The following is a 72,089-nucleotide window of genomic DNA, read 5'->3' as shown; positions in this document are numbered from 1 at the left end:
GGCTGAGCTGGGAGAATTGTTTGAGTACAGGAGTTTGCAGTTACAGTGAGCTATGACGATGCCACAGCACTCTAGCAAGATCAAGAATGCCAGAACTTGTCTCAAAAAATTTTTTTTTCAGTTCAGCAATAAAAATCATAAGTTAAAAAGATAATTAGCAACTAGAAATACTCTTACGATGTAGATAATATACAAAGGGCCAACATCATTAATAGATAAATATCTAGATGGGCACTCCAAAAAGAAGAAACGCAAATAAATACGTTATGTGGAAAATAATATCTATATGCCATTTTAAATGCTTGAATTGGCAGATATTAACCAAATGATAATTCCTAAAGGTGACATGGCATGGTACCCATATACCTATATAGGTGAGAGTATAGATATAACCTATAAGGAGTGTAATTTGATATGATGTATCAAAATCTTTGAAAATATGTCCAGCATATTTCATTTAGGTGTTCTATTTCTAGGAATATATTCTAAGAAAATAATCAGATAAATGGACAAAGGTATGTATAAAGGCAGGTTTGCCATAGCATTGTTTGTGATACAGACAATGTGTAATAACTTATATATCCATCGGTAGGGAAATGGTAAAGCAGTGGATCTCAGATACATCTGTTTGTGATCTTTCCTACCAGGAGGCAATTGAAAGTGTCTAGAGACATTTTTGGTTGACACAACTGGGGGAAAGGGAGTGCTACAGGAGTCTTGTAGGGTGAGGCTTAACACCCTACAGTGTGCAGGACAGCCTCCCAACAAAGATTCCAGGACAGCCTCCCCCCAACAAAGAATCAAGACAACCCCCCCAACAAAGAATCAGGATAGCCTCCCCCAAGCAAAGAATCAAGACAGCCCCCTCCCCCAACGAAGAATCATTCTGTGCAGAATTTCACCAGATTTGAAGCTGAGAAATCTTGAAATAAGTGGTGGTACATTCATAGAATGTGAAGCTTTTTATCTATTGAATATGAGGCTCTATACATCCATTTATTGAACTATCAATACCACCATGAAATATGAAGAAAAAGTTGCTGGTTATAAATCGGAGGTAGCAAAACAAAGTCAGACTAAGCAATGGTTGAATCAGTTAAAGTATCTAGTTGTAGCCAAATATTTACTGTTTCCAAAATTGCTCTAAATGGCATATCATCATTTTCTGAGTAATTAGTAATTGCCAAACATTTATACGTAATTGTTTTAGTAAGGGGAACTTTTTAAATAGCTTTTATTTCTGGAGTGCTTAGTGTATGCCAGGTATTGTACTAGCTAGTTTATTTTACTTCTCTTGTTAAAAAATAAACCCAACTTTTAATTAGTGCCGAAGCAGTATGTGTAAATTGTACTAAATTATAAAATATGGATAAATCAAGCACTTAAAAATTACGACAGTCCCATCATGCAAGGCACCCCATTTCACAGCATGTTGGTACGTATCCTTCCAGATCTTTCTCTGTGTATGTGGTAGTAGTATGTAAATGAGATCTTGGGTGTTTTGTAATGCACTTTTTTCAGTTCATAATCTGCATCTTTCTTTTCAGTACATTTTTGTACCACTCAATACTTAGACCATAAGCAAATTTTTCCAAATGACCCAATAATGTCATTTAAAGATATTTTGTCTTCCTGAAAGAGAGAAAGACAGAGAAATGGGGGGGGGGGAGAAACCAACCCTAATTCACCACCACTTGAAACAACTATTTTGAAAATAGTAATTAAAGGGGAAAAATCAAGTAGTTACATTGTCTTTCCAATAGGAGCTGAATTTTAGGTTAACTGGAAAGCTTCAGCTAATGAAAGAAAAATCCATTTTACCTATGTGTCCATTGAGCCTTATTCTGACCAGAAGTTCTTGCATAGATTAAGAGCTCAACAAACATCTGACCAGGAATGATTGCTGATCACTTGGTAGCAAGTAGCCAGGAATAACTCACTTCCTGAAGGATGGCCTTGGAAAAACAGTCCTAAGAGTCATGACAAAGTCATCCTGTCCATTTCCTATTGGCCTACAACTCAGAAATAAATCATGTTTTAAGTATTAGCTTTGTTCCTTCTTCAGACCACGGTGTTTGAGAGAGTCTGTGAGTCAGAACTGTTGGTTGGAAGCAACAGAAACTACTTCTGATTAACTTACACCTGAATGGGATTTATCAGAAGGGTTTTGGGTAGTTCACAGAACACATGGGAATCCAGAAAGGCAACAGAGAGGCTGCCACAGGAAGTCTCCCCACAGGCCCCAGCTGTCCCCACCATAGCCTGCTGGTTCCCATGTCTGGTTCCTTTATTCCACCTCAGTCAGGTGGTGAAACTTCCAATGTACCCCAGTCCTTTGCATCATTCTCTTTAGATTGAAAATCCTTGGCTGGACTATCTGATTGGCCATGGCCCAAATATAGTTGCCAGGAGGTACTAAAAAAGAAATATCTCCTCGATTCCTCTAGTGGAAAGTTGAGGTAACTCTCACCTTTCCTTGAATGGCCCCAGAATGGGAAGGTGTTTGGATGGACTTGAGGCAGCCAAAGTGACAGCCACTCACTGCAGAGACCAGTACTCAGAAGTAGCATATATGTGATTAATTAATATTACAATGAACCAACATCTTCCTCCTATATTCCTGGCCCTGGTTCATTGTCCGGATTGTATAGCTAGAAAAGGAGATTCAAAGAAGGTGAGCAGAGTCCCAGTCTCTCTCAACAATCAGCAGCAGAAGCAACGATTATACATGTAACAGACCCAGATTTTCAGAGCTTTTCCCATTGCACTGCAAAATGGTAATACGTGTAGCTGGAAAAATCAAAGAGGGAGGATGGTTTGCTAGAGGTTCACTCTAGAGTTCTGTGCAAAGCTTGGAAGACAGAAAACTTGCAGTGAGTTGCAACACCACTATAGATTTGTTTTTCCAAATTTCCAGGGAAATTATTAACTTTCTGCTTTCTGCATGGAGGGGAGGCTGGAAGTGAGCTCACAGGGAAGGAAACACTAGAGTAAGGGAGTTTTCATAGCCTCTAATCTCTGGTCACCACCTGTGTTAGTCACCTTGAAGTGGCAGGGGTGTTTCTCTCTCTCTCCTATTTTTTTTTTTTTTTGGTATCTAACTTTTTTTGAAGTATGCTCCTCCCTGTTCTTAGAAAATGTGGGACTTGGGAAGTAAATGTTGTAGGGAAAGCAGATAGTATTTTCTTATCAGATATAATTGATTAGGTCACCTTCGGAGTGTGGAGATAGCACTGGACTAAGAGTTTTCTCTCTATGTATACAAAACAAGTTTTTAAAAGCAAAGACGTCTCATTGCTCTCTCAAAGAGGTAGACAAATTACATTATTTTGTGGAAAGATGGTTTCCAGTCCCAGATGTCCATGGAGTGAAATAAAATTCCGCACTGTGAATGAGACTTTGTTGACAGTAGGGGGCCTCTGGGCTGCCTGTCTGTCGGTGATTGTCTGTGGAGCTCCTGGGCTGCTGACAGCTGCCACGTGCATCCCTGCAGCTGAGGGCCCTGGGAGGCAGCTTTGGATTCAGGAGTGTTTTAAACTGAATAGCAAATGACTTGGGGGACTCCTCTCACCCTTACAAGCAAGGATCTGGGAGATCTAAGGCTAGGCTTTCACCCACCCAGGACCCAGTCCCCCCATCTGTAAAATGGGGATAATTATATGTACTCTTCCATTTGGGAAGGCTGTTGCATTTGGATAAGGTAAGGGTAAGACCAGTTCTTAGGGTGTCAAGTGCAGTGGAAAGGGGCCGCCAATGCATGATCAGCCCAGGGAATTGCCCTCAGCATGTCTGGACTAAGACACATTGAGTTTGCAGCAGGTTGGGACAGAAGCTTCTGGGGGAATGAGGGCAAAATGTGAGGTAATATTTGTTAACTGCTCCACATAAACAGACAAGTCTGGTGAGCTCTCCTTGGAGAATTCTTGACTAGCTCTCCCCCTAGAATTCCTGACTACCCTGCCTAGCCTTGTCTGAGCTTTCTCCCCTAATACTTGGCAGTGGGCCATTTCTCTTGACTCACCCATAAGCTCAGTGAGCTCAGATGCAAGCCCTTCTCCATCTCCCTTTCTCTGCCCCTTGGTGCAGATCTCAGAGCTGGACACACAGAGAGATCCATCCCTTCCAGTTGACTTGAAACTGGATTTTAAGATCAAGGTAAAAGACAAAGGAAGGGAATAAACACACCTTCAAGGAGTTGTTCACAGCTTCTCTTGAACTACTTTGAATAGGAGGCCTTACCTGTGAGGTGCATGTGGTTAGAGAGATGCAGTTTGACAGAGAGAAGGATGAGTTTTCGGACAGACCTGAGTTTGAGCCCCTGTGTGCCTGTGTGAAAGGTGTGGAAAGGCCTTGGGAAAACTGCTTTCCTCCCTAAGCCTCAGTTTCCTCATCAGTAAAATGGGGATACACATAGTACCATCCCCATGGGTTTATGGTGGGGCATGGTGCTTGATATTCATATAGGAGTGGTTTATAAAACAAGTGTGTCTGTATGTAACAGAGAGGAAGAAAGAGTTATTTAAAACTACAGCTGTCTTTAGTAACTTCTGCCTTTTAAGGGAAGGGGCAGGGGAAGGCATAAATACCTGCTCTAGTGGACACATAAATCTCTATATTGGTGGGGGAGGAACCACTCGAATTTCAGAGTCTCTGCCAAGTCATCTGAACTGTTCAAGAGCCACAGTGGATGGTTTTTTGTTTAGCCAACACTTTGAGCATCTGTATGTGAAAATGTATGCTGGGAGCCAAGTAGGAAGAGCTGCTGTTTTTCATGATGAAGAATGGATCAAAGCTGGCAAGAGGGGCTACATAGTGGTGAGTGGTTTTCACCTTGCAGAGAAAAGTGCAGAGAGGACTTCCGGTGGCAGGGTGACCCAAAGACTTTAGAGAAGAAGAATGTCTGGTATTCATTTTTAAAATTGTTTACATTGCTGTAATGTAAATTTCCCCATCCAAACCTTCAGCAAATTCTGTTCTGGATGTAAAAGCTTTGTGGGAGTAAATTAGGAGAAATCAGGAAAAAGAGGCTGGGTTTCATGTTGGAATGAAGCAGGGAGGAGAAAAAAGCCATTGCAGGTGACATACAAGTGAGGACAAGACTTGTTGGGGGTGACCCTGGAAGTGACCCCAAGGACTTGCAGAGTGCTCACCAGCAGGGCCCTGGAGTATCCTTAGGAGGAAGGATAGAGATTCAAAGCTGGTTTTACAGGGTCAGTACCTGGGTTCCACGCACATGATTGAGAAACCACATCATGTGTGCAGAAGAAGTTGATGAAGGGACAGTAGGAATAATTGCAGATGGAAGAAGGAAATGTTTAATTTTTAAAAATATTAAAAATATCTATCTGTATGGAAGAGCTTAGTACTCACCAGGGCTGTTTGTACATGTTCTGTGTTTTTCTCCTTCTAAGAACAGGACAACATTCTACTTCCCTATGGTGTGGAGTCAGATGTAGTTGTAGACAGCCTTAGCCCATGGAAATGAGTGGAGCTGTGTTCTGTCTAGGCAGGAGCTGAGTCAACGTGTGTCTGAACCTCTCTTTTTTGCCTCTGCCTTGGTAACTGGCAATAGTTTAGAGAGTGACTGCTCTGTCACCCTGAGACCTCAGTGAGGACAGCACCAATAAACCTTGTATATGCATTTTGGGGGTTTGTTTTTGAAGCAAATAATATAAGGAATGGGCGTTGTTACTGTCCTATATAACTTAAGGCCATCCTTAATGATACAGGAATTTGTGCAGAAGTTTGTGCCTTTCTTTTTAATGAGGAAACTGTGACTTAGGAGAGGTAACCATCCGTGGCTCACCCAGAGACTTTGCAGAAATCTGCAACTAGGACCCAGCTGTCCTGCTCCCCAGCTAGCAGCCACTGCAACCCCTTGAATGTTACACTTGCTGGGGGTGTAGTGGGTGATGCTCAGGCTTCCACATGCAGCCCCCCGCACCCACCCCACCCCCTCAAACAAGAACAAGATACAGATAGATAGCACAGAGCCACTCCCCTGCCTTGCTGCCTCCTACCTGGAGGGGGCTCCCAGGTGCCTTCTCACCTGGCTTCTTAGCTCCTGGTCCACTTGGCCGGTGAGTGCACACACTGCTTATCTGATGACAGTATTTGACACTACTGTGCCTTTGCCCTTGTGTTTCTGGTTGATTTGGGTTAATGGCCCATCATATAAGCCAGAGCCATAATAATGCTGCATAATGAAAACTATAAAACCCACTATCTAAGAATCTCTCTCATCGTCCTCCATGGAGCAGTGGCCCAGCCCAGGAAATCTCATACTACCAGTGACGGCAAAGGCACTAGAGGACAATGGAAACAGGCAAGGCCTAGGCTGAAGTGGGTCACTTGTCACTTACTCCTCATTCTATTGGCCAAGGAAAGTCACGTGGCAAAATACAAATTCAAGAAGTTGGAAAACTCATTCCACTAAGTCACATGTGGAAAAATATGGATATAGGGAGGCATAAGAATGGGGCAACTGATAGACTCTGCTGCATCCACCCTCTCCATGTGACCCCTGAGCTCCTACGTCAGATACAGCCATGTGCCCCTCACCTGCCAGGCTGGAGAACCTGCCAGGTACTCCACAGTAAGCCTTATCTCCTCAACCCCAGCCTGGTTGTCCCCTGTTGTGCAGGCCTGCTGGTGGCTAGTGTCCCAGTTGATATGACCCGATGCATTGAAATACAAGCCAAGTAATTATGCTGAATGATAAAGCCTTTAGAAAAGATTTATTGGCACCTACAGAAACAGCCTTTAAATCACCCAAGACCTGTAATTGTGTTGTTGTGCCAAGTAAATGCATCTATTTCAGCACCTGTGAATCAATGTTCACCCTTTGCTGCTTCTTGCTGGCAGAGTATTGATTTCTTCATTTTCTGACTAACTGACAGGGGTCATACACTATGCCAGACCCTTGAAACACAAGGAAAGTGCAGACATCATTCTCCCCTTGAAAATCTATGAGGCATACATGGATATAAATGTACAGTATGCTTAGGAGTGAGAACACAGGAGTAAGGAAAGCCTAGTCAGTGGACAAGGTGTGAAGGGAGAGCTGGATTACAACTGGATGTCCAAGGTGTATAGTAATGGGTGTGGTAGTAATGAGCATCCAGACAAAGGGAATTTCTTGGTGGCAGTTCATACTGTTATAACAAAAAATAACCTATACTGAGTGACTTAAATAGCAATTTATTTCTCAAAGCTCTGGAAGCTGGGAAGTCCAAGATCAAGGCACTGGCGAATCTGGTGTCTGGTGAGGACCCACTTCTACTTCGTAGAAGGCTGTCTTCTCATTGTATCCTTGCATTGTGTACCCACATACACACACTACACACGTGTGCACATGCACACAGAGAGAGAGAGAGATCTTCCATGTATTACCTTATAACAGTATTGATCCCATCTTTAGGGCTCTACACTTATGACCCAATTACCTCCCCAAAGCCCCACCTCCAAAAACCATTGGACTGGGGTTTTGACACATGAATTTTGGAGGAACACAAACATTTAGTCCATAGCATCTGGGAAAAGGCAGGAAGGAGAGAGCATGGATATGATGGTGTGTTTGGGTGTAAGGTGTATGAGGAGGGATTGGGAGGCATGTGGTTATAGGAGGATATTCTAGGACCAGAAATGCCAACGTAATGACTTCAGGCTTTCTCCAGTGAAGATTTGGAGCTACTGAAGAATTTTAATAGGAAAAAGGACCCAATATTTGTTTCTGAAGACATACCTAGGGTAATGTGGAGGATGCATTGGAAGGAAAGATGATCAGGTGGAGACAACTGTTAGTGTCTGACCCAGAGACTGAGATTCTGAGGAGCAGGAGGCAGCAGACATGGACAAAGATTACAGAAAAGGAGCCTGAGGTTTCTGAGTTGGGTGCTAGATGTATGACAATGCCATTAACCAGGAGAGAGAGTGTGGGAGGAAGAGCGGCAAAGACATGAGTTTGGTTTTGGTGAAGATGGGTTTGAGATGCAGGATGTGTGGGTGAAAAGGTTTAAGAGCTTTGGAGCTGTGACTCACAAATGCAAAAGGAGGTGACTGGAGATTTGAGTTGGTAGTTTCCTTAAGGAGAGCATATAAGTCAAAAGAACCTCAGGAGGAGGGGCCAAAGGGGAAGCAAGGGAATGAGGAGAGAGTGGGGTTGACAAAGCCAAAGGAGAGCTTTGCAAACAGAACCAGCCAGCCCACCATGTACAGTTTTGAGGGTTGTGTACTGCACAAATTTAGGAGAAACTCTTAACAACATAGATTATGTGAATGAAGTCTTCTGGAATTGTGCAGTGTGCTGCCTACAATTCACTCTGTTCTGTACTTCTGTCTTAGATGATGCCCTGTTGTACGAAATGACTCAGCTGAGGTCACATAATGAGCTCACATGATAGATTTTAATAACTGTGTTATGATAATGGTAGTGATATAAAACTGTCCCAAACTTGAATTAGGAGATTCAACTTCTCATTATCAAGTATTCAAATACTTACTTATGAATATAGTCTAAGCTATGGAAAATAAAAATCATTAAGAATTCCACAAAAATTAAAATCCCCAAATCACCCTTGTCAATATTAACTCTGGCAGCTCAGCTGGGAGTCTCACTGATATAGCTGGGGAGTCCCTTCTGTGACCACACTTTGGGTATAGTTCCTTCAGGATGTCCAAGTTAAATTAATCCAACCCAAACTCTAGTGCCTCACATTTTATAAAGAAGACAGTTAAAAGGATGTATAAGTTCCCCACAGTTCTGATGCATACCTATGAGATTCAGAAACATGAGAAAAATAAAGCCCCCCCAAAATTATCCCAAGAAAAAAATTGTTATTTGCTTTAAATCAAACATACATTACCATTGCTGAGATGTAGCACCCTCTCAGTGGTGGGAGAGAGGGTGGGAGGAGAAAGTTGTTGTGGTTTCAGCTTCATGGTGATGGCAGCCTCAGGCGATGCCAGTTGTCTGGTGTCTTGAGAACTAAATTCAGCTGGGAGAAATTCCCCAGCAAGAGACTAACTAGAGCACTTGTTGTCCAAGTGAAGTAGGGTCAGCTGACACCTTCTCTGCATGCTCTCAGCACTCACTCTGCCTGGGACATTGATGGTTTCCTCCTGCAGGCACCTGAGACTCTCCACTTGATGGTTTTCTCTGGGCATGGGAGGCTGTGTGGGACTGGCTAGAAGCACTCACAAGTTAAGGACCCCTGCACTAAGGGGTGCAGCCCCTTGGTGAGATGATTGACAGTAAACACCTGGCTTCCTCACTGCTTAAGTGGGACAAATGTGAAGCATATTCCACCAATCTCTCTGAGGGTCCCCAGCAGAACTGGGTCTCTGTTGCTCACAGCGACACCCCTTGTTGACTCTCCTTTTCCTGCCCCACTTCCTCACTCTCCTGCTACTACTTCTTGGGACCATCTCCCAAACAATCTCCACTAAAATCCATGTCTCAGGTTCAGCTTCTTGGGACCTCAGTTTCAGACCTGTGGGAAAATCCATTGCTACATTGCTTATTTTCTCTCCCATAGACTGACTTTTCAGATACTTTGACTTTTTGCTGAATTTTAAAACCTATAGTATTGACATAGCCAGTCGCCAGGTATTGACTGAGGTGTTTTCTTTTAATACCTTGTAGGTATTCAGAACAACATTTCCAGCTGGCCATGGTGGCTCACACCTGTAGTCCTAGCACTTTGGGAAGCTGAGGGGTGGATTGCTTGAGCTTAGGAGTTCAAGACCAGCCTGAGCAAGAGTGAGACCCCCCATCTCCACTAAAAATAATTAAAAAAAAAAACTAGCTGGGCATCGTGGTGGGCACCTGTAGTCCCAGCTACTTGACAGGCTGAGGCAAGAGATTGCTTGAGCCCAAGAGTTTGAGGTTGCTGTGAACTATGATGATGCCATGGGACTCTAGCCAGGGCTACAGAGTGAGACTCTGTCTCAAAAAACAAAACCAAAACCAAAAACCCCTTCATTTATAAATCCCTTATTAATTTTATGTTCACAAGTGAGTTTATCTCTGGGTTTAAGAGCTTTGGAGCTGTGACTCACAAATGTGGAGGAGGTGGCTGAAGATTCGAGTTGGTAGTTCCTCAGGAGAGGGTGCAAGTCAAAAGAACCTCAGGAGGAGTGGCCCAAGGGGAAGCAAGGGAATGAGGAGAGAGTGGGGTTAACAAAGCCAAAAAAGATCTTTGCAAACAGAGTATGCCAGTCCACCACATACAATAGCCTTTCTCAAGTTCGTGAAGCTCAATGAATCGTGAGGTGCCAGGGGCCTGGTGAGGTCCAGCACTCAGTCATCTGCTTTTCCCTGAGCTCAGAATGTGTGTGGCAGCTGCACGTCTTTCCACTGTCACTTGACTCTCCGCAATCATGTGAACCTTTGGTGATCACTTTCCTTTGTCTTTTATTGGACATTTTTGGATAAGTTTTTAGCATTTTGACTTGTTTCTTAGGTGGATCCTTGTCTTTTACTCCTTGCACAGGGCCATCAGTGTTTAATGGGCATGAATGTCTTCATCCTCATTTTCCCTCTTACCCTGTTTTTTTTAGACTCAGGTTCACCTAATATGCCTTTGATTCTGTCTGGCAGAGTCTTCTATACAGAGGGGACTAGAGTTGCTAATAAGCATTATGGTTATGGGGCATGGGGTTATATGTGTGTATGTGTGTGTGCAAGAATTAAACCTTAAATAATTATAGGAGGAACTTGGGAACCAAAGATCCAGAAAGAGAGTTGAGGAATCAGAAGAGTCACTAGCTGGTCAATTTGAGAAACTGAGCACATCCAGCTTCTGAAGCTGAACTGTGAAGAGGAAGCTTGCCTCAGGGAAGCTGTGTCTCTGGGAAGCCCCCACCTGTGTGGTCTTCTGCCAAGCATCTGGGGTGAGCCAGGGAGTGCTGTTAGTCAGCAGGCCAGCAACAGGTCAAAGAGCTGGAAGCTGAGTAGGAAGGATGGGAGCAATATGGAATCTTCTGGCATCTCTGTATCCAGTTACCACCACATGTGACCAGGACCTTCAGAGAGCAATGGCCATTGCTAACTCCTACCATTTAATTGTATGCACAATTTTCTCTGGCCAACTCTATAATTAGAACCATATAGAGAAGGGGATTCTGGGAGGGAAAGCTCCCCCATTTAACAAAGTTGACCTGGTATAAACTACCACAGAGATATAAAGTCAATTGTTCAAGCAAGTCTTGTATAACCATGAGAACAGAGCTTTTCAAAAAAGTGTTGATTGAAAGAGAAAGAAGAGAAATAGAATGAGACCTCCTCAGAAAAAATGTACCTATAAAAATGACACAAACAAATGGAAAAACATCCCTGTCTCATGGATCGCTAGTATCAACATCATTAAAATGTTCGTACTGCCCAAAGTGATTTACAGATTCGACACAATCCTCATCAAAATACTGGTGTCTTATTTCACAAATCTTGGAAAAATAATCCTAAACTTCATTTGGAACCAAAAACAATCCTGAATCACCAAAGCAATCTTAAGAAGAACAAATCTGGAGGCATCAGGTTACCTGACTTCAAATTACAGAGAACCCAGAAACAAAACTACCTACCTACAAGTAACCAATTTTTGACAAAGCAGACAATAACATATTCTGGGAAAAGGAAGCCCTTTTCGACAAGTGGTGCTGGATTGGATAGCCAAATGCAGAAGAGTGAAACAGGATCCCCATCTCTTGCCACATACAAAAATTAATTCAAGACGGATTGCAGACTTAAATGTAAGCCATGGAACCATAAAAATTATAGAATAAAATAGGAGAAAAAGTCTTTTAGACATTAGCTTAGGCGAAGAATTTGTGACTAAGACCCCAGAAGCAATTATAACAACAAGAAAAAATAAATAAATGGGACAATTAAATTAGAAAGCTTCTGCACAGCAAAAGAAATAATCAACAGAGCATAAATAACCTACAGAATGGGATAAAATATTCACAAACTGTACATCTGATAAAGGACTGATATCCAGAATCTACAAAGAACTTAAGCAAATCAATAAGAAAAAACAAGCAATCTCATCAAAAAGTAGAAAAAAGATATAAACAGAAGTTTTTTGAAAGAAGATAGACAAATAGCCAACAGACATAGGAAGAAATGCTCAACATCATCAATTATCAAGGAAATGCAAATTAAAACTATAATGAGATATCACCTTATCACTCTCAGAATGGCCTATATTAAAAATGTCAAAAAACAAGAGATGCTAGTGTGAATGCAGAGAGAAAGGAATGCTTATACATTATTGGTGAGACTACAAATTAGTACAACCCCTATAGAAATGAGTATGAGGATACGTCATGTAACTAAATGTAGACCGGTATGGTTCAATCTAGCAATCCCACTACTGGGTATCTACCAAATGAAACCAAGTCATTTTACCCAGCCTCGGGTATTTCTTTATATTGCTAGTAACACAAATGGACTAAGACCCACAGAGTTAATGCAGCAAAATCTGCCACAGTCTGAATTATTCTCCCTTCACTCTTTATTTTATTAACTTTTTTTTTTTTTTTTTGTAGAGACAGAGTCTCACTTTACTGCCTGCGGTAGAGTGCCGTGGCATCACACGGCTCACAGCAACCTCCAGCTCTTGGGCTTATGTGATTCTCTTGCCTCAGCCTTCCGAGCAGCTGGGACTACAGGTGCCTGCCACAACGCCTGGCTATTTTTTGTTTTGTTGCAGTTTGGCCGGGGCTGGGTTTGAACCCACCACCCTCGGTATATGGGGCCAGGGCCTTACTCACTGAGCCACAGGCGCCGCCCTATTTTATTAACTTTTTTCTTTTTTTTTTTTTTTTTTGGCCGGGGCTGGGTTTGAACCCGCCACCTCCGGCATATGGGACCAGCGCCCTACTCCTTGAGCCACAGGCGCCGCCCATATTTTATTAACTTTTATTTATCCTTTGTCTCAAGTGATACTACTTCCTTGGAAGTACTAAGTATAGTTTCTTAGTACTTAGCACTTCCTTGGAGTGCTTCCTTCCTAAGTACTCTGAGGAAGTACTTAGTACTAAAAAACTATTCTTTCTTATTAATACACCCAGTGTAATTTGCAATTGTAGTTTTACTTTTATGCTTATTTGTTAAGCATAAAAGTACCTCTGGCAGAGGTCCTCAAACTTTTTAAGCAGGGGGCCAGTTCACTGTCCTTCAGGATGTTGGAGGGCTGGATTATAGTTTTTTAAAAAAAACTATGAACAAATTCCTATGCACACTGCACGTATCTTATTTTGAAGCAAAAAAACAAAACAGGAACAAATACAATCACACCGCCACATGTGGCCTGCGGGCCGTAGTTTGAGGACCCCTGGGACTGTTAAGTCCATGACAGTTAACTCCTGTTAATTCCTGAATATACCAATACCAACACAAGGCCTGTATATAGTAAGTGTTTAATAAATATGAGTTGTTGTTTATTGAAGAAGTATAACTCCAATTGTAAGAACATTATTTGGCCATTAAAAATTTTGATTTTGAGGAATTTTCAGTGATGTTATATAATTATTTTCCAAAATGTGTTAACAAAGGTGAATACATGCATACAAAAATACTTAAAAATGGCTAAGTGCAGTGGCACACACCTGTAATCCTAGCACTTGGGAAGCTGAGGCAGGTGGATTACCTAAGCTCATGGGTTAGAGACCAGCCTGAGCCAGAGTGAGACCTCATGATCTCTACAAATAACTGGGCATTGTGGTGGGCATCTGTAGACCCAGCTACTTGGGAGACACCAAGAGTTTGAGGTTGCTGTGAGCTATGATGCCATAGCAGTCTACCAAGGGCAACAAAGTAAGACTCTGTCTCAAAAAAAAAAAAAAAAAAAAAACCCTCAAAAAAATGCACCAAAGTATTTGTAATTTTTGTCTCTATGTGGAGGCATTATAGTTTATCTTTTTTATTTTTTATAATTTTATTTATTTTACATATTTCTTTCAACATAATAGCAATATCTTATTTTTCTAATCAGAAAACATGATAAAAGTTATTAGAGACAGAGATTATGAGTTAATTGTGCTTTTCTTAGTGATATAATGAGAAGACTCTAAACAGCATCAGAAATCAGGACAAAGCCTGGGCAGGTGGCCAGAACATTCTGTGTTGGATATAGCTGCTCTTGGGTTTCCCTGTTCTCAGAGCTCCCCAGGGTCTGTTCCCAGCCTACAAGGAGGGTGTCTGACATACATAGGTCACTATGAAAGTTTTGAGACTGACTTTATCATGGTCCATTATTTCACTTCCCAGAACCACAATTGATAACATCCTTTCTGATTCACCCATCCAAGTTTCAACTTGCCTGGCTTATCAGTGTTGTTGGGAGGGCTTCATTTGTTTCTGCCATATGATTTTTATGTTTCTTGATTTTTATCTATGTCAAAACTGAAATTTGTACTGATCCATATACAAGAGAGAATAGACTCAAGAGGAAGGAGTGCTCCCCCAGGGCTGGGATGACTGAGAAGATGAGTAGCTGAGTGAGACCAGTAAAGTGGGAAGTTTAGGCCCAGCCTATCTCGAAGCGTGGCCTGGGTGGACAGTCCCAGGAAAGACGAGAGATGAGACTGTCCATGGCAATTTCATAAGACCACGAGTGTGAACCAAATGAGCACCCTGATTGGCTTTTTGGATTCCATAGGCCAGAGGTTTCTATTCTGTGTTCCCAGGGTCCCACAGGGATGTCTCTTTGGGAACAAGGGAGGGCAGGTGGGAAGCTGGAAGGGACACCCATGCTTTGATTTCAACCCAAGCAGGTCCTCTATTGTCTGTCTCCACTAGAGAATCCCATTGCTATAAGGGGGAGGGGCTTATAATCAGTGACAATGATGGGCAGCCACCAGAGACTTTCGAGTTGGGAATGACTTGTTCAACACGAAGCTATTATGTTCATAAGGTCCAGTGGGCCAGGTTGCAAGGCCAGGAGCCATGAAGAGAGATGGGAAGACAGGAGGCTGTTTTGGCAATGGGTGAATAATTTAATGATAATTACAATAATAACAATAATGGTTATTGAGCCAGGTGCTTTATCTGTATCAACTCATTCTTCCCCCACAATAACCCCATGAAATAAGTACCATTATTGTCTTCACTTTGTGGCTGAGGGAACTGAGGCACAGAGGTAGTAAATAACTCATAGAAAATCACACAGCCAGAAAGAGGAGAAGCCAGGGTGTGAGCCCAGGCAGGCTAAGCCTTGCCCAGTGGGAGATTGAGGAGCAAAGACCCATCTGGCTGAATAGATCAGCATGACCTTCCTTCATTACACCCACTGTTGTTCCATCTCTTAATCGATTCATGTCTAGTGGATTCAGGATATTAGTCAGACAAACAAGCTCCCAGGACCTGAGGAAAAATGGGATGGGTGTGAGGGGAGCAGGGATCAAAATTCATGCTGAAATATTGAGTCTGAAATTCTGAGAGGCACTGACATTGAAGGGTTTGGGGAAGTCAGGAGGAGGAGATGCTGAGTGGAGTGTGGTCACTTTGGGCTGGTGAAGGTACCCAAGGCACAAGTGGAATCAATGACATTATAACACCAACCACTAGCTTGGAGCAGTGCATCTGGATGTTTAGCATGAGTCAGAATCCTCTGGAGGACATATTAAACCAAAGAGCCTAAGCTTCATCCCCAGAGAATCTGACTCAGTAGAATTTTCATTTCCAACAAGCTCCCAGGTGAAGCCAACACTGCTGGCCTATGAACTATGCCTGGAGGAGAAACATTTTGCATCTCACAGCCTGGAAAGCACTTCCATATACCCAATATCATGAATTCTTCTTAAACACTCTCTGTGTTATATTTTTGTGACATTAACGTTCTGAGAAATACACATGAAAACTCATTTCCTCTTGTTTCTATCTGATGCCCTTTGCTTTAGTCATCAAAACCCCTTGATAGCTGTTTTACATCTGTGTCTTCACATAAATTGTTCCCACAGTCTGCTATTCGCTCCTTATTCTGCTTCCAAATTTAGGTGGTTTCTTTTCTTTCTTAAAAATTTACCTTCCTTAGGAAGCCTCCTCTGAGCTCCGATCTTTTTTGGTTGCCCCTACCATATCCTACCCTCATCTGCCATGCACTCAGCATGTGGCACTATACCATTAATTATTTGTCTTTCTCCCTCACTTTCATCATAGACTTTATATCATCCAGTGCCTGGAACAGTGCTTGGAATATGGTAAATGCTCAATAAGTATGTTATGAATTAAAGTAAATGAATGACTAAGACAACTTCTCCATCAGAACTACCATCACGTGTATCTCTTTCATGGTGTTTTCTTTTTTAAAAATTTATTTTTATTTTCTAGAGCTGAGGTCTCACTATGTTGCCTATGCTGATCTCGAGCTCCCAGCTTCAAGTGATCCTCCTGCGTCAGCTTCCTAAGTAGCTGGGACTACAGGCAGAAGCCACCATACCAGATTCACTTCACATTCTTAATAGCACAATGTAATTTTAAAAAGCAGGAAAATGTACTTCATCTTGGATTCTAATGCCTATCAATTGCTGTACAGAGGGGATTTTGAGGCCATAACTGGGCTCAGTAGAAAATAACAAATGATCAATTAAGATTATGGGCAAATGGCTGGTGGGAATGAAAATTAATACATTCCTTTTGGAAAGATGTTTGGAGAACACTTAGATATCTAAAAATAGACCTGCTATTCAATCCTACAATTCCTCTACTAGGTATATACCCAGAAGACAAAAAAATCACATTATAACAAAGATATTTGTACCAGAATGTTTATTGCAGCCCAATTCATAATTGCTAAGTCATGGAAAAAGCCCAAGTGCCCATCCATCCATGAATGGATCAATAAATTGTGGTATATGTACACCATGGAATATTACGCAGCCTTAAAGAAACCTCTTTCATGTTTACATAGATGGAGCTGGAACATATTCTTCTTAGTAAGTATCTCAAGAATGGAGGAAAAAGTATCCAGTGTACTCAGTCCTACTATGAAACTAATTTATAGCTTTCATATGAAAGCTATAACCCAGTTATAACCTAAGAATATGGGGAAGAGGGGGAGGGAGGGGAGAGAGGGGGAAGATGGGCAGAGGGAGGGTGATTGGTGGGATTACACCTACAGTGCATCTTACAAGGGTACATGTGATACTTACTAAATGTAGAATATAAATGTCTTAATGCAATAACTAAGCAAAGGAAGGCTATGTAAACCAGCGTGATGAAAATGTCAAATGGTATATAAAACCAGTGTATGGTGCCCCATGATTGCATTAATGTACACAGCTATTATTTAATAAAAAAAAAAGATTATGGGCAAATGGCCAGGCATGGGGGCTCATACCTATACTCCAAGCACTCTGGGAGGCCTAGAAAGGTAGACTGCTTAAGTTCAGGAGTTCAAGACCAGCCTGAACAAGAGCTAGACCCCATCTCTAATTTTTCTACTAAAAATAGAAAAATTAGCCTGTGTTGTGGCAGACTCCTGTAGTCCCAGCTACATGAGAGGCTGAGGCAGTAGTATTGCTTGAATCCAAGAGTCTGAGGTTGCTGTGAACTAGGCTAATGCCACAGCATTCTAAACTGGAAAAACAGAGTGAGACTCTGTCTCAAAAAACAAAACAAAACAAACAAACAAACAAACACCACACACACACACAAAAAAAAAAAGAAAGAAAAGAAAAAGAAAGAAAAAGATTATGGGCAAAAGTGTAGGTTGGGGGGGGGACATAGTGCCATATACACGTCACTCCTACTTTAGAGTGAACTGATTCTCCTCTCCTGTCCATGCTAATCATGTCCATGTTTGGATAAAAGTCAAGGCTTAATGTATAACTGGGCATGGTACATTTTTCAGGAGTTATGAGAAGGCAACAAGGTGGGGTTGGGGTAACCAGGAAGGGCTCTCTGGTGGGGGTAGCCTCAGCAAAGTGTACTCTCAGCCTCTAGGCTAGCTGCTCAGGTGCTCAAAACTGATTCTCCTTGGATGGAAATCAGGTTGGCAGAAGAAACTTAGGGTACATTGACCTAATGCAAAGCAACCAGCATGTAACAGTTTCTTCCCTATTGCTTGAATTTCCCAGGATACAGAGGCTCAGATTGGGTAGCTTGGCCCTAGGGAAAGTTAACAAATCTTGGCACATTTTTGGACCAGGAGACGTTTCCAAATAAAGACCTGCATATCCTGACTGGTTGTCAAATGGAATTAGTAGAATTTTGAGTTCAGCCTGTTTTTCATTTGAGTTACCCCACATAGGAAATGTTCTGGCACCACAGGGAGTGCCAAGGGCCAGGACAGGACCAAAAGAGCAGAGTGGTGGGAAGTACAGATGCTTCTCAACTTACAACAGGGCCTGACAAACCGCTCACAAGGTGAAAGTATCTTAGGTTGAAAATGCATTTAATATGCCTACTGAACATCATAGTTTAGCCTATCCTACCTTAAAGGTGCTCAGAACCTTATGTTAACCTACAGTTGGACAGAATTATCTGGCAACACTGTCCAGCATTGGTTGTTACCCTTGTGATTTTGTGGCCGATTGGGAGCTGCAACTCGCTGCATGGAGAGCGTATCATATCCCATATTACTAGTCTGGGAAAAGATCAAAATTTGAAGTATGGTTTCTGTTAGTACCACTGTAAAGTTGAAAAATCCTAAGTCAAACCATCATAAGTAGGGGGCTGTCTGAACAATCAAGGCTACATGGGGTGAACAGATGCAGACTCCTGGGAGCTCAACTTCTTCTGAGGAGGTTTCTAACTGAGTTTGCTTTTTATTTCTGGTAGGCTGCAATTAAAATTCTAAGTGGATCAGTTACTCTTGCTAGATAAAAGATTTTCCACCTCTTGCCTGACTAGGGTCCCAATTGTATTCTCTTAAAAATCTAGTGGTGGGGACATTAAAGACTTCAGAACAAATTTGAGAAAGGGATTCTTTTTTCAAACTCTAGACCAGTGTTTTCAACATTTTTAAATCTCATGGCACACTTGAACTTATAGATAAATTTATGTGGCACACTTAAAGTATGTTTATCAAAAAAAAAGTAAAGAAAAACAAGAATATACTTACTGTGCTTTGAACTTCCTTTGAAAATGATTTAATTAGTGATATTTAAAAATTTTTGCAGCACACCTAAGATCCTTTTATTGGTGTGCTGCAGCACATGGCTGAAAATCATTGCTCTAGAGCAGTGGTTCTCAACTTTCCTAATGCCATGGACCTTTAATACAGTTCCGGTGGGTCGCAACCCACAGGTTGAGAACTGCTGCTCTAGACCATGTGATATGGGAAATGTCATCGTAGGTTCAACCTTGAAGTCTCTGCAGCCTAGATGTCCCTCAACAGATGCCCAACCCAACCCCCAAATACAGCTATAATGGGTGAGTCAGCAAGAGTCTTTCCCATTTTTCTAGATTAGTTCTAGCTAGTATGTAAGGAAATATGTCTCAGCATCCAGGGCATCTTTGATAGATCTTTGTTGTATGTCTCCCCACAAATATTTGATATTAGAGGACATAGGTCAGCAGAACAATGTCATCCAAATCTGCACATCTAAGTGAAGGTCACTGTGGATCTTTGGGGTAGCACTGGGTGGAGGCAATATTATGAACTAGGAGAGGCATTAACACAGAATGTTTCATGAATATAAATAGGTGTTCCACTTATGGAATTTATCAAAGAGGATGGCCATTTGTCACTCAGGGATGTCGAGGCTCCTGAAAGAAAATGATACAAATAATAGCATTCTACTAGATTAGAATGCTATTCTAGTTTTGGAAATTTCATATGCGCTGGCCCCTTTTGGGACTCACAGTTTTATTTTTTATTTATTTTTATTTTTTTAGAGACAGAGTCTTACTTTGTTGCCCTCGGTAGAGCGCTGTGGCATCACAGCTCACAGAAACCTCCACCTCATGGGCTTAGGCGATTCTCTTGCCTCAGCCTCCCGAATAGCTGGGACTACAGACGTTCGCCATAATGCCCAGCTGTTTTTTGTTGCACTTTGGTCAGGGCCGAGTTCGAACCCGCCACCCTTGGTATATGGGGCCGGCACCCTACTCACTGAGCCACAGGCGCTGCCCAGGACTCACAGTTTTATCAAAAGCTCCAAGATTTCTTATAGTAAGGGACATTTATCTTCATTTGGCAATTTGGCTCACCTTCGTTTTGTCCTGATTACTGAGTAGATTGAAAGTCTCTTGAGGGAAAGAATTATAAGTTTGAACCAATGCACATTGGTACCCAGCACACACTCCAAATTTCTGAGATATTGGAAATATTGGAAATTTTTAAAGATCACTGATTAAATTATTTTCAAAGGACAGCTCCCTTGGAGTGTCCAAGATACAGCCTTCTCTCTCAAACAGGTCCTCTCATAGATGAAGTCCTAAGATACCACCCTTTATATTGTCATGCCCTGGGCATCAGGCCCTGCTTTTCAGGCCTGGGAAATATGAAAGGAAAGCTATTTCAAGAAAGAGGTCAGTCAGGATGCCTGAAGAAGATGAGTTACCATGGTGACAAGATAAGACTTTATCCCTTTGAAAACTAATAGCATTGTGTTGTTGTTGTTGTTCTTATAGGAAAATGATTCAGTGGGTAGAGAAGGCAGCTGTCTGTGGCTTTTGTCAGCCACAGTCCTTACCCCATGGGTGTTTGTGCACGTGTCAGATGATCCTGAATTGGACAAAGTGCTACACCAAACCCAGTAAACAGGGCTAGGAGTTGAACTCCTGGAACCACTGCTACCTGGTCATAACTTGTGGCCTTAGGCAAGTTGCATGATTTCCTCCAGGTTCAGTTTCACTATTTATTAAATGCAAAGCTGAAAATTTGGAGCAGTTTTGGCCAGATTCCAGTGCTACATCATTCATTTATAATCCAAGCAAAGTTTATTTGGTTTGATTCCTCCCCTCCTCCCCGCCACCCCCGAAATCATCAAGTTCATTATGAAATGGAAATGCGAAAGGCCTAGAATATCCAAGGCAATCTCGAAAGGGGAGAGCAAAGTGGAGAATATATATTACATTTTCCTTTATCTTAATATTCGAGACTAACTATTAAAGCTGTAATAATCAAGACTATATGGTAGTGGAGTGTGAATAGACAAATTAATCTATGGAATAGAAGAATGAGCCTGGAAATATATCCTCACTTATATAATCATTTAACTTGCAACAAAGGCATAAAAGCAATCATTCTTTAAACTGCATTGATGTGCAGTGGCTTCAGCCAGAAGTCCATTACTCATAAATGAGGAAGCTGTGTGGGCTCTTGGGTTCTTTCTGAGTCTAGATGATAGAGGAAGAGTAGACTCCCAGGAAAAATGCTCAAGATCCAGAAGTAAATGCTCAAATTCTAGTTGAGATGGTGGGTTTTGAGGATTACAGGTCCAGCCAGGTTACATAGCTGAGCTGGTCACAGTGGACCACAGAAAAAGGGAAATAAAAGGAGAAGGTACAGCTTGGCCCCTGAGCAGCCTTTGAGAATAATGGGGGTGACCTGGTGCACACTCCAGAAAACAGCAAGAAAAATATCCCTCTGAGGAAGCCCACAAGTGTGGGGGAGTGCTAAGTGGCAGTTACAGACCCAAGTTCTTATTGAGGGTTTGCTACTCTGTGACCTTGGGCCACTGCTGGGCCTATACCTCTCTGTTGGAAAAATAAGGGACTTAGGTTCATCATTTGGGGTTTTTGTTTTTGTTTCTGAGACACAGTCTCATTCTGTGCTCTGGGTAGAGTGCTGTGGTGTCATAGCTCACAGCAACCTCAGTCTCTTGAGCTCAAGTGATCCCCTTGTCTCAGCCTCCCAAGCAGCTGGGACTACAGGCACCTGCCACAATGCCTGATTAGTTTTTCTATTTTTAGTAGAGACAGGGTCTGGCTCTTGCTCATGCTGGTCTTGAACTCCTGAGCTCAGGTGATCCACCTGCCTTGGTCTCCTAGAGTGTTAGTGAGCCACCACATTCAGCCTAATTGTGAGTTTTCATTGATTTTTAACCTAACATCACATTTCATTAATTAAATACTTTTAACAACTCACCCTTTTATATCTCTTCCTCCCTCCCTTCTCCTCCCCACCATAGGCATTTTTTTCTACTGCGTTGAGTGTGTATCTTTTGTTTAAATGTCTTCTTGCAGATATGTATTGCTGTGTGGAAGTCACCATAGTCCACACAAATGTTACTGTTAGTATATATCTCAGTCTGTCTTAACGTCTCCCTCAGCACTGTGTTTTTGAGGTTGTCATATACACATGTAGCCTGTTGAGTCTAGCTCCAATCAGTGGTTGACAAACTAATTGGCAGAATCAGAACAGAACCCTGGGAATTCCACTTGGCACCTTGTAAAGCAGCGCAGGGGAGGAGATGTGGAGGGCAGTGTTGCCCATCACACCTGCTTTATTTTATCCACTTCCACTTTTATCTGTTTTATGCACTGAGCCTATGTTTACCTGGGATTTTTCTTCCACTGCTAAAATCCCTGGCCTAAATAAGAGCTGGAGTTCTTCTCAGCTCCACAATCACCAGCTGTGCACATGGAGTGGATTATGCAGATACAGAAACCAAAGACTCAGCTCAGCAGTAGCAGGTCCAGCGCAGGCCAGGAAGTTGTTCACTTCCTATCACTCTTCGCGTTTCCTGCCCAGCTATTTTAGGCCCCCTTCTAACTGGCTATGAACTGGTTGAAATCATGCTCAGAGCTTGCACAGGAGCCTGACTGATGGAGCATGAGTGACTTCATGGGTCACCTACCAATGACATAGATCAGAACTTACAGTGAACTGATAGAAGAACTCAGAGAAATTGCTGTTACTTGTTATAAGCCAGGAGAGGATGATTCCATCAGCCTGGGACCTTTTCTGCTGATATTCGACCCTAGCAAAGCCTCAGATCTCAGACATTGTCATTGTCATGAAATGTCAAACCGTCGAAAAAAGCTAAGAGCTTATTAAGCATCTGGGAACTTCAAGAAGAAACCAATGTCTGACATAGCATGCAGCCAATGCAAGACTCAAGTGTGTCCTGCCATGATGGAGGTTGTCATTGTTCTAATCAAGCCTTCTCTATGGATCCCCATAAGGTTTGTCCACCATCCCTGCCCCACCCCCAGCTCTTGTGTGCTTTGCTCCTAATGGCCTAGACCTATGACTTTCTTCAAAGAACTGAACCAACCTCTGGAACCACTCTGCCTAGACTTCGTAAGAGCTTGAAATGCTGGAAATTACATCCCTTTAGACCCAAAGATGGATGGGCTGGGACTCTGAAGCTTTGGCCTCAAGGGCTGACTTGCAGGCCAGGTCAGACAAAGACTGGGCACTTCCCCATTGAGATCACATCCTTGCTTGGCTTCTTCCCCTTTGCTGTTCTGCACACTCCACTCCCTCCCTGGTCTGATGTGGAGGCACTTCCTTCATAAATCACCTGCTCCAGTACTGTTGTCTCGGAGAAGCTTTCTGGAGAACCTGCCCCAGGACATTTGCCCCTGCTAGGCACAATGCAAAGGAAAGAAAACTCCTGCCTCAGTGCAACTGTCCTTTGAGGGATGTGATCCCCACAAAACGCAGTTTAGAAAAATATGTCTTAAATAGTAACAAGTGATAAAACGTGTTGAGGTCCAGCTATACCCCCATCTCTATGGTGCCGGGCCAGAGTAATGTTCATGCTAAGGAAAGTGAACAGAGGTAGTGGGGAGATGACAGCAATCACTTCCCAAAGAGCTGGCTTTTGAGTCTTCAGCAGAGTGCACGAAGTTTGGTGTTATGTTGGCAGTAACACTGAATACACACTGCATTCCCTTCTTTTAATCTAGAATTCTGCTCAGAAGCAGGTTCAAGGGCTGAAAAGAGACACTTCATCAGGGACCTGCCTGCTCTTTTCACTGAGACATTATTTAGGATGGGAGCTGCCCTGCAGAGTTGCTTCTTATGAATTGTTTGCATCTAGACCAGAGTCCACCCACTTAGATAATCAACTTTTCCCCCACCCCCACAGCCTTGTGGTTTAAATTCTCCCTGGGAGATAAGGACGTGACATGAGATGTGTTACCCAGGGGGGTGTGGAAAATGCCTTCAGAAAATAGTTTTATTTCTGAAGAAACAGTCCCACTTCATTTTCAATTCACTATATGTTGGTTGACTCACTTGTTCATTCACTCAGCAATCATTTCTACATACCTACTGTGCACCAGGCATTGACCTTACCTCCACTCACTCACTATCTACTACTAATAAAGGAGGAGGTACATGATATTTTAGTTTAGCGTGATGAGGGCAATGATAGCCACCCGCGTGGGGCTCACGAGACTACAGAGAAGGGAACCCAATGCTAACTCACCTCTTCCTACCACACTCACTCGAGGCCAATCCTTATTGAGTTAAGTTATGTGTGAATTAGAGATCAAGGTTATTCTTTGTATGATCACAGAGAATTTTTTTTTTTTTTGCTGTGTACTTGACTGATTGACCATATGAAAACTCATTTGCCATAAGAAAAATCTCTTCTCTCATTGCCCAGATTTCCAGGGTAAAAAGAGAATGAAATCTTATGTAAACCATCTCCTTCATATAAATGTCAGGAGCTTTCAAGAAGCAGATTTATGTTCTGTATGCACGCTGTTGATTAGATTCCACGAGAAAAACAAAATGTTATATAGTACACACACAGGGAAGAGAAAGTCATCTTTTGCATTAGATCCCAAAGTGACATGTGGAAAAACCTAATCCTACTTTCTTTCTGAGTGTCATCACTGTAAATATCTCTGCAGCTGGTTTTATGAGCTTCTTGGCAATTGCATGACCTTTTCCATATCAAGCATGCAACTTTAAATGTTACTTCAGTAGGTTTGATCTCTCCTTTACATTTAGAAAGAAACCCCACTAATTCCATCTTGAAAAGCATTATTTTACACTCTTTCTGACTGGGAATGTGGGCCTCATTTAGTTTACTAGGGAGATTACTGCCTTACCTTTGAAAATCCCATTAATGCTTAAATGCCTTCAGCGATGGTTTTGAGGAAGTCAAATTGATTATCTTCAGTGAATAGATATAAACAGAGAAGAAGATTAAGGGCTCGGGGATGACCCTCAAGTTTCCAATTTGTTGACTGGGTGTGTGGTGGAGCCACCAAATTGAGAGGGAAGAGTCCAGAGTGAGAGCAATTTGGAGGTGCGAAAGATAAAGATGCCATTTTAGATCTGTTAATATGAGGTACCCAGGGGACATCTGAGTCAAAATGGCCAGTAACCATGAGTCTGCTGTGAGGGGTTCAAGACTGGAGAGATGGATCTGGCTGCCATCAGTGTCTGGTGGCAGGTAGACCTGAAGAGGCAGAGGGTCACTGTAGGAGATCCAGGGCAGGGGAGATGGCCTGGTCTTCAAGGGGCAGGCAGAGGTGAAGGAGCTTCCCAACAGAGAAGGCGGGGCCAGAGAGACCCAGTAAAGTGTTATCATATGGGAGGGAAGGGAATAGAATGGTTTAAGTGGGAAGTGCTATGGACAGAATATATTCTCCATCCCCCAGATTTATAAGTTGAATCTCTAATGCCCCATGTGATGGTATTTGGAGATGCTGTCTTTAGGATGTAATTAGTTTCAGATTAGGTCATGAGGGCAGGGTCCTTATGATGGGATTAATGCCCTTATAAGAAGCAAGACCAGGGTGGCAGCACCTGTGGCTCAAAGGAGTAGGGTGCTGGCCCCATATACGGAGGTGGTGGGTTCAAACTCAGCCTTGGCCAAAAACAGCAAAAAAAAAAAAAAAGAAGCAAGACCAGATCTCTCTCCTCTCCCTTTTTCTCTCTACCTGCCCCGCCATGTGAGGACAAAGCAAGAAGATGGCCATCTGCAGGCCAGGAAGATAGCCCTTATCCAGAACCCAGTAGGCTGGCACCTAGATCATGGAACTTCCCAGCCTCCAGAACTGTGAGAAATAAATTTCTGTTGGTTAAGCCACCAAGTCTGTGGCATTAAAAACAAACAAACAAACAAACAAAAACAAAACAAAAAAACAGTCCTAGTAGACTGAGACAGAGTTCTAAAGATGCAAAGACATCCACCAAGATTAGGAATGAGCACAGTATAGAGGTAACATGTGACTTTTGTGGAAGGGTAGATGGAATAAGTTGGCAGAGGCAGGGTCTGATTTTGTGCGTAAAGCAGCAGCAAGTCTTTTGGGCGGTGTAGACAAACAGGAAAGGAGAGAGAGAAAGAGGGCAGTCTGTTTAGGATCCAGCGTGTTTTAGAATCTGGGCAGAAGCTGCTGGTGGAGAAAGACAAATAGCATTAGGGAAAGAGAGTGACTGGCTGGTGGGGCTGGCCTTGTACAGGCAAAGGGGAGCGTGGTTGGGGATGAGACGAGTTATGAGAGTGTGAGGGTAGCAAGTTGGCATTCACATCTGATGACCTGTTGGTTGTTCTTCTCCATAAAATGGAATTAGGGTCATCTGCTGAGAGTGGGACACAGGGAAGGGTTGAGTAGGTGGTTTATGAAGGCAAAGGAAGTTAGGATAATTGTTGATAGAGGAGGGAGATGAATGCTCTCCCAGAAGATAAGTAACAGAACTTGAATTTATGGTTTTCTCCAGCAACCCTTGGCTTCAGAAGTGGAGAAAATGGCTTGACTATTGATCCTGGGTGGACATTTTGTGGAACAGGTAAGGCAGAAGGATATATGTACAAGAAACTTAGGGCCTGGTTAGAAAATAGTTCAACAAAAGTGTTCTGTCTTCAAAACAAAACAAAACAAAACAGAAAACAAGTCAGGATGCAGCTGAGATAGATACTAGGTACACAGGAGTAAAATAACATGTCAAGGGACGGAGATCTCTCCACCGTGGATGAAGGGGCATGGTGAGACCTATGGATGGGTGTGTGGATGGTCCATTAGTGCCAGTGCATGGGGAAGGGCAGTTTAAGGCTGGAGTGCAGCAAGGATTCAAAATTTGGCTCTGGAAATGAAAGGCTGAGACAAAGTAGAAATGCTAGAACAAAAGTGAGGAGGCAAACACAAAATGTGGGAACAGGCTGTCAGACGGGCCACCTCTCCAGATACTGGGACCTTCTAGAACAATGTCAAGTGGTCAGTGAGATGGGTAGCTTAAATTAACCAGAGACAGAGAAAGGTAGACACAGATGACGGGAACATCAAAGGAACAGGTGTTTTTACTGGATGGTAGAGGAGTAAAGGGGACCAGGAGAATGCCTAGTGGTGGTTGGGTGTGGAAATAAGAGCAGCTTATGATAAAGAAGCAGGCAGAGGAATCGAGGTCCTCAGGGAGAGTTCCTGTAGGTGGTTTAGGACACAAGGGGTTTGCCTGTAGTGTAAGGAAAGTTCCAGAGAGATAATAGGATGGAATAGGGATCAATGGGGGGGGCATCTATTGAGGGGATCCTGGATGAGAAAAAAAGTGAGGTCTGTAGAGAATGAAAGAGCCCAGTCTGGTCTGGGGGAGAGTTACCTTTTTATGGACTGCAAGCTTTACAGGGATGAGAGATATGATTGGAAGATTCTCACTTGCCTTGGCTCTGGGACAAGCCATTTTAGTTCAGATGTCCCTGAGGGATAGGTTATAAAGCCTCAGGAGAGGCAAGGTCCCCCTCAGAACATCACTTGCTCAGAACAGTGAAGACATTAACTCCTCTCACCCACCATGAGTCTGAAATGCTGTCCCTTGAGTAACTCTCACAACAGTCTGGTAGCTTATGCCACTCAGCGATGATGAACCTCAGGCTGCGATACCTCAGCAGCAATTAATGCCCAAAGTAAGGAAATGGGGAGTGAGTAAGGAAGAGGGGGCCCAGGAGAAAAAGCTGGGCATTCCCACAGTTTTGCTGAGGCTTCACCATGGATACATTCATCTGAGAAGTCTTGGAATAGAACATAGGACATGGGGTGGCGTCTGTGGCTCACAGAGTAGTGCACTGGCCCCATATATTGGAGGTGGCAGGTTCAAACCCGGCCCTGGCCCAAAACTGCAAAATAAATAAATAAATAAATAAATAAAAAGAATATAGGACAAATATAGGGATTGGGTCTGGCCTATCTTTAAAGCCTGTGTCTACCACTTACCAGGAGCAAATTCTTGACTTTTAGAGGCTGTTTTGTCATGTGTGTGAAGTGGGGCTGTTTTCAGGGATAAATTAATGCATTCATAGTTTCTAGCTAATGGTAGTTATAAAATTAAAGAATTCTCTTTGTCATGATCGTTCCTTGCTACCCAGATATAACTTGCCTATGAAGCCTTGCATAGCTACCTGGATTTTACCCAGACTTATTCACAGAGGTCTCAGTTCACTTCTCTGCCAGTCTACAAAATGACTTGAGAGAAGATGTCTGCAGTGAATACCTTCAAAAAAACATTTGCTGCCTTTTGTGTTTCCTGCTCATTGGCCTCCCTCAGGGCCTGGGAGGTGTATGTGGGATTTAATGAACCACTGCACTTCACAGGATTTAGCTTGCACTATAAATAGGACCTACATTTCAGTGGTGGGATTTATAAACTGCAGCTGGTAGTCTGCAAGAGGACTGGCTGGCCCATAGGATTTGTCTAAACCCCCAAGTGAGTGAGTGAGTAAAAATAGACACCCAAGGAACCTGTCTGGCCCAGGAAACATTAATCAGTTCATTGGAGCCTTGTCCAAACTTGTGCCCTGGGGGCTGGGCAGAAGCTGATATGAGTGGAGCATTTTAGGATTAGGAAGTGACCTGGTGCCAGAAATGGGAGTGGCATTCCCCAGCAATCAGCTTTCCTGATCCTGGGCAGGAACAGAGGAAAGGGGTTTCCTACCACGGAGGCTATTGGCTCAAAACAATCTCCGAAACCAAAAGCTCACCAAGATCAAATGTGGCTAGACGTGGAGGTCTAAATCTTAAGAAAACATACTTACGGGAAGAATACAAGGTTCATTCATCAAGTCCAGCAGTTAGGTCCAGGGCTCCTGGAGCTGGGAGACCAGACCTAGGTCTCAGTCTTTCCTCAGTGTGGAGAGACTTGGAGAGCTGTCATCCCTCCAGGGAGGCCCAGTCTGGACATAGACACAGGAAGTGTTCTAGTCCCTTCCTGCTGCTATAATATAAAATACTTCAGACTGCATAATTTATAAATAATAGAAATTTGTTTTTCATAGTTCTGTTGGCTCAGAAGTCCAACATCAGGTTCAGTGTCTTGGGCTGACTCTCTCTGCTTCCAAGGTGACTCCTTGTTACTGCATCTTCCTGAGGGGGCAAATGTTGTCTTTAGTTACTGGAAGCTGGAGGCACTAATCCCATTTGTGAGAGTACAGCCCTCCTGATCTAATCACTTCCCAGTGGTTCCCTACTTCTAAACCCATCACTCTGGTGATTAAGTTTCAACATATGAATTTTGGAGGCATATATGCATTCAAGTAATAGGAAGAATTTTGGAGAAAGGCAACGTGGGGCCCACCCTTGCCCCATAAGTTGCCCACAACAACCAAACCACCCCTTTGGGCAGCTCTTAGAATCAGGAAGGAGAGGAGGAGAGACAACGGTTCAAGCTCTGAGAACCCAACTGCTGCTTTGTCCACAGCAGGCAGGACAAGAGAGGAGAATACCACCAGATCACAGAAGAGAGGATCTTAGACAAGCACCCCCAGAGAGATGGGCTGACATAGACCACCTAGCTCTTCTTAGGTAAGGTGGCTGCTCCTGATAAAGGTAAAAGGATCTTTTCCTCAGCCCATCCAGGGATCTATCACCTTGAGAAATTAATTTCCTTAGTACTAGGCATGGTAGAGCCAAAGTGAGGAGTGATAACTCTACCTAGGAAAATTGCATGCATAAATTGATCAATAATCTCCTTGTAGAGGAAATGAAACCTAAGGTGGCTTGAATAGTATAATGGGATGGGAGCTATTAGTGGGCACAAAAATATCTGGAACACAAGGCCTGATTTATCATTGGCACTACATGAATGTTTTTGACTAGGCATTGCAATTTATGTAATGAAGGGTTTTCTATCTATCTTTTTTTCTTCTTCTCATTTTCTATTCTTGGTCTGTTCACATGAAATATTTAACTTGAATCCTTGGTCTAAAATTAAAAGCTCAGGTTAGAACAAATTTGCAGAAATGAGTCACAAGCACTCCAGTAGTTCTTGCTTAGAATGGTTGACCACAGAAAGAAATTACCACTCACAAGCACAGTTCAAGGTCACAATGAATTGTTTTTCTTTGTTTCCACCCCATTGATGATGGCTTTTGTTTCTAATGAAAGGACTATTGTAGTGATTCCCTGGTTTTTTACTCCACCCTGGTCACTCATACTTATGAACCTGACTTTCCAGGCATCACCAAAGGGTTGACCTTGTCACTTTACACTGCATACTATGGTTTGAATGTCTGTCACCTCCAAAGCTGGTGCTGAAATATGATTGCCATTGTAACAGTATTAAGAGCTGGGACTTTTGAGAGGTGACTACCTTCACGGCCATCTTCATGGGTGGGATTAATGCCATTATAAAAGGATGAGTTTGGGCCCCTTTTGTCTCTCTTCCCTTCTGCCTTCTGTCATGTGAAGATGTAGCAACAAGACTTACAAGTTGCTTGCCTTGATCTTGAACTTTGCAGTTTCTAGACTATGAGAAAATAAATTTGTATTCATTATAAATCAACCAGTCTTAGGTATTCTGTTATATATCGCTTCTCGGCCTTTTGGCTAAGATCAAGTGTAGGTATTCTGTTATAGCTGCACAAAATGGACTGAGATACTGCACATGGTTTAATAACCTATAACTTTTCCCCAAAATATAGTGTTTCCAAGAAGTCTTGGACAAGGAGTAGAGGGTTGAAAGAGGAGAGAATGAAGCAGTGGCTGGGAGAACCATGTCACACTCAATAGATCATCTCTATTTTCTTTGGTTGTAGGAGTGGGGTCACTGTGATGGCCTGTTGCAGACTAGTTGGCACAGCTGAGATGGGTTATTTTTAGTGATGAGAGAGGAAGAACTTCCAAAGATAGAATTCACATCCACACTCTGCTGAGCAAATTCAGACTTGGGGGTGGCTGGCAAAATGGGCTGGGGGTTCTAGGCCAGAACAAACAAATCTGTAGGGCTGATGGCAGGTGGGGGCTGGGAGTGGCAGCAGGCCCCTCCATAATTTATGTGGAATGAGCTCCGTGGGGTTCTGGCTTCAGTCCTCACTTCTGTCCCAAGGGGATTTATAGCAGACAAGACCCATTTCCTTTCTTATTTTGTCTTTTTTCTCTGCAATTCCTGACCTCTCCCTCCCTCGAATGACTTCAATAACTTCTCCAATCATTCCCACTACTAATGACAATTACTGACCCTACAGTTCATTGTGGGATGGATGAGAATTCATGTTTGAAACTAACTACATGTAAATAGAATAGTCAGCCCTTATGAAGTGTAAGGCTGTGCATTCGCCAAACTTGATCTTACATGGGCTGGTATGCTGTCTGAAATTCCGCCATAGAAAGCTCATGTGAACATGCAGATCTGAGACTGAGGAGGCGGTGCCTGAACCAGAAGCAGGGCAAGCTGAGACTTGAGGAGCAGCCTTCTTTAGAAAAAGCTTTACCATGCTGGGCGTTGCGTGTTCTGGTTCTGAAGGTACTCAAGGTTCTTTATCCCTCTAGGGCCTACTTCCTACACTCAGGGAGGCTCTGACACATTCGCACAAGGGGAAATGACTCTGACACCCCCTCCTAGGGGCCTTTGATGTTTGAGGTAGATGTTCAGGGATCTCATGAACATCTGTAGGTTCTGCTGTAGGGATTTTACTACCATTAAAGAAGAGGGGGAAGAATTTTTATGCTATTTTTTGTGGGGCATTCAGTCAGAGGGACCCTGACTTCTTTGCTTAGGTTTAAAAAGCTGTCTCTTTTAGTGTCTCAGACTACAATGGACCCCTAGAAGGCAGACCTTAGCAGAACTCAGGTGTGCGTGTGCGTGTGCATGTGCGTGTGTGTGTATGTTTAAAAGATAGACATTATTTTTTCAGAGTGTTGTTTAGGTTCACAGCAAAACTGAGTGGTAAGTACAGAGATTTCCTATATACTACCTGCCCCAGCATATTCCCAGCCTCCCCCTCTGCAAAATCCCATACCAGAATAGTATATTTGTTACAACTGATGATCCTACATGAACACATCATTATCACTCAAAGTTCACTCCTGGTGTTGTCTTTTCTAAGGGCGTGTTATTTCCCTTTACAAATAGGGGAATGGACCCAGAGTTACCATCAAACTTAATCATCATACTTTAAACCTCAGTCTCTGTTTTTATCCCTCTTCTCCCGGTTTCACCATGTCCTTTGATCTAGGTCTTTCTGGCACCATCATGTCCTACACCTGTTATCTGACAAAAGGAACAGGCTTCACTGTTTGGGACTCAAGTTGTGCCCCTACTTTCATTATGCTGTGTTTGTCTATTTAAAAATACTGCTCTGGGCTGTGGTGGCCGAGGTGGCTAAGGCGGCGACAGCTCTGGGGTTTGCATCTCGGGGTGTGTCGGCCACTGCTGGTGCTCGGGCCTGGTATGTACAGATGGCTGGTTAGGATTCTCGGCACCATTTTCCGTTTCTGCGACCGGTCAGTGCCCCCTACTTGGATGTTCCTGAAGAGGCAGCACTCGAACAGCACTCTTTTTTTTTTTTATTGTTGGGGATTCATTGAGGGTACAATAAGCCAGGTTACACTGATTGCAATTGTTAGGTAAAGTCCCTCTTGCAATCATGTCTTGCCCCCATAAAGTGTGACACACACCAAGGCCCTACCCCACTCCCTCCATCCCTCTTTCTGTTTCCCCCCCATAACCTTAATTGTCATTAATTGTCCTCGTATGAAAATTGAGTACATAGGATTCCTGCTTCTCCATTCTTGTGATGCTTTACTAAGAATAATGTCTTCCAATTCCATCCAGGTTAATATGAAGGATGTAAAGTCTCCATTTTTTTAAATAGCTGAATAGTATTCCATGGTATACATATACCACAGCTTGTTAATCCATTCTTGGGTTGGTGGGCATTTAGGCTGATTCCACATTTTGGCGATTGTAAATTGAGCTGCAATAAACAATCTAGTACAAGTGTCCTTATGATAAAAGGATTATTTTCCTTCTGGGTAGATGCCCAGTAATGGGATTGCAGGATCAAATGGGAGGTCTAGCTTGAGTGCTTTGAGGTTTCTCCATACTTCCTTCCAGAAAGGCTGTACTAGTTTGCAATCCCACCAGCAGTGTAAAAGTGTTCCCTTCTTTCCACGTCCACGCCAGCATCTGCAGTTGTGAGATTTTGTGATGTGGGCCATTCTCACTGGGGTTAGATGGTATCTCAGGGTGGTTTTGATTTGCATTTCTCTAATATATAGAGATGATGAACATTTTCTCATGTGTTTGTTAGCCATTCGTCTGTCATCTTTAGAGAAAGTTCTATTCGTGTCTCTTGCCCATTGATATATGGGATTGTTGGCTTTTTTCATGTGGATTAATTTGAGTTCTCTATAGATCCTAGTTATCAAGCTTTTGTCTGATTGAAAATATGCAAATATCCTTTCCCATTGTGTAGGTTGTCTCTTTGCTTTGGTTATTGTCTCCTTAGCTTTACAGAAGCTTTTCAGTTTAATGCAGTCCCATTTGTTTATTTTTGTTGTTGTTGCAGTTGCCATGGCAGTCTTCTTCATGAAGTCTTTCCCCAGGCCAATATCTTCCAGTGTTTTTCCTATGCTTTCTTGGAGGATTTTTATTGTTTCATGCCTTAAATTTAAGTCCTTTATCCATCTTGAAACAATTTTTGTGAGTGGAGAAAGGTGTGGGTCCAGTTTCAGTCTTTTACATGTAGACATCCAGTTCTCCCAACACCATTTATTGAATAGGGAGTCTTTCCCCCAAGGTATGTTCTTCTTTGGTTTATTGAAGATTAGGTGGTTGTAAGATGTTAGTTTCATTTCTTGGTTTTCAATTTGATTCCAAGTGTCTATGTCTCTGTTTTTGTGCCAGTACCATGCTGTCTTGAGCACTATGGCTTTGTAGTACAGACTAAAATCTGGTATGCTGATGCCCCCAGCTTTATTTTTATTACTAAGAACTGCCTTAGCTATACGGGTTTTTTTTTGGTTCCATACAAAACGCAGAATCATTTTTTCCAAACCTTGAAAGTACGATGTTGGTATTTTGATAGGAATGGCACTGAATAGGTAGATTGCTTTGGGAAGTATAGACATTTTAACAATGTTGATTCTTCCCAGCCATGAGCATGGTATGTTCTTCCATTTGTTAATATCCTCTGCTATTTCCTTTCTGAGGATTTCATAATTTTCTTTATAGAGGTCCTTCACCTCCTTCATTAGGTATATTCCTAGGTATTTCATTTTCTTTGAAACTATGGTGAAGGGAGTTGTGTCCTTAATTAGCTTCTCATCTTGACTGTTATTGGTGTATACAAAGGCTACTGACTTGTGGACATTGATTTTATATCCTGAAACATTACTGTATTTTTTGATGATTTCTAGGAGTCTTGTGGTTGAGTAGTCTTTGGGATTCTCTAAGTATAAGATCATGTCGTCAGCAAAGAGGGAGAGTTTGACCTCCTCTGCTCCCATTTGGATTCCCTTTATTTCCTTGTCTTGCTTAATTGTATTGGCTAGAACTTCCAGCACTACGTTGAATAGTAAAGGTGACAGAGGACAACCTTGTCTGGTTCCAGTTATAAGAGGAAAAGCTTTCAGTTTTACTCCATTCAGTAAAATATTAGCTGTGGGTTTGTCATAGATAGCTTCAATCAGTTTTAGAAATGTGCCACCTATGCCTATACTCTTCAGTGTTCTAATTAGAAAAGGATGCTGGTTTTTATCAAATGCTTTTTCTGAATCTATTGAGAGGATCATGTGATCTTTATTTTTTGCCTCTGTTAATATGGTGGATAACATTTATGGACTTGCGTATGTTAAACCAGCCTTGCATCCCTGGGATGAAGACTACTTGATCATGATGAATGACTTTTTTGATGATAAGCTGTAATCTATTGGCTAGGATTTTGTTGAAGAGTTTTGCATCTATATTCATGAGTGAGATTGGTCTGAAATTCTCCTTTTTGTTTGGGTTTTTTCCTGGTTTTGGTATCAGGGTGATGTTTGCTTCATAGAATGTGTTGGGGAAGATTCCTTCTTCCTCAGTTTTTTGGAATAATTTCTGCAGTACAGGAATAAGCTCTTCCTTGAAGGTTTGATGGAATTCTGGTGTGAAGCCATCTGGACCAGGGCATTTTTTGGTTGGAAGCTTTTTTATTGTTTCTTTAATCTCAGTGCTTGAAATTGGTCTGTTCAGGAGCTCTATTTCTTCCTGGCTAAGTCTAGGGAGAGATGTGATTCCAAATATTGATCCATTTCCTTCACATTGTCAAATTTCTGGGCATAGAGTTTCTGGTGGTATTCAGAGATGATCTCTTGTATCTCTGTGGGATCAGTTGTTATTTCCCCTTTATCATTTCTGATTGAGGTTACTAGAGATTTTACTTTTCTATTTCTCATTAGTCTGGCCAATGGTTTATCTATTTTATTTAGTTTTTTCAAAAAACCAACTCCTTGATTCATTAATTTTCTGAATGATTCTTTTGTTTTCAATTTCATTGATCTCTGATTTGATTTTGGATATTTCTTTTCTTCTACTGCGTTTAGGCTTAGATTGTTCTTCTTTTTCCAATTCCATAAGATGGCTTGTGAGATTGTTGATGCACTCTCTTTCTGTTTTTCAAATGTAGGCATCTAAAGCAATAAATTTTCCTCTCAAAACTGCTTTTGCAGTATCCCACGGGTTTTGGTAGCTTGTGTCTTCATTGTTATTATGCTCAAGGAAGTTGATGATTTCCTGTTTTATTTCTTCCTGCACCCATCTGTTATTCAACAGAAGATTGTGTAATTTCCATGCCTTTGTGTGGGGTCGAGCATTTTTGTTAGAGTTGAGTTCCACCTTTAGTGCCTTATGGTCTGAGAAGATACAAGGTAAAATTTCAATTCTTTTGATTCTGTTAATATTTGTTTTGTGTCCCAGGATATGATGAATTTTGGAGAATGTTCCATGGGGTGATGAGAAGAATGTATATTCTTTATCTTTGGGATGGAGTGTTCTATATGCGTCTGTCAAGCACAGTTGTTCTAGGGTCTCATTTATCTCTTATATCTTTGTTTAATTTCTGTTTAGAGGATCTGTCCAGCTCTGTAAGAGGAGTGCTAAAGTCCCCTGTTATTATGGTTTATCAGATATCATACTGCTCAGACTGAGTAAGGTCTGTTTCAAGAATCTGGGAGCATTTAAATTGGGTGCATAAACATTTAGAATTGAAACATCTTCTTGTTGTATTTTTCCCTTGACCAATATAAAGTGACCATCTTTGTCTTTTGTGACTTTAGTTGCTTTAAATCCACGTGTCTGAAAATAAGATTGCAACTCCTCTTTTCTTCTGAATTCCATTTGCCTGAAAAATTGTCTTCCAACCCTTGACTCAGAGCTTTAATTTGTCTTTTGAAGCCAGGTGTGTTTCTTGCAGACAGCAAATGGATGGCTTGTGTTTTTTAATCCAGTCAGCCAATCTATATCTCTTAAGTGGGGAATTCAAGCCATTAACATTTATTGAGATAATTGGTAAGTGTGGTAGTTTTCTATTCATCTTATTTTGTGAGAGTCCATTGCTTAGTTTTATCTTTTGCATCAGTGTGGAGGTTAGGTTCTGACCTTTATTTTCTGAGTTCTTACTTTGCTGCTGATCCAGTGTGGTGGTCAGTGTGCAGAACAGGTTGAAGTATTTCCTGTAGAGCTGGTCTTGTGGCGAATTTCCTCAGTGTTTGTATATCTGTAAATGATTTGATTTCTCCATCAATTTTGAAGCTTAGCTTAGCAGGGCACAGAATTCTGGGCTGGAAATTGTTCTGCTTAAGTAGATTAAAGGTAGATGATCATTGTCTTCTTGCTTGGAAAGTTTCATTAGAGAAGTCTGCGGTCACTCTGATGGATTTTCTCCTGTAGGTCAACTGGTGCTTACTCCTGGCAACTTGCAGAATCTTTTCTTTTGTCTTGACTTTGGACAGGTTCATCACAATGTGTCTTGGAGAAGCTCGGTTAGAGCTGAGGCGACCTGGGGTCCGAGATCTCTCTGAAAGCAGTGTGTCAGAATCTTTGGTGATATTTGGGAATTTTTATTTTATAATATTCTCTAGTATGGCTTCCATTCTTCTGGGGTGTTCTTCTTCCCCTTCTGGGATTCCTATAACTCGTATGTTGGAACGCTTCATAAAGTCCCATAATTCTGACAGTGAACGTTCTGCTTTCTCTCTCTTCTTTTCTGCCTCTTTTACTATCTGAGTTATCTGTAGAACTTTGTCTTCTACCTCTGAAATTCTTTCTTCCGCATGGTCTAACCTGTTGCTGATACTTTCCATTGCATCTTTAAGTTCCCTAATTGACTGTTTCATTTCCTTCAGCTCTGCTATATCTTTTCTATATTCTTCATATCGTTCATCTCTTATTTGATTCTGTTTTTGGATTTTCTTTTGGTTATTTTCCAGTTTATTAGCAGTTTCCTTCATTGTTTCCATCATTTCTTTCATTGTTTTCATCACGTGTATTCTAAATTCCCTTTCTGTCATTCCTAACATTTCTTTATAGGTGGAATCCTCTGCAGTAGCTACCTCATGGTCCCTTGGCGGGGTTGTTCTGGACTGGTTCTTCATGTTGCCTGGAGTTTTCTGCTGATTCTTCCTCATGAGTAATTTCTTTTATCTGTTTCCTTGCCCTAATTTTCTTTCACTTCCTCTTGCTCTTTAAATTCTCATGCCATTTTTCCACTCTTTTAGTCCTCCTCTTCGGGTCCAGAAGTCTTTTGCTGACTTCCTGTATCCTCACAGGGGTGATGTTAGGCAGATCCCACCAGCCAGAGGTGCCTGGAGTCCTATTTCCTCATACTCACGGTGCCCAGATGCAAGGAAGCTGTTACTTGGCCGCCATCTTCAGCACTCTGGACACTGATGAAATACCAGCCAAAAGACCAAGATTAGATTGCTTTATTCACCAAGTGAAAAACAGTCTCTACAATGCTGCCAGCTTATTTGGATTCCCATTCCAGCTGACTACAAAGCCCATCATAACTTCTGCTTGTAATAGAACACGGAATGTGGCCCCTTCAGGAGAGGTATTTTCGAACTCTTCATCTTGTGAATTGACAGATTCTGGATCCTGGAACTACATGTGGAAACTAGGTAATAAATCTCCTAATGGCGTAAGTGACTATCCAAAGATCAGCGTGACAGTAACCAGAGATCAGCCACGTAGAGTTTTGCCTTCCTTTGGTTTTACTTTAAACTCAGGAGGCTATAATAGAAGACCAGGTGGCCATCGCTATAGCAGAGGCAATCCAGAGAGTTCCTTAATGTGATAATCTCAGGAACAGGCTGTAACAGGGATGATTTCAGAAGACAATGGCAAGTGCCTGAGGCGTCCCCATTGTACCGTGGAGAAGGATGTTCAAAAAGGGTAAAAAAAGAAGTACCGGAAGTTACTGGAGAGACTTAAAGAAGGTGGTCATGGAAACTCTGTCCCTTCTATAGCTTCGAATCATCACAGTTATCAAAGAAGTCAGATGGACACATTAAAGACCAAAGGCTGGAGGGAAGAGCAAAATCACGGAGTCAGAACAACTCAATTTGTTTCAAAACAATACAGACTTGTTGAAACAAGGGGACCTCTGTGTTCAATGAGAAGTAAAAAGAGGTGTTCAAAGGGGAACATTTCTGACACAGAGAAGACAGTCGGGATCAGACTTGAATATGAAGGTAGGAGGGAACACCAGCTGGAGCCTGACCTGTCAGAAGAAGTATCAGCCTGACTTTACCTGGGCAGTAAAAGCAATGGCTTACTCAGGAGGAAAATGTCAATACTTGAGACAAAGGAAAAGAATTGCTCAGGTAAAGAGAGAGATAGAAGAACAGATGATCTTCTTGAACTTACAGAGGACATGGAAAAGGAAATTGGTAATGCTTTAGGCCATGGCCCACGAGATGAGATCTTAAGTAGTGCTTTTAAATTACAAACCCCTCAAGGAGACATCCAGACATTAAAGAACTATCATTGGCTCAGTGATGAAGTCATTAATTTTTACATGAATCTTCTAGTGGAAAGAAATAAAAAGCAAGGCTATCCAGCACTTCATGTTTTCAGTACTTTCTTCTATCCTAAATTAAAGTCTGGTGGTTACCAAGCAGTGATAAGATGGACCAACGGAGTAAATCTCTTTGAACAAGAACTTTATTCTGGTGCCCATTCATCGGAAGGTACATTGGAGTCTGTTGGTAATAGACCTGAGAAAGAAGTGTCTTAAATATCTGTATTCTATAGGACAGAAGGGCCATGGGATCTGTGAGATTCTCCTTCAGTATTTACAGGATGAAAGTAAAACCAAAAGGAATATTGATCTGAATCTTTTAGAGTGAACCCACTATAGCATGAAGTCACATGAGATTCCTCAACAGTTGAATGGGAGTGACTGTGGAATGTTCACTTGTAAATATGCAGATTATATCTCTAGGGACAAACCTATCACATTTACTCAGCACCAGATGCCTCTCTTCCGGAAGAAAATGGTGTGGGAAATCCTTCATCAGCAGTTGCTGTGAGAATGCCCCGCCTGGTCCCTCTAGCTGCTGGTGGTTCTTTCATGGATGTCTCCATATACCTCATGCATTGTGGGTTAAAAAGTCCCTGCATCACTTCTGTTCTCTCACAGGTACTGAGCTGTCAAGTGCAGGAGAGCGTCTCCTTGCACCCTCGTCCTGACTTAGGGTGCAGAGGGCTGCTTGCAGACCTGTTTGTAAGGCTGTGCCTGCTCACAGCCCTGGACTAGTCAACCCACACAAGAACAAATGCTAATTAAAAATTTTTTTTAAGATTTTCTTCCCTATGAATGTGGGAAATGCAGGATTTATTCTGTGAATTGTTTTTTTCTGTGTGTTTGTTCATTGTATTCATTCACTCATTTGCAGATATAAGGGGCAGTGGCCATTTACCACTGGCTCTCTTACAGTTAGCTCTAAATTACTTGTTTGAATTATTTATTTCTGAAAGGAATATTAATTAAGCTGCCACTCCCTACTGAAGATCAGGAGGGAAATCACTGGGGGGCAGAAGAAAGTATTAATTAACATCTCTAACGTTGGAGCAGTTACTGCCAACTTGAAGCTGAAGGGTTTGCCCGATGAATGAAACACTGCCCTAGAGGGCTCTGGTTGCCTTTCAGCAGATTGCTGACAGTAGGCCTTGGCACAGTGTCATGGAAAAGTGGAACTGTGTACAAGGAACTCTGGCTATCAATGTGTCTTCACAAGAGTGTCATGGTCATCTTAAAGAGACTTCTCTTTCTGGAAAGGAAGTGACTTGGCTTACTCTTGAAACTGGATTCAAAGTAACTGTAAACCCTAAATCTTTATTTGCATCCCAGATGTGGTTGAGTATAAACCTCAGAACTGTAAGGGCTGGCCTGAGCTGTTTATTTGAAAAGATACTATTCAATTTAAAGCTATATTTCCTCAAAAATTTTTTCTATATATTAAGCCAAGATTAAAAATTAAGTTTTGTACTCATTAAGACTTCCCACACTCCACCCCCATTGAAATTTGTGGAAGAAAATTTAGTACTTGGCTCTGAGGTTGCCAGTTATATAGTAATCTATTTTGCATATAAAAATTTGTATTTAAAAAAATAAAAATAAAAATACTCCTCTAAATGAATTACCAAAATAACTTCACAGAACAATAAAAGAAATTACGATACTTGAAGATATTTTTTTAAAACAGAGCTAGAACCAAGAAGAATCAAATATCAATACTGTAGAAGCATCTAAATAAATACATTAAATGAAAAGATAATATTCTAAGCGCTCATATTAGAAAAAAAGAAAAACGATTGCAAGAGGGACTTTACCTAACAATTGCAATCAGTGTAACCTGGCTTATTGTACCCTCAATGAATCCCCAACAAAAAAAAAAAAAAAAAGAAAAGAAGAAAAACTAGAATTTACTGAACTTAGCATGCAACCTAATAAACAATAAAGAAGAAAGCCAATATAGAGAAATAAAAGAAATGAAATAAATAAAAGTTGAAATTCAAAATCTAGAAAATATTTTACAATTGAGAGCACTAACAAAACTACAAGTTGATTCTTTGAAAACATTGTTAATAGATCTCTGGCATGATTAATCAATAAGAAAGCAAAAAAGTAATATTAGAAAATGGAAAATTATAGATGTAGAAAAAATTTAAAAAGTGGCAGTGCCCATAGCTCCATGGGTAGGGCACCGGCCATATACACTGAAGCTGTTGTGTTCGAACCTGGCCAGAGCCAGCTAAAATAACAATAACAACTGCAACAAAAAAATAGCCAGGCATTGTGGTAGACACCTGTAATCCCAGCTAATTGGGAGGCTGAGGCAAAACAATCACTTAAGCCCAAGAGTTTGAAGTTGCTGTGAGCTGTGACACCACAGCACTTTATCCAGGGTTATTAAGAGTAACTTTAACTGTTACATGCACAAGATTATATGTAAAACATAATTTGGTTATTGTTTATAACAAAAAGTGTAACTTTAATTAATAAATGAGAAAATAAATATAATATTTATAAATTCTTGTAAAATGTCACTTAATAGTGCAGGCAAGGTGGCTCATGCCTGGAATCCTAACACTCTGGAAGGTTAAGGCAGGTGGATTACTTGAGTTCAGGAGTTTAAGACCAGCCTAAGCAAGAGTGAGACCTGGTCTCTCTCTAAAAAAAAAAAAAAAAAGAAAGAAAGAAAGAAAGAAAGAAATCTGGGTGTTGTGGCATGTGCCTGTAGTCCCAGATACTCATGAAGCTGAAGTAAGAAGATCACTTAAGCCCAAGAGTTTGAGGTTGCTGTGAGCTATGATTCCAGGGCACTCTACCCAGGGGCAACAAAGTGTCACTTCATAAAATGGACATGAGAAGAAGTAGATAAGGTAAGAATTCTATAACTATGCCTTAAAAAATTGAATTGGTATTTCAAAAATTTCCATCAAGAATATACTAGGCTCTGTTGGCTTTAAAGTCAAGTTCTATCCAGCATTCAAGAAATAGATAATTTCAATCAAATGGAAACTATTTAAGATAATGGAAAAATAAGGAACACTTTCCAATTAATCTTCTGATGCTACTATAACTTGGATAACAACACCAAGCAAAGACAAATAAAAATTATTAACTAATGTCACTCATTAACATTTTTGGATAATCTTAAAAAATTATCAAGTCAAACTTGGAGAAATATCATGACCAAGTGGGTTTTATCTCAAAAATACAAAAAAGCTTAATTAGAAAATTTAGCAAGAGATTACAGGATAAAGACCAGGTAATGATCTCAATATGTGCAAGAAAGGCAACTGATAAAATTACATGTCAGCTTGGCACAGTGGCTCACACCTGTAATCCTAGCATTCAGGGAGGCCAAGGCAGGTGGATTGCTTGAGCTCAGGAGCTCAAGACCAGCCTGAGCAAGAGCAAGACTCCATCTCTACCAAAAATAGAAAAATTATCTGGGCATGGTGGCATCTGCCTGTAGTCCCAGCTTATTCAGACAGAATGATTGCTTGAGCTCAGGAGTTTGAGGTTGCTGTGAGCTATGATGATTCTATTGTACTCTAGCCTTAGCAACAGAGTAAGACTCTGTCTAAAAAGGGGGGGGGGGGAAATTACATATCTTAGCAAACCATAACTAGAAAAAACTTCCTTAACCTGATTTTAAAAAAGTCTAAAAAGTGACAAAATTAGGATGTCATCTTACTCCCTTCCTGCTTATTATTGTTCTAGACATCTTAGCCAGTGAAGTCACTCATGAAAAAGAAATAAAAGGTATAATACTGAAATGGAAAACATAGAACATTCTATCTAACATTTCTAAGTTGAAAAATTAGAAGGATATTTAAGTAACGGTCTTTAGAAATAATAAGAGCATTTGGAAAGGTTCTAAATATAAAATCAAAATACCAAAATTGCCATTTATCAAAGAGACAAAAGCAAAAAAATCACATGTCTAGTATTAGAGCTGATAATGTCCAAATGCTTCACAAGGAAAAAGTATAAAATACAATTGAAATAGAATAAGGAAGAAATAAAAGAAATATATGTGCATGTTTATGGATAGAAAGGCTTAATGTCACGAAGACAAAAATTCTCCACAAATTCATCTATAGATTAATTGCAATTTTAACTCAGGGAATTTGATGATTCTTAAATTTATATATAAAAACAAAGGACAAAACAGCCTAGATATTCCTGAGGAAAAACAAGGTGTGGAGAATTGCTATACAGGCGGTCCCTGAGTTACAAACATCTGACTTACTTACAAATGGAGGCTATTGAGTGTTGGTTTGCCTCATATGGCTAAGTGGCAGCTCAAGTGGGAGATGGAGACCACCCAGGTTAAGAAACGGGTTGGAATCCTGTGCATGTGAGTGCTTGGAGACTGACTGAGACAGTGAGAATCTAATGACCCCTAGCAGAAGATGACAGCTGGGGAAGATCAAAAGAGCTAAAAAGAGGTTTAAGCTGCCCACCACAGTTCTTTGAAAGAGCCATAGCCAATGGTGATGTCCAGAGCCATCTGCCACTTAGATACCAAAACCAGTTGTACTGTTCCCATTAGAGTTGTGATCTTGGTTCATCTATGTCTTAAATTAGGTGTGTAGGGAGTAAATTGCATGCCCATAGGAACGCATTTTATTGCAAACACAGTATTATTCCAGAAACTAGTCATCAAGATATCTTGGCCATTGTACATGCAGCACATCTGGGAATTATTCTCAGACTAGTGGCTTGGATTTTGGCTACTGCAAAGACTAGAAAAAAATAAAATAAAACACATATCAAGCTACAGCATATAATCTAACAAAGTTAACTCCAGGATATATGATGGTAAAAACCTGATCAAGAATTCTTATTGAGGGCGCCCACCCAGACCTCCAGAAGAGCTGCACCGTGACCCACAAACCGTGACCCATGCCTGCTGGGCCTCCGCATGCCCTGATCAGGAATTCTGGGAGCTGTGCAACCGTGCGTCCTCCTTCCAGTACCCTCCCTCCACACTGGCCCACTTGTCTGGCCAGGGACTCTGGTAGCTGCATGCCCTCTGGAGCCCTTCCTGCCTCTGCACAGAGCCCTTGTCCTGGCCAGAGACTGCTGGAGAGTTGGGCCCTCAGTGCCAAAATCACAAGGCACCAGGAACCCCCAGAACCATGTGCATACCTCCCCCCCCCGCCCTGTTGCTGGATCTGGGTGTGTCACACTCCGGAGCTGCTCCCACAACCAGAACTCCCTGGCTGGGGCAACCCCGGAGGAACTACACAGAGTCACTCCCTACAAAGATCCAGCAACAATAGAGTGATATGCTGGTGTCTAATCTTGGAGAGACACCTCCCCAACTCTGAGGATGGCCAGAGGCAATGGTAAAAAACAATCATGAGGTGAAATCAATGGAAAAACTCTGGCAATATGAATAATCAGAGTAGATAAACTCCCCCAAGGAACAACAGGGCAGACACAGCACAAGATCCCATGCACAAACAAATAGCTGAGATGTCAGAAATCGAATTCAGAATCTGGATCACAAATAAGATCAAATTAGAATTCCAAGCAGTAACCCAAAAGATGTCTGAAGAATTCAGCGAATTCAAAGACCAAATGACTAAACATTTTGACATATTGAGACAAGAACTTGCAGCCCTCAAAGATCTGAGAAACACAGTAGAATCCCTCAGTAACAGAATGGAGCAAGCAGAAGAAAGGATTTCTGACATTGAAGACAAAGCTTTCGAACACTCCCAAACTCTCAAAGAGAAAGAGAAATGGAGGGCAAAAACAGATCATTCTCTCAGAGAGCTCTGGGATAATTCAAAGAAAATCAATATTCATCTTATAGGGATCCCCGAAAGTGATGAATTAGCTTCACAAGGCACAGAGTCTCTTCTCTATGAGACTATGAAAGAGAACTTTCAAGACATGCCAAGAGATTCTGAATTCAGATAGCAAGACAGTTTCAGAACTCCAGAATGACTCAACCCAAATAAGACATCCCCCAGACATATCATAATCAATTTCACTAAAGTTAATATGAAGGAGAAAATTCTGAAACCAGCCAGATGAAAGAAAACCATTACCCACAAAGGGAAGAACATTAGAATAATTGAAGATTGCTCTGCTGAAACCTTTCAAGCTAGAAGAGGATGGTCATCAACTTTTAATCTCCTAAAACAAAATAACTTTCAACCCAGGATCCTGTACCCAGCTAAACTGAGTTTCATTTATGATGGAGAAATTAAATACTTTAATGACATTCACATGTTGAAGAAATTTGCCATAACTAAACCAGCTGTCCAGGATATTCTCAGACCTATCCTCCATAAAGACCAGCATAATCCTTCACCACAAAAGTAACCCCACCCAGGAATTTTTTTATCAAGTTCCAACTTCCACAGTCACAAAAGGATTAAAAATGCTCACCGAACTCTCAAAAGGCTTATCAATATTCTCAATTAATGTGAATGGTTTAAATTGTCCTCTAAAGAGGCACAGGTTGGCTGACTGGATACAAAAACTCAAGCCACATATCTGCTGCATACAAGAATCTCACCTTACATTAAAAGACAAATATAGACTCAAGGTGAAGGGATGGTCATCTATACTCCAGGCAAATGGAAAGCAGAAAAAAGCAGGCATTGCAACCCTATTCTCAGCGATAGGCTTTAAACCAACCAAAATAAGGAAGGATAAGGATGGACACTTCATAATTGTTAAAGGTAATACTCAATATGATGAGATTTCAATTATTAATGTTTATGCACCCAATCAGAATGCACCTTAATTTATAAGAGAAACTCTAACAGACATGAGCAACTCAATTTCCTCCACTTCCATAGTAGTTGGAGATTTTAACACCCCTTTAGCAGTGTTGAATAGATCCTCCAAAAAGAAGCTAAACAAAGACATGTTAGATTTAAACTTAACCATTCAACATCTGGACTTAACAGACATCTACAGAACATTTCATCCTAACAAAACTGAATACACATTCTTCTCATCAGCCCATGGAATGTACTCCAAAATCGACCGCATCCTAGGCCACAAATCTAACCTCAGCAAATTAAAAAAAATAGAAATTATTCCTTGCATCTTCTCAGACCATCATGGAATAAAAGTTGAACTCAATAACAATAGGAATCTGCATACCCATACAAAAACATGGAAGCTAAATAACCTTATGCTGAAGGATAGATGGGTTATAGATAAAATTAAGAAGGAAATCACAAAAATTTTGGAACAAAACAAAAATAAAGACATGAATTTTCAGAACCTCTGGGATACTGCAAAGGCAGTCCTAAGAGGGAAATTTATAGCACTGCAAGCCTTCCTCATGAGAACGGAAAGAGAGGAAGTTAACAACTTAATGGGATATCTCAAGCACCTGGAGAAGGAAGAACATTCCAACACCAAACCCAGCAGAAGAAAAGAAATAATCAAAATCACAGCAGAATTAAATGAAATTGAAAACAAAAGAATTATACAACAATAAATCCAAAAGTTGGTTTTTTGAAAAGATCAATAAAATAGATAAACCTTTGGCCAACCTTATAGATCAATATCACTAATGAATATTGATGCAAAAATACTCAATAAGATGCTAACAAACAGAATCCAACAACACATCAAAAAATTATACACCATGACTAAGTGGGATTTATCCCAGGGTTTCAAGGCTGGTTCAATATACGTAAATCTATAAATGTAATACAGCACATAAACAAAATAAAAAATAAAGACTATATGATTCTCTCAATTGATGCAGAAAAAGCTTTTGATAATATCCAGCATCCCTTCATGATCAGAACACTTAAGAAAATTGGTATAGAAGGGACATTTCTTAACTAATAGAGGCCATCTACAGCAAACCCATGGCCAATATCATATTGAATGGAGTTAAATTGAAATCATTTCCAGTCAGATCATTTCCAGTCAGATCAGGAACCAGGCAAGGTTGCCCATTGTCTCCATTGCTCTTTAACATTGTAATGAAAGTTTTAGCCATCGCAATTAGGGAAGAATAGGCGATCAAGGGTATCCACATAGGGTCAGATCAATCTTTTACTCTTCACAGATGACATGATCATATATCTGGAAAACACTAGGGATTCTACTGCAAAACTTTTAGAAGTGATTAAGGAATACAGCAATGTCTCAGGCTACAAAATCTACACCCATAAATCTGTAGCCTTTATATATACCAACAATAGCTAAGCTGAAAAAACAGTCAAGGACTCTATTCCTTTCACAGTAGTGCCAAAGAAGATGAAATATTTGGGAGTTTATCTAAAAAGTACATGAAAGATCTCTACAAAGAGAACTATGAAACTCTAAGAAAAGAAATAGCTGAGAATATTAACAAATGGAAAAACATACCATGCTCATGGCTGGGAAGAATCAACATTGCTAAAATGTCTATTCTGCCCAAAGCAATATATAATTTTAATGCAATTCCTATTAAAGCTCCCTTGTCATATTTTAATGATCTTGAAAAAATAATACTTCATTTTATATGGAATCAGAAAAAAACCTCAAATAGCCAAAACATTACTCAGCAATAAAAACAAAGCAGGAGGAATCATGCTACCAGAACTGAGACTGCACTATAAATCAATAGTGATCAAAACAGCATGGTAGTGGCATAAAAACAGAGAAGTAGATGTCTGGAACAGAATAGAGAATCAAGAGATGAATCCAGCTACTTACTATTATTTGATCTTTGACAAGACAATTAAAGACATTCAGTGGGGAAAGATTCCCTATTTAACAAATGGTACTGGGTGAACTGGCTGGTGATCTGTAAAAGACTGAAACTGGACCCACACCTTTCACCATTAACCAAGATAGACTCTCACTGGATAAAAGATTTAAACTTAAGACATGAAACTATAAAAATACTTGAAGAAAGTGCAGGGAAAACTCTTGAAGGAATCGGCCTGGGTGAATATTTTATGAGGAGGACTCCCCCAGCAATTGGAGCAGTATCAAAAATAAATTACTGGGACCTGATCAAACTAAAAAGCTTCTGCACAGCCAAGAACACAGTAAGTAAAGCAAGAAGACATCCCTCAAAATGGGAGAAAATATTTGCAGGTTATACCTCCGATAAAGATTTAATAACCAGAATCCACATAGAACTCAAATGTATTAGCAAGAAAAGAACAAGTGATCCCATCTCAGGGTGGGCAAGGGACTTGAAGAGAAACTTCTCCAAAGAAGACAGATGCACAATCTACAAACACATGAAAAAAAGCTCATCATCCTTAATCATCAGAGAAATGCAAATCAAAACTACTTTGAGATATCACCGAACCCCAGTAAGAGTAGCCCACATAACAAAATCCCAAAACCAGAAATGTTGGCGTGGATGTGGAGAAAAGGACACACTTCTACACTGTTGGTGGGAATGCACACTAATACATTCCTTCTGGAAGGGTGTTTTAAAATAGACCTGCCATTCGATCCTATAATTTCTTTACTAGGTTTATACTCAGAAGACCAAAGATCACAATATAACAAAGACATCTGTACCAGAATATTTATTGCAGCCCAATTCATAATTGCTAAGTCATGGAAGAAGCCCAAGTGCCCATCGACCCACGAATGGACTAGTGAATTGTGGTACATGTATACCATAGAATATTATGCAACCTTAAAGAAAGATGGAGACTTTACCTCTTTCTTTGCTGGAACATATTCTTCTTAGCAAAGTATCTCAGGAATGGAAGAAAAATTATCCAATGTACTCAGCCCTACTATGAAGATAATTTATAGCTTTCATATGAAGGCTATAACCCAACTATAGCACAATAATATGGGGAAGGGGCCAAGGGAGGGGAAGGGATGAGGGAGGTTAGGGTGGAGGGAGGGTAATGGGTGGGGCCACAGGCAAAACCTACTAAATTCTGAGTACAAATGTCTACATACAATAACTAAGAAAATGCCATGAAGACTACATTGAACAGTTTGATAAGAATATTTCAGATTGTATATGAAACCAGCACATTGTACCCTTGATTGCACTAATGTACACAGCTATGATTTAACAATTAAAAAAAAAATGGAGGCTATTATGGGTAATAGGTAAATGTACTTGTTCTAATTTACATACAAATTCAACTTAAGAACAATCCTACTGAACCTATCTTGTTTGTAACTCAGGGACTGCCTGTAGTTAGTATCAAGATTTATTCTTGTTCTGTGGTAATGAAGACTGGATGGTATTGGCCTGAGGAAAGTCTGTCAAACAAAAGAATAAATTGGGATTTGTTCTTCCATTCCATGTATAAAATCAGTTTCGAGTAGAATAAAACCTTAAACATGAGCATAAATATTTATGCTTATCACAAGATAAACTACAAATATTAGATAGATAATGAAGGTAATGGTATGTATATGGCAGTGTCAATTAATAAACATCGTTCAAAGTTAATACATCAAGAATTAAAAAGCACAGTATTTCTATTTATAGTTCAGCACCAAAGAAACTATAAATAATTGTTAGGCCAAGCAAATTGGCTCATGCCTGTAATCTTATTTAGCACCCTGGGACGCTGAGGTGGGAGGATTGCTTGAGCTCAGGAGTTCAAAACCATCCTGGACAAGAGGGAGACCCCCTCTCTGCTAAAAACAGGAAAACTAGCCAGGCATCATGGTGGTCGCCTGTAGTTCTAGCTTCTTAGGAGGCTGAGGTCAGAGATTCATTTGAATTCAGGAGTTTGAGGTTGCTGTGAGATATGACAGCACTGCACTCTACCCAGGGAGAACATAGTGAGACTCTTTCTCAAAAACAAAAATAAACAAACTACAAAACTCAACAAAACAATTGTTTAAAGTTTTCCTTCCTAAGTGTGTAACTAAGGGTCAAATGAAGGAACTAAGTTCTTCTATATTTTTCTTAAAATACAGAGGGTATGAAAAACATGTAAACACCTTTTAAGAAAGAGGAAAAACTGTATTAAAATTATTATAAAATTATTAAACAAATAATTATCATAAATTATTAAAATAAAATATAACATTACTATAAAATTATTAAAATTATTATATGCTGATAATAAAAGATCAATACAAGTCATGCTGACCACCTTTTGTAATTGCAGAAGTCAAACATGATTCTGAGTATTACCAATCAAATGCAATAAAAACATTCCATTTTAAAAAGTGGTGAAATGTTAAATACCCCAGTGCAAATGTCCCCCACATCGAAAGCATCTACATACAAATATTATCTACAAAACTTTACCCAGGGCTGATAACAGAAAAGTTTAACTTTGGTTAGTTCCTTAAGGATAAGCATTTCTATCATATACATTAAGAGATTTTTAAAAATATTTCAAACATCTGAAGTTCTGCCACCTGTGTTTCTTTTCCATATGTATGTTGAATACATTGAATATAAAATTGTGGTCCCCAAATTTACTTAACTACTCTTCTAAGAATACTTGCACTGCATTATTTTTAAACACTTAACAACAAAAACATCAATGATTTTCCATGCAAAATGATAATAGGTTATACTTCAGGTATACAGAAATATATTTATTCAAAAAAGCCTATTCCCCAATCATGTCCGACCAAGGAGTATTACCACCTCTGGCTACATGTGTGCTTTTTCTCTAACACTTTTCTAAATTGCTGCATGGCTTTACAGAGTCAATTTTTGAGCTGAAATTTTCCATGCTTGGTCCTCTACCAAAGGTGATTTCATTTTGGAAAGATTGAAAAAATGTATAGTCCAAAAGTGTTCAGTCATTTTTGCAATTATATAGGGATGAAGAAAAATACTCTCTTTTTGAAACCACTTTTAAAGTCTTTTCTTCATACCACTTTAGTAACTCTAAGTGGCTTGTTTGGGGGAGGTTTAATAGTTGTATCCCACCAGTCCCCAAAGACAATTTTATCTTTAGAGATAGCCTATTGTTGATCTCAATGGTCTGTTTCCTTTATTCTTTCCTTTTCATAGTTTTTTATAAAAGAGAGAGAGTATGATGTAGGGAGAAGCTGGAGTTAAAAGCTGGGTCTGAGTTGGATGCTACAACATACTGACTGCCTGACCTTGTACTTACCATGCACACGTGGTGTGTCTAATCTGCAGAAGGAAAACGGAGCTAACCCCCACCAGCCATGGTGGGCCCTGGGGAGATTCATTAATTCATTTTTACTGCAGCGGGGTAAGCACTACGAAATGCAAGTTGGTCACACTGCAGGGCAAACCACCTGAATGGTGTTTTGGCACCTGAATGATGGTTGGCTTGTGTTCAGAAGCCTGTGTTAGCAGCATTTGCCTCACATTTTAAAAAACAACAAAGATAAATCAGTAAAATGAATTCCTCAGGAATAGAGTACAGTGAGAGACAGGTTGCTCTTAACGGGTGTTTCTCCAACTTTTTTTGACCAAGGCTTGTTTAGGCAGAGTGATAGTCCCAAAGATGTGTATAGTCACACAAGTTGTACACTGTACAATTCTAAGGGATGCCTTTCACAGACCCCTTGTTCAGTTTACCTCCTCAAGCCCACTTTTCAGAGGAGCTGAGGACTTGACTGAGAATTGGAATGGAAGGGAAACAAAGTTGCAATTTGAGCTTATATAACATTTCACATTATAAAATCATGCTCTAGGCCAGAGGTACAGGAACCTGTGGCCTTTAGGTCCTTAAGTGTAGCCTTTTGACTGAATTCACACTTTACAGAACAAATCCTCTTATTTTTATTAATACATTTTTGTTCATCTTTTATATTTTTCTTTCATTTTTAAAATGAATGTATTTAAAATACCAAAGAATAAAATGAGTTTCAATAAAATAATCCTCCCAGATTGACTGGCACAATTAGAACATTAGTAAGCTATACAGACTAAATTTACAACTGCTACACTCATGATTTAGTTGTAATTTCCCCCACCTTATTGGCACCATGACCACATTGGATGGTTGTTTAGAGTTTATAGGGGTTGAGTATGCCAGTCTGTTATTGGTTTTTTACAACAATGCACTGTATTTCTGTTTGAAGTACAATTTGTGAATAGTTGGGATTGCAATATTGTCTTATTTCTGCTAAAGATAAGATGATCTGCTTGCTTTGTGATACTGTAATATCAACAATATAGAAATTCAATGCTTACCAGCATTATAACATTCAAAAGGACCATACATATTTTATTTTTTAAGTTTATTCAGTGTATTATAGGAGTACATACATTTTGGTAACATAGTCTGCGTTTGTAGATTTTTAAGTCAAAGTTATAGGTGTGTAACCTATAACTCAGAAAGTGTGCTCTCACCCAGAAATGTGTCATAAACCCATTCAAAGTACCTGTTGGGTAGGAATTTACCCTTCTCCTTCTTCTCCACCCCCAGACAAATTTCACTGAGTTTTGCTTCTCTGTGAGCATGTAGATGTTGATCAACTAGTTCCAGTTTAGTATTGAGTGCCTGTGCTGTTTGTTTTTCCTTGTGATACTTACGAGAATGGTCTTTAATTCCACCCAGATTGTTACAAAAGATACTATGTCACCATCTTTTTTTAATGGCTGAGCAGAATTTAAAAAGGTGAAAAGCAAAAGCAAACATAATTCTTTCCAGCAGCAATAACCTCTGGAACTAATGTCACTGAAGCAACTTATGAAGTACCTTATATACTTTGGTAAAAGGGAAGCCATTCAATGATATACAAGTAGAGAAAAAATGCAATCTCAAGGTTGCAGCATGCTCAGATTCCAATAACACTTTGAAGTACAACAACTGCCTCGTTCAAAGAGAACCATAACAAATTGGCAGCATGAATTAGGCTTCAACTTAACATAACAACTTCATGAAATACTTCAAAAGGAAAATACATATTATTCAGTCACTTTAGATGAATCAACTGATACTGCTGGCTTGGTGCAGATTTTATACTTCATTTGGGTCATAAGAGAAGATTTTCTTTGCTATGAAGAGCTGGTCTCTTTGGGCACTCTTAAAAACAGATCACAGAGAATAGATACCTCCAACAACTTTCAAGATAAATGTCATGAAATTGGACTGAATTTGGTAAATTCAGTGAGTATATGTATGGATGGTACACCTTCCATGGCAGGAAAACATGAAGGTTTATTGCACAGATAAAGTATTAACAGATACATATACTAATTTCTTTTCATTATATCTTGCATCACCAAAATCTGTATTTTAAGTGACACTTTGCAACAAGTTATAACTACATAGTTATAACAACTCTATGTTGTTAACTATATTTGTGCAAACACAACATGGCATCATCAGTTTTGTAGAATGCCAAAGTAGAATGATGAGGTATTCGGTATAGGTTTGCTATATCCTTCTAAAGTGTATTGGTTATCACAGAGACTGGTGTTGGTCAAAATTTTATCTCTGCAAGAACAGATAGTTAAATTTTATGAAGAATGGAATCACTAATGTGAATTATTATTTTTTATTAAGTCATATACACATAGATCATTTATACAATAATGCTTTTATGTGGTACAAATAGTTTTCATTTTTTAAATAAGTACATTGTTGTTATATTTTTACAAAGTAATTTATATTTTTAAGTATATCAGTTGAAGTTATTGAATGTGGCCTTACTTAATTATGGCTAAATTAGTGCAGCCTTCCAACATGTAAAGCTTCCCCACCCTTGCTCTAGGCTTTTAAAGATAACCCAGTAATTTCATTATTTGTTCCTTGACATTTGGTTGCAAATTATTCCAATAACACCAGTTTAGGGGCAGTGTGTCTAATAGAGTGATACTGACTAAGGAAATTCAGGGGAGATTATATAGATAGCTGCTTTGGTGTTAAAAAGTGGACATTTTATGACTATAATAGCATGTATCTTAAGGTCTGATAGTTGAAAAGAGTAGCCCCAAACCACTTTTGATGAAAATATGCATAACAGCCTACTATTGGGCTAACCAAGCACCCCACAAAAACAGATTGATAATTAAATAAAACCAAGAAAAATGTGAAATTATAAGGCAAGGAGTATCTTAATTTCAAGCTTCAACCAACTCAAGACAATAATAATAAGCAGGCTAGGCATGATGGGTGGCTCATGCCAGTAATCCTAGCACTCTTGGAGGTTGATGTGGGAGGATTGATTGAGCTCAGGACTTTGAGACTAGCCTGAGCAAGAGTGAGACACTATCTCTACTAAAAATAGAAAAATTAGCTAAGCTTGGTGCCTGTAGTCCCAGCTACTTGAGAGTCTGAGGCAAGATGATCTCTTGAACCCCAAAGTTTGAGATTGCTGTGAGCTACAATGATGTCAGTGCACTCTACCCAGAGTGAGACTCAATCTTAATGATAATAATCATCAGACAGAGTGACAGTCAGTCTGAATAATGATAATCATGAAGCATTTACATAGTATCTATGTGGTGCTAGACACTAGTCTCAACATTTGCACCTAAACCTCATTTAAACCTGATAGTGCTTTGTGAGGTAGGTGGCATTTCTGTTTTAAAGGTGAAAACAGAAGATGGCTGACTGGAGCCAGCTTTCCACAGAGGCTTCCATCCAGAAGGAGAGTTAAAAGATAGAAGTTTAGCAAGTAAGCTGATGGTTTGGAGCTGAACCAAGAGAGAAGGATGAAGAATGCACCTCAACCCTGCTGATGTGAGCTGCGACCCTAAGGATACAAACAATAGGTACAAAATCCATCACCAAGCAGATGGGAGTCCCCTCCCCCATGAGAATGGCTCACAGTATACTTTCTACAAACAAGCAAGCAGAATTCAAACATCCTCCCATTTTATCCCATGCGAGACACCCTGTAAAAACTGGACCTCCTTCCTCTACTAGGGTGCCATGGCACTCTACTGCCAGGCATAAAACTGTATTTATTCTCTACCTGCAATTCTGAACTCCCAGAACTCCCCTCCAATCTCACACTGAGGTCTGGAAGCCTGTCCCCAGGGAGTCCAGATTCTTGGGCATTTTCTTGAAAGGTATAGATAGGGTGTGGGCTGTTGCAGGTCTGTGCTGATTCTGTGGCATGGGGATAAGGAGAAGATGATAGACTGAAGGAATCATATAGTAGAGGGAGAGGCAGTGCCCCATGGCACTTAGCAGCAGTGGCAGCAGTGGGAACAATAGGGCTCACACCCCTGGGGATAGTTTGGAGAGACACTCCCTGTCTCTGTGGGCAACCAGAGAAATCCAGGCATCTTCTATGGCAGCAGTCACTGGTGGAACAGATCTGGGATGGTAATGCAGGCCCCGTGAGTAAAGGGTATGCCTGAGGTGGTACCTGCCTAGGCAGGGCGCAGCAGGGATGGAGAATAGAAGGTGCATGTGCAGAGACTGCATACTCCTGGGATGGGGCTGAGCCAGAGGACAGCTCAGTCCTTAGGCTTAGTGAGCCTAAGAAAGACCTGGCTCTCAGGGAATCATAGCTGAGACAAAGGCAGGCAGGCAGAGGCTGGAACTCAAAGCTGAGTGTGAGCTCTAACTGCACCTGCCCCAACATGGACTGTAGTGAAGACAGACATACCAGCTCTGGGCAGCAGCACAGACCAGGGGTGAGTCGCAGTTTCTATGAACTCAAACAGCACCTGGTCTGCTGGGGAATAAAGTCAGGACAGAATGACAAATTCTGCAAAAATATAAGTGTCAGCAACATCAATCAGGGGCAGGGCTGGAACTGAGTGAACTGCCCCAGCTTCCATTAACCACCAGAGGTTGTCAGGCCTCAGCTCCCCCTGACCAATGGTGGCAGAGTGTGGAGGCCTGGCTGAGGAGACATAGATCTCCTTGTGACTCAGGCAGGCACAAATCCCTGGAGGAGCATTTGCTCATTGGAGGGAACTGGGTCACAGCCCTGCAGGGTTACCAGTCACTGGGTGTGACAGAGGTGCAAGGTGGGGAAGGAGGCATCAACCTTCCCATACTAATTCATTTGCTGGGGGAGGGGGTCCTTATAACTCCATGGAGCACCCAAAATTAATCATACTTAAGCTGCCAGCAGACCCCTGCTATCTAGTTGATGGAGATCTTTTGAAGTCTCCCACGTGAGACTGGGTACTGACTGGGACAATTGATTTGGATCTCTCAGACTGGACGAATCACTGAGGATGATCCAAAGTGCTACCCTGGGTATGTCATTGTGGGAAGGTTCTATTTTCCTTTACCAATTATTGCCTGTGGGGGCCAGGGTGACTTAATTGCTGGTATTTCTCCACAGCTGAGACTTCAACCCAGAGTAACTGATTCACTAGGGTAAGACAGAGTCACTTAGCCTCACCACACCAAGTAAGTCCCCAATGTCTAAGGCAATAGCACTGTACAGGTCCTTTGCAAAGCTCTAGGGGAAAAAGCACAGACACCAGTTCCAGCTCTTGGGCAAAGGGCTGGTTAATCACTACTCCAGAAGCACTTCAACCCAACTTCACCTTATCTTCTTATCTAGCCAAATGGTATAAAATAATCATGGGGCAGAATTAGCGGAAAAACTCTGGTAACATAAATAACCGGAGTAGATCAACTCCCCCAAGGAGTTGGACATATGGTGGACATAACTGAAGATCCCATTCATAAACAAATGGCTGAGATGTCAGAAATCAAATTCAGAATTTGGAATGCAAATAAGATTTACAGAATGGAGGTAAAGATGGAATTACCCTGTTTTCCCGAAAATAAGACAGTGTCTTATTTTAAGGTGTGCTCCCAAAGATGCACTAGGTCTTATTTTCAGGGGACACCTTATCTTTCCTGTAAGTAGGTCTTATTTTCAGAGGATGTCTTATTTTCGGGGAAACAGGTAGAAATTCAAGGAGCATTTCAAAAGCTGTCTCAAGAATTCAATGAATTCAAAGACAAAATCACCAAAGATTTTGACACATTGAGGCAAGAATTTTCAGCCCTCAAAGACCCAAGAAATACCATAGAATCCCTCAGTAACAGAATGGAACAAGCAGAAGAAAGGATTTCTGATGTTGAAGACAAAGCTTTTGAATACTCCCAAATGCTCAAAGAAGAAGAGAAATGGAGAGCAAAAATGGATCATTCTCTCAGAGAGCTCTGGGATAATTTGAAGAAAACTAATATTCGCCTCATAGGAATTCAAGAAGGTGATGAAGTGGCTTTGTAAGGCACAGAGGCTCTTCTTCATGAGATTCTGAGGGAGAACTTTCCAGACATGCCAGGAGATTCTGAAATTCAGATAGCAGACAGTTTCAGAACCCCAGCATGACTCAACCTGAATAAGACATCCCCCAGACACATCATAATTAACTTCACTAAAGTTAAGATGAAGGAGAAATTTCTGAAAGCAGCCAGACATAAGAAAACCATTACCAACAAAGGGAAGACTATTAAAATGACTACAGATCTCTCTCCTGAAAACTTTCAAGCTAGAAGAGGGTGGTCATTGACTTTTAATCTTCTAAAACAAAATAACTTTCAACCCAGGATCCTGTATCCAGCTAAACTGAGTTTCATTTATGACAGAGAAATTAAATACTTTAATGATATTCATATGTTGAAGAAATTTGCCATAAATAAACCAGCTCTCCAGAATATTCTCAGACCTATCATTCGTAATGATGAGTGCAATCCTCCACTACAAAAGTAAACTTCCAACTTCCACAGTGGCTAAAGGATTAAAAATGTCCACTGGACTTTTGAAAAACTCAATACTCAAAATTTTACCAGGCTTATCAATATTCTCCATTAATGTGAATGGCTTAAATTGTCCTCTAAAGAGGCACAGGTTGGCTGACTGGATACAAAAACTCAGGCCATATATCTTCTGCATACAAGAATCTCATCTTACCTTAAAAGATAAATGTAGACACAGGGTGAAGGTCATCTATATTTCAGGCATATGGAAATCAGAAAAAAAGCAGGTGTTGCAATCTTATTCACAGATACAATAGCCTTTAAGCCAACAAAAGTAAGGAAAGATAAGGATGGTCACTTCATATTTGTTAAGGGTAACACTCAACATGAGGAGATTTCAATTATTAACATTTATGCACCCAACCAGAATGCACCTCCATTTTATGAGAGAGGCTTTAACAGACTTGAGCAACTTGATTTCCTCCAGGTCCATAATAGTCAAAGATCTTAACACTCCTTTGGAAGTGTTGGACAGATCCTCCAATAAGAAGCTAAGCAAAGAAATTTTAGACGTAAAATTAACTATTCAACATTTGCATTTAACAGACAACTACAGAACATTTCATCCTAACAAAACTGAATTCACATTCTTTTCATCAGCCCACGGAACATCCTCCAAAATTGATCATATCTTAGGTCATAAGTCTAACCCTGAAAATTTAAAAGAATAGAAATCATTGCTTATAATTTCTTGGACCCTCATGAAATAAAAGTTGAACTCAGTAACAACAGGAATCTCCATACTCATACAAAAACATGGAAGCGAAATAACCTTATGTTGAATGAGAGCTGGGTCATACATGAGATTAAGGAGGAAATTACCAAATTTTTGGAACAAAACAATAATGAAGACATGAATTATCAGAACCCCTGGGATGCCACAAAGGCAGTCCTAAGAGGGAAATTTATAGCAGTGCAAGCCTTCCTCAAGAGAATGGAAAGAGAGGAAGTTAACAACTTAATGGGACATCTCAAACAACTGGAAAAGGAAGAACACTGCAATCCCAAACCAAGCAGAAGAAAAGAAATAACCAAAATCAGAGCAGAATTAAATGAAATTGAAAACAAAAGCATTATACAACAGATCAATAAATCAAAAAGTTGTTTTTTTGGAAGATGGTGGCTGAATAACAGCTTCCTTGCAACTGGGCACCGTGAGTCTGGGGAGACAAGACTCCAGGCACCTCTGGCCAGTGGTATCTGCCTATAATCATCCCTTTGAGGACACAGGGAGTCAGCAAGAGACTTCTGGACCCCAAAGGAGGACAAAGGCAGTGGAAAACTAGCAAGTGGTTGTGTGTGTTTGATTCATCTAATCCCACTGGCAGCTGAGACTGCAAACTGGAAAGGCCTTACCTGTGAGCTGTTTTGGTGTTTTTGGACTTGGCACTCAGTTGAACAGCCTTTGGAGAGCTTGGACATAAGTGCAGAAAACTTTGGGCATTATCTAGGGCCCCAGACTGAGCCAGACAGAGCTAATAGTGTTTGGCTGTGGGCCGCAGGGAGCCATTGTGAGAGAACTGCCCTGGCAAGCTTTGCCCTCATAGTTGCAGAGCAAGGATTCATTGGGTAATCTACTGACTGAGCAGCCTAAAGGCAGGGAATGGGCTGCCTTACAGCCTTAACCCTCAGGGGCAGAGTGAGACCGGATTTGGCACACTGCATAAGTGGATAGCCACTTCAGCAGTGATCCCAGTGACAAGTACTTTCCTGTAAAGCTGCTGCTTAGCCAAGTTTAGAAGTTTAAGGTGCCTTTTAAGAGGGCTAAAGATAGATTTAGGGTCTCCATCCTGTGGGGTTTGAGAAATCAGCACAGGCCTCCAGTCGTATCAGCATTATGATTAACATCTCCTACCCCAGAAGATCACCTGTTCACCCAGACAATATTCAACAAGATATATATACTGCATTGTTTCTTTTGTTTGTTTATTTGTTTTTGTTTATTTTTGTTTTTTAATTTCAACCATTTCCCTATACATTTTTCTTTTCTTTTTCTCTTTCTGGTCTTCTCAATTTTTCTAGTTTAAATACAATTTCCCATGGTTGCTTTTTCAATAATTAGAACTTCATTTTTGCTAGTGTTTCTACCCCTATTATTTGGTTTTTCATCCAATTTTATCCCATAAAGTTTTCTGTTTCCTTGTTTTGGTTTGATTTATAGCATTTTTGTCTTTCCTCTCTACTTGGTGGAGGTGGGGTACTGTGTCTGATTAGGTTAGCAAAGAGCTGCTGACCTCAAGGGAACCACCAAACCTGGCACTCCCAGAGGCTGGGTTTTTTATAAGGCTGTGTCAAAGTACCCTACTGTACACCTATATTGCTCTGTCTCCCTCTCTCTGTAACTCTCTTCTTCCTGTCAATATTCCCTTTTACCCACTGCCTCTCTTTTCTCTTTTTTCTTTTCTTTCTTTTATAACTTCTTGCTCTTCAGCCTTCTCAGCCTTCTGGTCCTGTACCAAAAGGACTCATCGAAACCTTACTCCACAGGAACAGCAACTTAAAGAGCAAGAGGAAGTGAAAGGAAAATTAGGGCAAGGAAACAGATAAAAGAAATTACTCATAAGGAAGAATCAGCAGAAAACTCCTGGCAACATGAAGAACTAGTCCAGAGCAACCCTTTCAAGGGACCATTAGGTAGCTACTGCAGAGGATTCCACCTATAAAAAATTGTTAGGAATGACAGAAAGGGAATTTAGAATACACATGATAAAAACAATGAAGGAAATGATGGAAATAATGAAAGAAACTGCTAATAAATTGGAAAATAAGCAAAAGGAAATCCAAAAACAGAATTAAATAAGAGATGAATGATATGAAGAATATAGAAAGGATATAGCAGAGCTGAAGAAACTGAAGCAGTCAATTAGGGAACTTAAAGATGCAATAGAAGGTATCAACAACAGATTAGATCATGCAGAAAAAAGAATCTCAGAGGTAGAGGACAAAGCTCTTGAGATAGATAGTTAAAGAGGCAGAAAAGAAGAGAGAGAAAACAGAATGTTCACTGAAAGAATTATGGGACTTTATGAAGCGTTCCAACATACGAGTTATACGAATCCCAGAAGGGGAAGAAGAATGCCCCAGAGGAATGGAAGCCATACTAGAGAATATTATAAATGAAAATTTCCCAAATATCACCTGAGATTCTGACACACTGCTTTCAGAGGGCTATCAGACCCCAAGTCGCCTCAACTCCAACTGAGCTTCTCCAAGACACATTGTGATGAACCTGTCCAAAGTCAAGACAAAAGAAAAGATTCTGCAAGCTGCCAGGAGTAAGCGCCAGTTGACCCACGGGGCAAATCCATTAGAGTGACCGAAAACTTCTCTAATGAAAATTTCCAAGCAAGAAGACAATGGTCATCTACCTTTAATATACTTAAACAAAACAATTTCCAGCCCAGAATTCTGTACCCTGCTAAGCTAAGCTTTAAAATTGATGGAGAAATCAAATCATTTACAAATATACAAACGTTGAGGAAATTTGCCACAAGAAGACCAGCTCTACATGAAATATTTCCACCTCTTCTACACACTGACCATCACAATGGATCAGCAGCAAAGTAAGAACTCAGAAATTAAAGGACAGAACCTAACCTCCACACTGATGCAAAAGATAAAACTAAGCAATGGACTCTCACAAAATAAGATGAATAGAAAACTACCACACTTATCAATTATCTCAATAAATGTTAATGGCTTGAATTCCCCACTGAAGAGACATAGATTGGCTGACTGGATTAAAAAACACAAGCCATCCATTTGCTGTCTGCAAGAAACACACCTGGCTTTAAAAAGCAAATTAAAACTTCAACTCAAGGTTTGGAAGACAATTTTTCAGGCAAATGGAATTCAGAAGAAAAGAGGAGTTGCGATCTTATTTTCAGATACATGTGGATTTAAAGCAACTAAAGTCAAAAAAGACAAAGATGGTCACTTTACATTGGTCAAGGGGAAACTACAACAAGAAGACGTTTCAATTCTAAATGTTTATGCACCCAATTTAAATGCTCCCAGATTCTTGAAACAGAACTTAATCAGTCTGAGCAAAATGATATCTGATAATACCATAATTACAGGGGACTTTGACACTCCTTTTACAGAGCTGAACAGATCCTCTAAACAGAAATTAAACAAAGATATAAGAGATTTAAATGAGACCCTAGAACAACTGTGCTTGATAGACGCATATAGAACCCGCCATTCCTAAAATAAAGAATATACATTCTTCTCATCACCCCATGGAACATTCTCCAAAATTGATCATATCCTGGGACACAAAACAAACCTCAACAGAATCAAAACAATTGAAATTTTACCTTGAACCTTCTCAGACCATAAGGCACTAAAAGTGGAACTCAACTTTAACAAGAACGTTCAACCCCACAGAAAGGCATGGAAATTAAACAACCCTCTGCTGAGTGACAGATGGGTTCAGGAAGAAATAAAAGAGGAAATAATTAACTTCTTTGAGCATAATAACAATGAAGACACAAGCTACCAAAACCCATAGGATACTGGAAAAGCAGTTTTGAGAGCAAAATTCATCACTTTAGATGCATAAATTTGAAAAACAGAAAGAGAGCACATCAACAACCTCACAAGCCATCTTCTGGAATTGGAAAAGGAAGAACAATCTAAGCCTAAACCCAGTAGAAGAAAAGGAATATCCAAAATCAAATCAGAGATCAATGAAATTGAAAACAAAAGAATTATTCAGAAAATTAATGAAACAAGGAGTTGGTTTTTGAAAAAAATAAATTAAATAGATAAACCTTTGTCCAGACTAACTAGAAATAGAAAAGTAAAATCCCTAGTAACCTCAATCAGAAATGGTAAAGGGGAAATAACAACTGATCCCACAGAGATACAAGAGATCATCTCTGAATACTATCAGAAACTCTATGCTCAGAAATTTGACAATGTGAAGGAAATGGATCAATATTTGGAATCCATACTCTCCCTAGACTTAGCCAGGAAGAAATAGAGCTCCTGAACAGACCAATTTCGAACACTGAGATTAAAGAAACAATAAAAAATCTTCCAACCAAAAAATGCCCTGGTCCAGATGGCTTCACACCAGAATTCTATCAAACCTTCAAAGAAGAGCTTATTTCTGTACTGCAGAAATTCTTCCAAAAAATTGAGGAAGAAGGAATCTTCCCCAACACATTCTATGAAGCAAACATCCCCCTGCTACCAAAACCAGGAAAAACCCCAATTAAAAAGGAGAATTTCTGACCAATTTCACTCATAAATATAGATGCAAAAATTCTCAACAAAATCCTAGCCAGTAGATTACAGCTTATCATCAAAAATGTCATACATTGTGATCAAGTAGGTTTCACCCCAGGGATGCAAGGTTGGTTTAACATATGCAAGTCCATAAACATTATCCACCATATTAACAGAGGCAAAAATAAAGATCATATGATCCTCTCAATAGATGCAGAAAAAGCATTAGATAAAATCCAGCATCCTTTTCTAATTAGAACACTGAAGAGTATAGGCATAGGTGGCACATTTCTAAAACTGATTGAAGCTATCTATGACAAACCCACAGCCAATATTTTACTGAATGGAGTAAAACTGAAAGCTTTTCCTCTTAGAACTGGAACCAGACAAGGTTGTCCTCTGTCACCTTTACTATTCAACATAGTGCTGGGAGTTCTAGACAATACAATTAGGCAAAACAAGGAAATAAAGGGAATCCAAATGGGAGCAGAGGAGGTCAAACTGTCCCTCTTTGCTGATGACATGATTTTATACTTAGAGAATCCTAAAGACTCAACCACAAACTCCTGGTAGTCATCAAAAAATACAGTAATGTCTCAGGATATAAAATCAATGTCCACAAGTCAACAGCCTTTGTATACACCAATAACAGTCAAGATGAGAAGCTAATTAAGGGCACAACTCCCCTCACCATAGCTTCAAAGAAAATGAAATACCTTGGAATATACCTACCAAAGGAAGTGAAGTACCTCTATAAAGAAAATTATGAAATCCTCAGAAAGGAGATAGCAGACGATATTAACATATGGAAGAACATACATGCTCATGGCTGGGAAGAATCAACATTGTTACAATGTCTATACTTCCCAAAGTAATCTACCTATTCAATGCCAGTCCTATTAAAATACCAAAGTTGTACTTTCAAGATTTGGAAAAAATGATTCTGCATTTTGTATGGAACCAGAAAAAAACCCGTATAGCTAAGGCAGTTCTTAGTAATAAAAATAAAGTTGTGGGCATCACCATACCAGATTTTAGGCTATACTACAAAGCCATGGTGGTCAAGACAGCATGGTGCTGGCACAAAAATAGAGACATAGACACTAGTAATCTAATAGAAAACCAGGAAATGAAACTAACATCTTACAACCACCTAATCTTTGATAAACCAAACAAGAACATACCTTGGGGGAAAGACTCCCTATTCAATAAATGGTGTTGGGAGAACTGGATATCCACATGTAAAAGACTGCAACTGGACCCACACCTTTCTCCACTCACAGAAATTGATTCAAGGACTTAAATTTAAGATGTAAAACATAAAAATTGATAAAGGGCTTAAATTTAAGGCATAAAACAAAAATTCTCAAAGAAAGCATAGAAAAAACACTGGAAGATATTGGCCTGGGGAAAGACTTCATAAAGAAGACTGCCATGGCAATTGCAACAACAACAAAAATAAACAAATGGGACTTCATTAAACTGAAAAGCTTCTGTACAGCTAAGGAGACAATAACCAAAGCAAAGAGACAACCTACACAATGGGAAAGGATATTTGCATTTTTTGAATCAGATAAAAGCTTGATAACTAGGATCTATAGAGAACTCAAATTAATCCACATGAAAAAAGCCAACAATCCCATATATCAATGGGCAAGAGACATGAATAGAACCTTCTCTAAAGAAGACAGACGAATGGCTAACAAACATATGAAAAAATGTTCATCATCCCTATCTATTAGAGAAATGCAAATCAAAATCACCCTGAGATATCTAACCCCAGCGAGAATGGCCCACATCTCAAAATCTCAAAACTGCAGATGCTGGCATGGATGTGGAGAGAAGGGAACACTTACACTGCTGGTGGGACTGCAAACTAGTACAACCTTTCTGGAAGGAAACATGGGGAAACCTCAAAGCATTCAATGTAGACCTCCCATTTGATCCTGCAATCCCATTACTGGGCATCTACCCAGAAGGAAAGAAATCCTTTTATCATAAGACTTGCACTAGACTGTTTATTGCAGCTCAATTTACAATCGCCAAAATGTGGAAACAGCCTAAATGCCCACCAACACAGGAATGGATTAACAAGCTGTGGTATATGTATACCATGGAATACTATTCAGTCATTAAAAAAATGGAGACTTTATTTCCTTTGTATTAACCTGGATGGAAGTGGAAGACATTATTCTTAGTAAAGCTTTGCAAGAATGGAAAGCATGAATCCTATGTACTCGATTTTGATATGAGGACAGTTAAGGACACGGTGGCAGTAGGGGAAGGGGAGAGCTGAGAGAGAAAGAAGGAGGGAGGGATGGGGAAATGAAGAGCAGAGAGAGGAAAGGAGGGACCTTTGCTTGGTGTGTGCCACAACTTTAGGGGGCAAGACATGATTGCAAGAGGGACTTTACCTAACACATGCAATCAGTGTAATCTGGTTTCTTGTACCCTCAATGAATCCTCAACAATAAAAAAAAAAAATTGGTTTTTTGAAAAAGTCAATAAAACAGATAAGCCTTTGGTTAACCTAACCAGGAAAAAAGGAATAAAATCTCTAATTTCATCAATCATAAATGGTAAAGATCCAATAGCAACAGACTCCTTAGAAATTCAAAAAATCCTTAATGAATATTTCAAGAAACATTATTCTCAGAAATATGAAAATCTGAAGGAAATAGACCAATACTTGAAAGCATGTCACCTTTCAAGACTTAGCCAGAATCAAGTGGAAATTTTGAATAGGCCTATATCAAGTTCCAAAATAGCATGAACCATACAAAATCTCCCTAAAAAGTAAAGCACGGGACCAGATGGCATCACATCAGAATTCTACCAAAACTTTAAAGAGGAACTAGTACATTTAATACTCAACCTTTCCCAAAATATAGAAAAAGAAGGAATACTACCCAACACATTCTATGAAGCAAACATCACCCTGATCCCCAAAACAGGAAAAGACCCAACAAGAAAAGAAAATAATAGACCAATATCTCTAATGAATTTTGATGCAAAGATACTCAATAAGTTCCTAGCAAATAGAATCCAGCAACACATCAAACAAATTATACACCATGACCAAGTGGGTTTTATCCCAGGGTCTCAAGGCTGGTTCATTATACACAAATCTGCAAATATAATTCATCACATAAACAAATTAAAAAACAAAGACCATATGATTCTCTTAATTGATGCAGAAAAAGCTTTTGATAATATCCAGCATCCTTTCATGATCAGAACACTTAAGAAAATAGGTATAAAAGAGACATTTCTTAAACTGATAGAGGCCATCTACAGCAAGGCCACAGCCAATATCATATTGAATGGAGTTAAATTGAAATCATTTCCACTCAGATCAGGAACCAGGTAAGGTTGCCCATTGTCTCCACTGCTTTTTACCATTGTAATGGAAGCCTTAGCTATCGCAATTAGGGAAGAAAATGTGATCAAGTGTATCCATATAGGATCAGAAGAGATAAAAGTTTCACTCTTTGCAGACGATATGATTGTATATCTGGAAAACACCAGGGATTCTACTACAAAACTCTTAGAAGTGATTAAGGAATACAGCAGTGTCTCTGGTTACAAAATCAACACTAATAAATCTGTAGCCTTTATATATGCCAACAATAGTCAAGCTGAAAAACCAGTGAAGGACTCTATTCCATTCACAGTAGTGCCAAAGAAGATGAAATATTTGGGAGTTTATCTAACAAAGGATGTGAAAGATCTCTATAAAGAGAACTATGAAACTCTAAGAAAAGAAATAGCTGAAGATGTTAACAAATGGAAAAACATACCATGCTCATGGCTGGGAAGAATCAACATTGTTAAAATGTCCATACTACCCAAAGTGATATATAATTTTAATGCAATCCCTATTAAAGCTCCACTGCCATACTTTAAAGATCTTGAAAAAATAATACTTCATTTTATATAGAATCAGAAAAAACCTCAAATAGCCAAGACATGACCCAGAAATAGAAACAAAGAGGAGAAATTACACTACCAGACTTCAGACTATACTATAAATTGATAGTGATCAAAACAGCATGGTACTGGCACAAAAACAGAGAGGTAGATGTATGGAACAGAATAGAACCAAGAGATGAACCCAGCTACTTACCGTTATTTGATCTTTGACAAGCCAATTAAAAACATTCAGTGGGGGAAATGATTCCCTATATAACAAATGGTGCTGGGTGAACTGGCTGGTGACCTGTAGAAGACTGAAACTGGACCCACACCTTTCACCATTAACTAAGATAGACTCTCATTGGATTAAAGATTAAAACTTAAGACATGAAACTATAAAAATACTAGAAGAAAGTACAGGGAAAACTCTTGAAGAAATCAGCCTGGGTGAATATTTTATGATGAGGACCCCCCCACCCCCCGGGGCAATTGAAGCGGCATCAAAAATACACTACTGGGGATGTGATCAAAGTAAAAAGCTTCTTCACAGTCAAGAACACAGTAAGTAAAGCAAGCAGACAGCCCTCAGAATGGGAGAAGATATTTTCAGGTTATGTCTCCGACAAAGGTTTAATAACCAGAATCCACAGAGAACTCAAATGTATTAGCGAGAAAAGAACAAGGGATCCCATCTCAGGCTGGGCAAGGGATTTGAAGAGAAACTTCTCTGAAGAAGACAGGCACACAGCCTACAGACATATGAAAAAATGCTCATCATCCTTAATCATCAAAGAAATGCAAATCAAAACTACTTTGAGATATCATCTAACTCCACTAAGATTAACCCATATCATAAAATCCCAAAACCAGAGATGTTGGTGTGGAATGTACACTTCTACACTGTGGTGGGAATCCAAATTAATACGTTCCTTTTGGAAAGATGTTTGGAGAACACTTAGGGAATTAAAAATAGACCTGCCATTCGATCCTACAATTCCTCTAGTAGGTATGTATCCAGAAGACAAAAAAATCACATTATAACAAAGGTATTTGTACCAGAATGTTTATTGCAGGCCAATTCATAATTGCTAAGTCATGGAAAAAGCCCAAGTGCGCATTGACCCACAAATGGATTAATAAATTGTGGTATATGTACACCATAGAATATTATGCAGTCTTAAAGAAAGATGGAGACTTTACCTCTTACATGTTTACATGGATGGAGCTGGAACATACTCTTCTTAGCAAAGTATCTCAAGAATGGAAGAAAAAGTATCCAATGTACTCAGCCCTACTATGAAACCAATTTATAGCTTTCTTATGAAAGCTATAACCCAATTATAGCCAAAGAAGGGGAAAGGGGACGGGGAATGGAGGGGAGTGGGAAGGATGGGTGGAGGGAGGGTAATTGGTGGGAGCACACCTACAGTGCATCTTACAAGGGTACATGTGAAATTTACTAGGTATAGAATATAAATGTCTTAGCACAATAACTAAGAAAATGCTGTGAAGACTATGTTAACCAGTTTGATGAAAATATTTCAAATTTATATAAAACCAGCACATTGTACTCCATGACTGCATTAATGTACACAGCTGTGATTTAATTTATAAGAAAAAAAAAGGTGAAAACACCAAATGATGGAAAGGTTAATAAAGGGCATTGCTGGGTGGTGCCTACGGCTCAAAGGAATAGGGCGCTGGCCCCATATGCCGGAGGTGGTGGTTTCAAGCCCAGCCCCGGCCAAAAGACTGAAAAAAAAAAAAAAGGCCTTGCTGGCTGGGCACAGTGGCTCATGGCTGTAATCCTAACACTCTGGGAGGCTGATGTGGGTGGATTGCTTGAGCTCAGGACTCTGAGATCAGCCTGAGCGAGAGGGAGACCCCGTCTCTACTAAAAATAGAAAAATTATCCTGGTATCATGGCAGATGCCTGTAGTCTCAGCTACTCAGGAGGCTGAGGCAAAAAGGTCACTTGAACCCAAGAGTTTGAGGTTGCTGTGATCTATAATGGGGACACAGCACTCAACCCCAGGGTGACGTCTCAAGAAAAAAAAAAAAAGACCATTGCTGGTTTTAATCAATGACTACCTTGCATCATGCCCTCGGCCCTATAACTTTGCAGTCTCAGCGCATCCTGAATACTGGGCTGTGACTTGCTTTGACCACTGGAATACAGCAAACATGAGAACAAGCCTGGGCTAGCCTACAGGAAGATGAAGGAGGTGAAGGAGAGTTGAGGCATCCTAGCCAAGAGGCAGCCAAGCCCACTCTGAAGCAGAGCCAGTCATCTTTAATCACTGCGAACACTGATAATGTGCAGAGAACAGAGCGTCACCAATGTGCAAGCCCTATTTCAGAGAACAACACCAAATTTGAATCCTCAGAATGCTCTAGTAATATACTAGAATACTAGTAGGCCAATTATGGGTAATCTACCCTTACACATAAATGGCTCAGTCGGTAGGGCGCCGGCCCCATATGCCGAGGGTGGCGGGTTCAAACCCGGCCCCGGCTGAACTGCAAACCAAAAAATAGCTGGGCATTGTGGCGGGCGCCTGTAGTCCCAGCTACTCGGGAGCCTGAGGCAAGAGAATCACTTAAGCCCAGGAGTTAGAGGTTGCTGTGAGCTGTGTGACGCCATGGCACTCTACCGAGGGTGATAAAGTGAGACTCTGTCTCTACAAAAAAAAAAAAAAAAAAATGTTTGGGATTGTGCATCAGTTTCTTATAAGAACTGAAGAAGAGGCTTGTCTTTCACAGTGTTGAAGCCTAAAAGCTAACGTGCACCAGGAATGCAGCTGTGGTCAAAATTAGGTTTATTTGGCTAGTTGCAATAAGGAGAGCACACAACAGGACCAATGGAACATATAAGGTGCAACAAGTGGAGATGTTCAGGCCAGGTTTATTGAAAGGGGGAGGGTGACTCACCTGGCCAGGGCAAAGGTGGTGTCTGCTCCAAAAAGTGGTCTCCAAAAAGAGACCTCTTTTTTTTTTTTTTATTGTTGGGGATTCATTGAGGGTACAATAAGCCAGGTTACACTGATTGCAATTGTTAGGTAAAGTCCCTCTTGCAATCATGTCTTGCCCCCATAAAGTGTGACACACACCAAGGCCCCACCCACCTTCCTCCTTCCCTCTTTCTTCCCCCCCATAACCATAATTGTCATTAATTGTCCTCATATCAAAATTGAGTACATAGGATTCATGCTTCTCCATTCTTGTGATGCTTTACTAAGAATAATGTCTTCCACGTCCATCCAGGTTAATACGAAGGATGTGAAGTCTCCATTTTTTTTAATGGCTGAATAGTATTCCATGGTATACATATACCACAGCTTGTTAATCTATTTCTGGGTTGGTGGGCATTTAGGCTGATTCCACATTTTGGCAATTGTAAATTGAGCTGCCATAAACAGTCTAGTACAAGTGTCCTTATGATAAAAGGATTTTTTTCCTTCTGGGTAGATGCCCAGTAATGGGATTGCAGGATCAAATGAGAGGTCTAGCTTGAGTGCTTTGAGGTTTCTCCATACTTCCTTCCAGAAAGGTTGTACTAGTTTGCAGTCCCACCAGCAGTGTAAAAGTGTTCCCTTCTCTCCACATCCACGAAAAGAGACCTCTTTTATATGAGGATGGAGGGGGGAGTGTGTGTGAAAAATTTCACAATTTACTTGGAAAGTTAGGGTCTTTTGGTGTGAACTTTCTCGTGGGTGGGGCTAATAAGATCTTTTGTCTTAGGAGGAGAGGAGGAGGAAAAGAGGAAACGGGGAGGAGGAGGAGAATGGGGGAAGGGTTGATATGTGGCTGCATTAGTTCCCTCAATAGGTAGGAGGCCTCTATTATAGTATTGGGTAGCCAAATTGTTCTTAGGAAGGTTGAAGGAAGTTTGAAGTCAAGTTTGGATTGGGTGTGTCAGGAGGTAGAGACTAGTGCTGGGACCAGAACTGTCAAAAAGTTGGACAATTTGGTGATTGGGTGTCTAGGTAATTTTTAGAGAATTATCATAGCGGTAGCTACTCCTACCAGAAAGAAAAAAAGAAAATGTTTGTTGTTGTGGTTGAGGTATGACCTTGCCTCTGCTGTGTTTGAGACATAGCCTCAGAGTGTTCTTGTCTGATCATTGTTTACATTCTGTGAAAGTTGTGTTCAGTTGGGAAGTCTTTGCTACAACCTAGCTGTTAGCTGTTGGCTGCCAGCTGTTGCAACCATTTTTACTTTCTCAGAAACCACTTAGAGAGATATTGGGAGGCCTCTGATAGAGCCAAGGAAGTGCCCTGAGAGCAGTGCATTTTAGGGCATGTGGGCTGTGTGCAGGTATTGCCTCAGACGTCCAGAGAACCAGGTAGGAGGATGAGTGACTGTGGGAGGGAAAGGCATGTGGGAAGATAATGGGACTGGGAAATTTCTACACATCATCCTTACCCCTGGCTGTGGTTCTGAGAGGTGGCCTTAAATGCCAAAGTCATGAGTGACTGGAAACACGCAAACTAATAGATGCAGTCAAGCCGACCAAGGGAGGAGACCTCTGGGAAAAGCAGACCAGAACTATGAAAGAGAGCAGTGCATCCAAAGGATGTAGAGGATAAGCCTGGCTCTAGAAATGGTCATTGGCAGTGTGATGAAATAAATTTCCAGAAACCTCGTAGCATTCTCAGCAGCATGCATAAAGATGGGGCTTGCACAAGTCAGGGGATAAAAATCTCAAGATTTTGTCATTCAAAGACACCTGAATGACAAAAGAGGAAATGCACAAGATTGGGAAGGATTCAAAGAAAAGGCATAATTCTACACAGCTGAATGTAAAATTACATTTGAAGATAGTAAAGAACTGACTTGATGATGTAGGCACATGAACTAGTGAACACACTATGCAGATCTGAGGATGCTGGAGAAAGAGAATGAGGGGAAAATGATGATGATAGAGAATATGAAAGAAATGGAGGGTGGAGAATAGAAAACTTAAGCACGGGAAATCCACAAGGAAAGATCAAACAAAATGGAGCTAAAATCAGTGCCTCACATTATCAGTTACATCCCCTCCCATTTTGGACTTCCTAAAATTAAGATGTATTTTATATCTTAAAATTAGCCTGTCATTCCCCCTGCCGCCCAATAATCATTTGTGTACTTTTTCAAATAATTTCATATTAGAATCAAGAATATATGTTAATGGAAAAATATTCCCTTAAAGAATGGTCCAAGTGATAT

At 40.5% G+C, this 72,089-nt stretch overlaps 1 pseudogene across 1 annotated transcript; it reads left to right on the top strand.

The window, feature by feature from the left end:
* Nucleotides 1-32,501: 32,501 nt before the first annotated feature.
* LOC128573791 (sentrin-specific protease 2-like) lies at nt 32,502-40,135 on the top strand (annotated as a pseudogene). The gene is made up of 2 exons (XR_008376547.1): nt 32,502-32,622; nt 37,973-40,135. The product of XR_008376547.1 is annotated as a sentrin-specific protease 2-like (transcript).
* The last annotated feature ends 31,954 nt before the right edge of the window (nt 40,136-72,089 follow it).

Source organism: Nycticebus coucang, chromosome 21, assembly GCF_027406575.1.
Source record: "Nycticebus coucang isolate mNycCou1 chromosome 21, mNycCou1.pri, whole genome shotgun sequence".
NCBI lineage: Eukaryota > Metazoa > Chordata > Mammalia > Primates > Lorisidae > Nycticebus > Nycticebus coucang.
The sequence above is the reverse complement of the archived record's forward strand: the minus strand, read 5'-3'. Positions and strand labels throughout refer to the sequence as shown.